This window comes from Sander lucioperca, chromosome 9 (genome assembly GCF_008315115.2).
Source record: "Sander lucioperca isolate FBNREF2018 chromosome 9, SLUC_FBN_1.2, whole genome shotgun sequence".
Lineage (NCBI taxonomy): Eukaryota > Metazoa > Chordata > Actinopteri > Perciformes > Percidae > Sander > Sander lucioperca.
This window is the reverse complement of record NC_050181.1, coordinates 30,339,831-30,411,919: the sequence shown is the minus strand read 5'-3', so window position 1 is coordinate 30,411,919 and position 72,089 is coordinate 30,339,831. Positions and strand designations below refer to the sequence as shown.

Here is a 72,089-nt window from a genome sequence, read left to right as displayed (position 1 = left end):
CCTTTTAAGTTGAATTACTGAAATAAATGAACTTTTGCACAATATTCTAATTTTTGGAGTTTCACCTGTATGCTTCTGGTTCACCTGTTAATTGTTAAAGCAAAATCGCCCCTTTGTACATTTGGTTGTGACTGAATTCTTGCTGTTAATATGAAAGTCCATAACGAAACAACACACCATTCTACTTTTGAGGGCTAAATTAAATGAAATATGGCTCGTTTTCCATTTGAACACATTGTCATCAATATTAACAGGCTTTAAAATGACCCATATTTCAAAATTGGATATCGTTCCAAAATCGGAACTCTAATGAATGAAAAAGTGCACGGGCCCAATTACAGTACATGAAAACTTTACTGTTGTTGCATGAAATGTGGTTTGTGTTTAGCCTACATCATCAGTTTTTATTATCTAATTTTTTTGTCTTCAAAAAACTTTATTATTCAAGTACAGATACATAAACACATTGAAAACATTAAATACATACATACATGAAAAAGGGACGCATGAAATTTAAATTAAAGAGGTTGTAAGGCATTGTAAATGGTCAAAGTCCAGATGGCTTTCTTATTTGTCAGTCCTTTTAAAGTTTCAAAATAAAATGTCATGTCATTTTTAAATTGGTGAATATTTGGTTTTCTTTCAGAGCATTTACATTTATGGATATAAAATTTTCCAAATAAAATTAAAAGATTCAAAATGAAAACATGGCATTAATCCAAATAATTTCCTTCATAGTAAAACATTCTACCAGGCTGTGTTGGAGCGTTCGAGCGTATGGGGAGTGACGTAAGCAAAGAAAAATGGCTGACTTGGATGTGGGCGGGGTTTGATGTCAAGGCTGCAGCGAGATGCACTTGCACGGCGCAGCCACAATGTCCACCAGATGGAGCCACACACTGTTAAACTTCAATATTTTTCATGACTTAGTCTAGAATCACATCTTAGGAGTTTTACTAGGAAAAGTGAAAATACAGAGCTACGAGGAGACAGAGAGACTCAGGGAGGAGCTGAGCTGTTACTGAACTATAGAAGAGAGAGGAACTTCTATATTCAACAGAGATCAATACACAAACCATCAACATTACCTTTATTCAACATGCTGTCACTGCAGCATTGTGTGTTTCCTCTTCTGTTTCTAGTTATTGTAAAAGGTTTGTTAGATTCTATGTTAAGGAAAAGTTTGACTTCAATGTTTCCTGAATGTAGAACATTTCTCAAGGCTTTTACAACATAAAACCTGAAATAACAGAGTTATCTCTTCCTTTAGGTGTCAGCTGTGAAGAACTCACTCCAGTCGAGAAAGAAGAGAACAGTTTAGAAGGCAGCTCTGTTACTCTGTCCTACAGATACTCCAAACAAGCAACTGGTGGTGATGAGTTTTACTGGTATCGACAATATCCAGGAAAATCACCAGAGTTCATCATCTCTCATTTAGGAACAGGAGGAACATTGAAAAATCCAATCCTTGGACTGACGATTGAAGTGGAGGACAAAAGAATCCATATGAACATCTCCTCAGCTAAAGTGTCTGACTCTGCTGTGTACTACTGTGCTGTGAGGCCCACAGTGACAGGAAACACGAAAACTCTGTACAAAAACCTTTGGAGCAAAGACAACATAATACTCCACAACATCCACCAGAGGGAGTCACACACTGTTCAGGACAATCATAATTGTTGTGAGATATTCAACAGATGATAAAGAGGAAGGACCAATGATGTGAAGGCCCAGATCCATCAGAGTATCAATGCTCTTCCTCTCTCTCCTCCCCTCTCACTGCAGACATGAAACACTGGCTGACTAACATCCTGATTCTGACTCTCTGGATAGGTAACTATTTAAAATACTGATTGTTCTCCTTTAATCAGTCATCTTCATTGATTCATCACTTCCTCTGCACGTTCTCTTCTTCCCCAGAGTGTAAAGGAGAAGACAGAGTGATCCAGCCAACAGGAGATGTCATTACTACTGAAGGAGAGACAGTTACTCTTGACTGTACATTTGAGACCAGTGACCGAAATCCCTATTTGTTCTGGTACAAACAAGAAGTCAATAAATTCCCAAAGTACATGCTGAAACGTTACTTAAACTCAAAAGAAAATGCTCCAGAGTTCCAGAAGGACAGATTTGATGCTACACTGAACAAGACATCAGTTCCTCTGAAGATCCACGAGCTTCAGCTGTCAGACTCTGCTGTGTACTACTGTGCTCTGAGGCCCACAGTGACAGGAAACACCAAAACTCTGTACAAAAACCTTTGGAGCAAAGACAACACAATACTCCACAACATCCACTAGAGGGAGTCACACACTGTTATACTTCAGTTGAATTACAAATTCTTGAGAGATCCCCAACAGATGATAAAGAGGAAGGACCAATGATGTGAAGGCCCAGATCCATCAGAGTATCAATGCTCTTCCTCTCTCTCCTCCCCTCTCACTGCAGACATGAAACACTGGCTGACTAACATCCTGATTCTGACTCTCTGGATAGGTAACTATTTAAAATACTGATTGTTGTTCTTTAGTCAATCATTTTTAAAAAAACAAAATTATGACTTGATTTTTGGTTTTCCCGTTCTTGCACGGAAATCAGAAAAACCACTTGATATTCCGATGTTCCCCTGTGGGTGGTGCTAAATCTGATTGGCAGGATATGCATTCATTGTTTTTCAAATTAAGATTTTACCCACACTGTATTTGTTAGCCTGTAAAATTAATAGTCTATATGTAAAATTAATAGTCTATATGCATGCTTTTTTTCACCCAATTATTTGGCTTAAGTCACTGAAAAAATCTATTGAAATAGCCTAAATGTAAACATGTTCACGCATTGACAGACAAAAGGCACGATCTGTTTTTGTAGGAGAGGGGAAGACCCATCTCATCGTTTAATCCTGTTGTGTTCAAAGTCATGTTAAACCATTTTTTGTTCCCAGTCAAAAACAGATAGACAGACAGACAGACAGACAGACAGACAGACAGACAGATAGATAGATAGATAGATAAATAGATAGATAGATAGATAGATAGATAGATAGATAGATAGATAGATAGATAGATAGATAGATAGATAGATAGATAGATACGTTATTGATCCCCAAGGGGAAATTCAAGGTCCCATTAGCTTAAGACATCACACACAACATACACATTCATCATAAAAAAAGCAACTTCACATGAATAGCATGGACAATAAAAGAAAAAATACTAAATAGTAAATAAATAAAAAAAATAATAATACTAAATAAATAAAAAAATAAAAAGAATCCAATAAAAAATCCACATGAATGTACTAAGGGATGTATAAGCATGAAACGCTTGCAGTGACAGGGCAGAGACTGACCCTGTGATTCAGTATGAGATTGTGTGTCATGGTGGTAGTGCAAATAGGTCCAATATTGCAAGTATAAAGTCTAGAGACCAGCATTAAATATGGACAATATAAGAGATCAAAAGTCAATATTAGAGGTTTGAAGTGATAGTGTTACAGCCATTGTTCAAGTATTAAGTTATGTTAGACCTCAGTCCAGGCTGGCGGATGGAGGGAGGGAGGGATTGTGCATATATGGGCTAATATAGCCAGTTAACAGTGTAAACAGTGTAAACAGTATACAGTGGGCCAGTGGACAGTCAGTACATAACTGTTATTATAGGAGGTAGTGGAAGTGGTGGAGAGGGAGGAGAGGAAGACAGACTATGCAAAGAAGTCTCTCTCTCCTCTTCTCTTTAGTGAAGCATTGTAGAGTTGTATGGCCCTGGGGACAAATTACTTTCTCAGTCTGTCATGACTGACAAAATGACCGTTTCATTAATACTCATCATACAAATTTAAATAATACATTAAGTCTTTGTTTTAGGTGTTTTTATTAACTTAAATTCTTATGAATAATACAATTTTTTTGTCTATTTGTTATTTATGGTCTGTATGCCTCATTGATCTGAGCTTATACATCTTGAATTTAATCGAGTACTAAAAAACATAAATGCTGGATTATTTTGACGATAATAAATAATCAGATGAAACATAGTATACTGTTTATCACAGATTACTTTGGGCCAAAGTTACCAAGGACATTTTTAAGAAACCATTTAAAAATGTATACATTCACATAAAGTAACACCTGTCTGGGTCAAAAGTAAGAGATTTTATCTGTCACTTTGGAAAAAGAGAGAGACTCTGAGAAAAGGTTAGAAGAATAGTAGGCGTGAAAAAAGCAGGGAAATATTTAAAAAATATTAAAAAATAATAAAATGATCAATGGAAAGGAGTGCCATGTCTTTTTGGTACATGATAAAGTATCTCCATTCAGGAAAAAGTTGGACTGTGTTGGGCTCGCATGGAACAGGGCTCAGTCCCTGAGCGATTTGTACCACGCATGCGTTAAAACACTTGACGACCAACAGCGACCAAACATCACAACTTTTTTTTTTGTATTAGAACTTTATTATACAATAGTCATACAAACAATCAAGAATAATAACCATAGACTGTATATTATTAATGCGATGAAGTGTAAAAGTACATAAGTGTCCTTTCGAAGACGGGATGACAGCTCTTCCAGCCACCACTGCTGTATACCACTATAGTAGCTACATGCTAACGGCAGTAAACACTATAGTAGCTACATGCTAACGGCAGTAAACATGTCATCTTAGCTGCCACTGTTGTTAAATTCTCCCCAATTCCGGGTCATATTCCTGCTGAAACATGTCCGATTGTGTAGTGTTTGGTTCAGAAGCCTTTATCTGTGATTTTTGACATTAGAAAGTGCTGCTTCGTTCCACTACAATCTAACGTTAGCATACTCTATTATAACTATTATGTAGCTGTATGCTAACGCGACATAGTGGAGTATATATAGCTATATATGTATGTATATAGCAGGACTAAAGTACTATCTATTTTTGACTGTGAACAAAAAATGGTTTAACATGACTTTGAACACAAGATTAAACGATGAGATGGGTCTTCCCCTCTCCTACAAAAACAGATCGTGCCTTTTGTCTGTCAATGCGTGAACATGTTTACATTTAGGCTATTTCAATAGATTTTTTCAGTGAATTAAGCAAATAATTGTGTGACAAAAAGCATGCATATAGACTGTTAATTTTACAGACTAACAAATACAGTGTGGGTAAACTCTTAATTTGAAAAAAACAATGAATGCATATCCTGCCAATCAGAATTAGCACCACCCACAGGGGAACATCAATTCAATTCAATTCAATTCAATTTTATTTATAGTATCAAATCATAACAAGAGTTATCTCGAGACACTTTACAGATAGAGTAGGTCTAGACCACACTCTATAAAGCCCCAACAATTCCAATAGTTCCCCCAAGAGCAAGCATTAGCAGTGGCTATTGCGACAGTGGCGAGGAAAAACTCCCTTTTAGGAAGAAACCTCGGACAGACCCAGACTCTTGGTGGGCGGTGTCTGACGGTTGGGGTTATGACGGTACAGGATGTAGCGTGGCACAGCAGAGCATGGGTGGACGCGGTGGACGCAGCAGGACGTAGTCGGGCATTGCAGGGAATCGCAGAGCGTAGCAGGGTGTAGCAGGTCCATAGCCACAGCTGCACCCAAGACCCAGGTCTTGGTGTCGCCCTAATCCGAGGCGATGTTCTGGGTGAAGAAGAAACATAAGGACTCCGGGGAGTAAACTCCCCAGAGCTAGGTGAGTAACAAGCACTTCTGAGACATGATGTGCATAAAAGGAAACAAAAGAAAAGAGCGTGTCATAAGAAGGAACTTCCTCGGCAGTCTAGAATTATAACAGCATAACTAGGAGAGGCACTATATTATTGATTATACGATAGGTAAATCTGATGACTGTAAAGAGAAGCAGAGAAAAGCAGGGGTGCTGTGTCTGCAGCTATATACCCTGCCCCGCCGGTCTAGGCGTTCACTGCAACTCCTCACTCCCTAACTATAAGCTTTATCAAAGAGGAGAGTTTTCAGTTTAGTCTTAAATGTAGCGACGGTGTCTGCCCCCCGAACCCAGATTGGGAGCTGGTTCCACAGGAGAGGAGCCTGATAGCTGAAGGCTCTGCCTCCCATTCTACTTTTAGAGACTCTAGGAACCACAAGTAACTCTGCATTCTGGGAGCGTAGTGCTCTAGTGGGACAATAAGGTACTAAGAGGTCCTCAAGATATGAAGGAGCTTGACCATTTAGAGCTTTATAGGTCAGAAGAAGGATTTTAAATTCAATCCTGGATTTTACAGGAAGCCAATGGAGAGAAGCTAATACAGGAGAAATATGATCTCTTTTCTTAGTTCTTGTCAGAACACGCGCTGCAGCATTCTGGATCAGCTGGAGAGTCCTAACGGACTTATTTGAGCATCCTGATAATAAGGAATTACAGTAGTCCACCCTGGAAGTAACGAATGCATGGACTAGTTTTTCTGCATCGTTTTGAGACAGGATGTTCCTAATTTTAGCAATGTTACGAAGGTGAAAAAAGGCTGTTCTAGAGGTGTGTTTTAGATTAGGGGGCGTTATTATTAGGGCGTTAAAGGATAGATCCTGATCAAAAATAACTCCTAGATTTCTGACAGTAGTACTTGAGGCCAGGGCAATGCCATCCAGAGTAATTATATCTTCGGCTAATGAGGTTCGTAGGGGTTTGGAGCCCAGGACAATAACTTCGGTTTTGTTTGAGTTTAACATCAGGAAATTGTAGGCCATCCATGATTTTATATCTTTAATGCAAGCTTGAAGTTTAGCTAGCTGGCTGGTTTCGTCTGGCTTGATTGACAGATATAATTGGGTGTCATCCGCATAACAGTGAAAGTTAATTGAGTGTTTCCTAATAATATTGCCTAGAGGAAGCATATATAAGGAGAATAGAATTGGTCCAAGCACTGAGCCTTGAGGAACGCCATGGTTAATTTTAGCGTAATTGGAGGGTTTATTGTTAACATTAACAAATTGCGATCGATCAGAGAAGTAGGACTTAAACCAGTTTAGTGCGATTCCTTTAATGCCAACTAAATGTTCCAATCTCTGTAAGAGGATGGTATGGTCAATAGTATCGAATGCAGCACTAAGATCTAATAAGACAAGTACGGAGACAAGTCCTTTGTCTGATGCAGTTAGAAGATCGTTAGTGATTTTCACCAGTGCCGTCTCTGTGCTATGATGCTTTCTAAATCCTGACTGAAAGTCCTCAAATAAGCTATTGCTATGTAGAAAATCACATAACTGGTTAGCGACTACTTTCTCAAGGATCTTGGAGAGAAAGGGAAGGTTAGATATAGGTCTATAGTTGGCTAAGACCTCAGGATCGAGGGTGGGTTTTTTCAGTAGAGGTTTTATCACAGCTACTTTAAATGACTGCGGTACATAACCTGTCAATAAAGACATATTTATCATATCTAGCAATGAAGTGTTAACCACGGGTAACGCTTCTTTAAGTAGCTTCGTTGGGATGGGGTCCAAGAGACAGGTAGATGGCTTAGCTGAAGAGACCTTTAGCATTAATTGTTGAGGGTTTATAGGATAAAAGCAATCTAAGTATATGTCAGGTCTAGTCGTTCTTTCTAGCAGTCTGTCAGTTAAAGGTGACCCATTAGAGGTTGGGGGAAAGAGGTGATGAATAGTATCTCTAATTGTTATAATTTTATCGTTAAAGAAACTCATGAAGTCATCACTACTCAGAGCTATAGGAATAGATGGCTCAGTAGAGCTGTGGCTATCTGTCAGCCTGGCTACAGTGCTGAAAAGAAACCTTGGGTTGTTCTTATTTTCTTCTATTAGTGATGAATAGAAGTCTGATCTGGCCTTTCTTAGGGTCTTCCTATAGGTTTTCAGACTGTCTTGCCAGTCTAAACGAGATTCTTCCAGTTTGGTGGAACGCCATTTACTTTCAAGTTTGCGCGAGATTTGCTTTAATTTACGAGTTTGGGAGTTATACCAAGGTGCTAGTTTCCTTTGCTTCATCGTCTTCTTTTTAAGGGGAGCAACAGAGTCTAAAGTCGTCCGTAGGCAGGCCGTAGCATCGTCTACGAAATGATCAATTTGAGAGGGACTAAAGTTTACATAAAGATCCTCTGTTATATTACGGCACGTTAATGAGTTTAGTGCTGTTGGAATATCTTCCTTAAATTTAGCTATAGCACTGTCAGATAGGCTTCTAGCGTAGAAGCTTTTATCTAATTTCGTATAATCGGGTAGTAAGAATTCGAAAGTTATTAAGAAGTGGTCTGATAATAAAGGATTTTGCGGGAATACTATTACGTCTTCAATTTTGATGCCATATGCCAGCACAAGGTCGAGGGTGTGGTTAAAACAGTGCGTGGCCTCATGCACACTCTGACTGAAACCAATTGAATCTAGTAGTGAGTTGAAAGCAGTACTAAGGCTATTGCTGTCAACGTCCACATGGATATTAAAATCACCTACAATAAGTACTTTGTCTGATTTTAGGACTACACATGATAAAAACTCTGAGAATTCCGATAAAAATTCACAATATGGACCTGGTGCTCGGTAGACAACAACAAATATAATTGGCTGTACTGTTTTCCATGTTGGATGCTGAAGGTTAAGAACGAGATTTTCAAAAGAGTTATAATTTAGTTTAGGTTTAGGATTAATTAACAGGTTAGAGTCAAATATGGCTGCAACTCCCCCTCCTCGGCCTGAGCCTCTAGGAATTTGAGTATTAATATGAGTGGGAGGAGTGGCTTCATTTAGACTGACATAATCTTCATGGCCCAGCCATGTTTCAGTTAGACAGAATAGATCAATTTGATTATCGGATATCAATTCGTTTACTAGTATTGCTTTAGAAGACAGAGATCTGATATTTAGTAGACCGCATCTAATTTTCCTATCCTGTTCTATCATTGCAGTGGTAGTTGTAATTCCAATTAGGTTGTTAAGTATTGCCCCTCTTTTGGTTACCTGTGGCTGACGTGAACTGGATGCTAAATTGACTATGTTTGCAGTCAACTCCTTATTACTTAGGGGATTCAACACTTTGTATGGTCTATTGTTGATTATAACTGGAATAGTACTAGTATTACATTTTACCCTGCAGAAAACATTTTTAGATTCATTCACTTGTAAAGTGCCATTAGGATCAATACCTGGGGGGCATGAATCTGTGATATTTTCAACAGAATGTCAATACTTAACTTTCAGTGTGGTCGTTATGTTGTCAGATAGCAGCCTGGCTCCATGTCGGTTTGGGTGGAGACCATCATGTTTCAGCAGGCTGGGCCTCTCCCAGAACAAGTTGAAGTTGTCGACATAGGGAATGCCCAGGGAAGCGCAGTGGGGTTTCAGCCAGGTGTGTGTCATCAGAATATCAAGTGGTTTTTCTGATTTCTGTGCAAGAACGGGAAAACCAAAAATCAAGTCATAATTTTGTTTTTTCGTTTTCATATGTGAAAACAAAAACAAATGATCGGATGATACACGGACCTTCCACAACTTCCACTAGAGGGAGTCACACACTGTTAAACTTCAATATTTTTAATGATTTAGTCTAGAATCACATCTTAGAAGTGTAACTGAGAGAAGTGAAAATGTAGAGCTACGAGTCGACGGAGAGACTCAGGGAGGAGCTGAGCTGTTACTAAACTACAGAAGAGAGAGGAACTTCTATATTCAACAGAGATCAATACACAAACCATCAACATTACCTTTATTCAACATGCTGTCACTGCAGCATTGGATGTTTTCTATGCTGTTTCTCTCCATTCTAACAGGTATGTTAGATTATGCAGCATGAAAAGTTTATTCCGATAAAATCTGAATACACTGCACTTAGACTTTTTTCTACACTGTTGTACTGAACTTTGTACCTCCACTAGAGGGCAACATTATCAAGTAGGAGGTGCACTACTTCTGCACTGTGTTCAACCATTCAGTCAATAATAAGTGCTGCTGTGAAGAGAACAATTCTCAGACTGAATGTTGAACATCAGCTAGTTTCTCCTGTTGATTTAAACCTTGTTGTAGAGATGGAACATTGGCTGTGGATTATTCTTGCTGCTCTTTTCTTTGGTAAGATACAAAGAACAACATGTTTCTTCTCTCAACACTTTTCACAAGTAACTGACAAAAAAGCAAAAGTGATAATTTTTTTTTGGCTTCTAATACCTTCTTAATAACTCTTTATTTAGTATAATCTGACATCAGACAGCAGTCAGTGAAAATCTGTGTCTGAATCTCTGGCAAGGTGACAATATAAAAATACTGATTGTTGTCCTTTAATCAATCATCTTTATTAATTCATCTCTTCCTCTGCATGTTCTCTTCTTCCCCAGAGTGTAAAGGAGAAGACAGAGTGATCCAGCCAACAGGAGATGTCATTAATACTGAAGGAGAGACAGTTACTCTTGGCTGTACCTTTGAGACCACTTTGAGTCACACTTTGTTTTGGTACAAACAAGAAGTCAATGATTACCCAAAGTACATGTTGAAAAGTTTTTCGAACAAAGCAGAAAATGCTCCAGGGTTCCAGAAAGACAGATTTGATGCTACAATCAACAAGACATCAGTTCCTCTGAAGATCCAGAAGCTTCAGCTGTCTGACTCTGCTGTGTACTACTGTGCTCTGAGGCCCACAGTGACAGGAAACACCAAAACTCTGCACAAAAACCTTTGGAGCAAAGACAACACAGGAGCTAAGCTGTTACTGAACTATAGAAGAGAGAGGAACTAGAGTTCAATACACAAACCATCAACATTACCTTTATTCAACATGCTGTCACTGCAGCATTGTGTGTTTTCTCTGCTGTTCCTTTCCATCCTCACAGGTACGTTAGATTATGAAGCATGAAAACATTGAATCCTAATAACATCTGATTGTGAATCAAGTCTTTTGCAACATGAAAGAACGGAGTGATCTCCTCCTTTAGGTATCAGCTGTGAAGAACTCACTCAAGTAGAGAAAGAAGAGAACAGTTTAGAAGGCAGCTCTGTTACTCTGTCCTACAGATACTTGGAATTGTCATCTAGTGATTATTTCTTCTGGTACTGACAATATCCAGGAAAACCACCAGAGTTCATCATCTCCCACTCTACTTCAGGAAAACTGTTTTTTGGAGAAGTAAATCATGTAATCCCTGGACTGAAGTTTGAAGTGGTATTCAAACCACAGCTTCCTATCATATGGATTCTGATTATTCCAGTTTTATCAGAGTCCCTGTGGTTACAGCTGCTAATGTAACACTGTGGGAGGATTCACATGAGCAGCAAATCCACATCAATGACAAACCAACTGTATGATGGTTCAAACACAAGACACCATGACAACACATAAATGGACACTGACTTACCTACTAAATCCTCTTCATACCTTGTGGGCCATTAGGCCACAATGAGCTCCTTCCATTGTTCAACAGATCACTGAAACACAAATACAACTCTTTAATCAGTGGTATTTATTATTTTCAGATATTAAAATCCAAAGAAAAATTCACCTGTTTTTTAAAACTTAAAGGTCCAGTGTGTAACGTGTTTAGTTGTTCATTATCAATTTCTGTGTTGCCTGTTCACAAACTTGTTGTTTTCATGAATATTTACCACCACCATCAATTCCAAGTATTCCTTTTGGCTTGAAATTTTACATTTGCACTGCATGAACTGGGGTAGACACTCCATAATCATGCGCAATCTTGAAATACGTTAGCCAGTAAGGGACATACTGCTCCACCTTTTGCGTTTTCGCTGTCACATGATAAACTCACAGGTGCTGATAATGCTGCTAATGGGTATCGTCGCTTCCCGGCCCGGCAACTTTGAAGAAGGAAACATGGAGGACCACATATTATCTTATTAAATGGAGTGGGACAAAAAAATCTACCGGGAAATTTCATAGACCACCGGCCCTCGGGGAGCTGGGGAGAGATGAATGTTGGGAAATAAGAGGCTGCTACGGCCCGCCGTACAGGTTAGTTTGACCAGCGGGCAGCGGCGGCCGGAGCGAGCAGCTTCGGCGGCTGGAGCAGAGTGGGCGATCAGACCGGCTTTGAAAAACTACCGGCCCATTGGGAAAATTTCCGACTCTCCCGATTGGCACTCCACCTCATGCACGTATTCAAATTCCAAGTTTCAGGAATTTCACCTAGAAAAAGAAAAAGATATTGAAAAAAGCAAAAGACCAGCTTTTTGCGTGAAGGCTACCGTAGCTGTAGAACTGCGTGGTGCAAGAGAGTTGATTACAATGTACGATCTCAATGTTAGATGGAAGAAATTCCTACATACTGGACCTTTTAAGAATTTCATTAAAACAGAAGCTTCCACAACAACCCCACCATCTTTGAATTTAACCTCAAAGGCTGCAGAGGACCAAAAGATACTAAACTGTCACTTTACATTCAAGAAACATTCTGAAAAGAGCATAAAATGTAACATGTTGAATTATTAAGTCTCAGTTTACTTTCAAACTTTCTAGAAAGAAATATTAAAAGGCATGTAGCAGGGTCACTACAATTACCATCTTTTATATGTTCGAGAACAAAGTGAATCTGCACCAGCTGTAAAACAGGAACCATGTCAGCTGAAAACTACAAAGATCACTTCATACAAGAAATGTTACACTAAGAAAGGAGAGAGACACAACATGTGTTAGGTGTAAAGTTGTCAGTAGGGGGAATAACCCAGGGCTGTGAATGAGTCCTGTCACTGTGATCAGGTTCCTCCTTCTAATCCACCAACTTAGTGTTGATGAAGACTAAACAGAGAGATCACAGCCTTCTTTATACTTGCTGTAGCTCAGAGTTACTCCACACTGCAGATATGAAGCCTCTGTTCATCTCAGTGTTGCTGGCTGCTATGAGCCTTGGTATGAACACAACTCTGTTTCTTTGATATCAATCCAACATTGATATGATTCTTTAACAGCACACTGATTCTGTTTGTTGCTGTTTTACAGAATGCAGAGCTCAAAAAGACAACGTGCTGCAACCAAAAGGAGATGTGACTGCTACTGAAGGAGAGGCAGTAACACTTGGCTGTCAATATAACAGCAGTTCAACTACTACTAATTATCTCTTCTGGTACAAACAGGATGGAAACAACAGCCCCAAATTCATTCTCATCCGCGTTCAAGGGGATGAAGGGAACACAGCAGACGAGTTCAGGGAGAGATTTTCATCTACACTCAATTCCAAGTTAAGATCAGTTCCTCTGAAGATCCAGAAGCTTCAGCTGTCTGACTCTGCTGTGTACTACTGTGCTCTGCAGCCCACAGTGACAGGAAACACCAAAACTCTGTACAAAAACCTTTGGAGCGACAACAACACAATACTCCACAATGTCCACCAGAGGGAGTCACACATTGTTAAACTTTAATATTTTCCTCATGTAGTCTAGAATCAATTTACCTCAGAAGTGTAAGTGAGAGAAGTGAAAATACAGAGCTACAAGGAGACGGAGAGACTCAGGGAGGAGCTGAGCTGTTACTGAACTATAGAAGAGAGAGGAACTTCTATATTCAACAGAGTTCAATACACAAACCATCAACATTACCTTTATTCAACATGCTGTCACTGCAGCATTGTGTGTTTTCTCTGCTGTTTCTTTCCATCCTCACAGGTATGTTAGACTATGCATCTTGAAAAAATTTAATCCTAATAACATCTGATTGTGAATAATTTTGTATGTCTTTTACAACATGAAATAATGAGTGATCTCTTCCTTTAGGTATGAGATGTGAAGAACTCACTCCAGTCCAGAAAGAAGAGAACAGTTTAGAAGGCAGCTCTGTTACTCTGTCCTACAGATACTCCAAACAAGCTACTGGTAGAGATGAGTTTTACTGGTATCGACAATTTCAAGGAAAACCGCCAGAAGTCATCATCTTTCACTTGGGATCGCAAAATGCAAAAAAATCTGGACTGTCTGTTTCAGTGACTGAGGATAAAACCAAAATAGATCTGCAGATCTCCTCAGTTAAACTGTCTGACTCTGCTGTGTACTACTGTGCTCTGCAGCCCACGACAGGACAGGAAACACCAAAACTCTGTACAGAAACCATTGGAGCAAAGACAACACAATACTCCACCACATCCACCAGAGGGAGTCACACACTGTTAAACTTTAAGACAATCACACAACAACTCAACCAACATCAGAAACATCTACCAAAGGTCTTCTTTCTCTTCACTGCTTTTTTATCCTTTTTAGAGTTTAGAGTTTAGACCCACTGGCCGGGTCGGCCTACATTTCCCGCCACTATCCTCGGGCCGGGCTGGGCCCTTTATCAACCATTTGTCTTTTTTTAATCTTTACATTATTAGCATAATTGGGTTGGGAGAAAGCCATGCCTCTCCAGCTTCTCCCATAGCTCTGGGTGTATGTCCTGCACTGTTTTGAGTGTGAGGTAAACTGTGCTACATCCTGTCTCCTCCTTCTGTAGCACTGTTGTCTGTGAGCAGAGGGGGCGTGGCGTGAGCGGCCGCAAGCAGACCCTTCTCCTGATGTCTGACAGCGCATCAGCATGCAGACCGTGGTGAAGGTCAGTATTAATTAGGTGATTGAGACAAGAATTTCTCCTATTTGGTTCCAGGGCTTTGATTATGTTGCTGCCTTGATCTGTTACCTACACTATTCAGCTGAGGGAGCTTATAGGGTCGAGTTTTTTTTTTAACTTTTCTTCATTCGGATCCATTTGTGATCCATTCCACTCTGAATAAACAAACAGCGTAGTTTACATGCTTCGTCCTTGTTGTATTATTCATTAACATCATTTTTAACAGATTTTTTAAGTTCTAACAACTCGGAATTCTAGTTGAGAAAGTCAGTTATAAAGGCCCACGTATTAAAAGATTGTCGGGTTTAAATCGGAATCGGGCTCATAATTACAGTTATTGTGTCGGGGCGGGCTCGAAAACAACGTGCAATGGCTCAGGTAGGGTTGAGGTTGATTTTTTTGGGCCCGATCCAAACTCTAATCCTCATACCATTTAGAGAAAGGTTATTCTCTGGCCCCGCCCACTGACGTTTAACTCAACCAATGAGATTATTTCTGTCTCCAGAGCAGAAATGTTTGAGGAACTAAAAGCACAATCAGCTTGATGTTGAGAAGAAGAGCTGCACATCAGAGAGGCTGTTTAGTTTTTCATTCTACTGCAGTGGAAGAACATTGTTCATCTGCTGTCTGTTTGGCTTTAACAACTCCAAAGACATGTTGCTTTACCTGTTTTTACTTTTCTCTCCCTTTATAGGTGAGTGTTAGAACAGAGATCAATGTCTCATATAACCTGCTGTATTAACCAGATATTTCATAACTGGAGTATTCACTGTATAAGTTAATGATAACTGATGTGAATAATAATCATTTTACAGCCCTGGGTTCCCTGAACAGCATAAAGACAGAAAGTACTGAAGAACGTGTTGCAGAGGGCAGAAACATCAACCTGACCTGTACATATGAGGGTGCTATCAACAATATCCAGTGGTACCGACAATACCAGAGATCCAGACCAGAGTTCCTGCTCTACATCACAGAGGGAGGGTTTATTCATCTAACTGGTTCTGATTTCTCAGCTCACATTGACAAGTCAAAGAAACATGTTAAACTGGAGATCATCTCAGCTAAGGTGTCTGACTCTGCTGTGTACTACTGTGCTCTGCAGCCCACAGTGACAGGAAACACCAAAACTCTGTACAAAAACCTTTGGAGCAAAGACAACACAATACTCCACAACATCCACCAGAGGGAGTCACACAATGTAAAATTTCAATATTTGTCATGATGTAGTCTAGAATCACTTTACAGAGAGAGTCAGGGAGGAGCTGAGCTGTTACTGAACTATAGAAGAGAGAGGAACTTCTATATTCAACAGAGTTCAATACACAAACCATCAACATTACCTTTATTCAACATGCTGTCACTGCAGCATTGTGTGTTTTCTCTGCTGTTTCTTTCCATCCTCACAGGTTTGTTAGACTATGCAGCTTGAAAAAATTGAATCCTAATAATATCTGATTTTGAATAATTTTGTATGTCTTTTACAACATGAAATAACAAAGTTATCTCTTCCTTTAGGTGTCAGCTGTGAAGAACTCACTCCAGTCGAGACAGAAGAGAACAGTTTAGAAGGCAGCTCTGTTACTCTGTTTAGATCTTAGTGCTGCATTCGACACTATTGACCATACCATCCTCTTACAGAGACTGGAACATTTAGTTGGCATTAAAGGAATCGCACTAAGCTGGTTTAAGTCCTATTTTTCTGAGCGATCCCAATTTGTTAATATTAACGATAAACCATCCAAATACGCTAAAGTTAGCCATGGCGTTCCTCAAGGCTCAGTGCTTGGACCAATTCTATTCTCTTTATATATGCTTCCTCTAGGCAATATTATTAGGAAACACTCAATTAACTTTCACTGTTACGCAGACGACACCCAATTATATCTGTCAATCAAGCCAGACGAAAGCGGTCAGTTAGCTAAACTTCAAGCGTGCATTAAAGATATAAAATCCTGGATGACTCACAATTTTCTGATGATAAACTCAAACAAAACGGAAGTTATTGTGCTGGGACCCAAGCACCACCGAACTTCATTATCTAAATATATAGCTACCCTAGATGGTATTGCCCTGGCCTCCAGCACTACTGTCAGAAATCTAGGAATCATTTTTGACCAGGATCTATCCTTTAACGCCCACTTAAAACAAACCTCTAGAACAGCCTTTTTCCATCTTCGTAACATTGCCAAAATCAGGAACATCCTGTCTCAAAACGATGCTGAAAAACTAGTCCATGCATTCGTAACTTCCCGGCTGGACTACTGTAATTCTTTACTATCAGGCTGCTCAAATAAGTCCCTCAAGACCCTCCAGCTGATCCAGAATGCTGCAGCACGTGTTCTGACAAGAACTAACAAAAGAGATCACATTTCTCCTGTATTAGCTTCTCTGCATTGGCTTTCTGTAAAATCCAGGATTGAATTTAAAATCCTTCTCCTGACCTACAAAGCACTAAATGGTCAAGCACCATCATACATAGAAGAGCTCTTAGTACCTTATTGTCCCACTAGAGCACTGCGCTCCCAGAACTCAGAGCTACTTGTGGTTCCTAGAGTCTCTAAAAGTAGAATGGGAGCCAGAGCCTTCAGCTACCAGGCTCCTCTCCTGTGGAACCAGCTCCCAACTTGGGTTCGGGGGGCTGACACCATCGCCACATTTAAGAATAAACTGAAAACCATCATCTTTGATAAAGCTTATAGTTAGGGAGTGAGGAGTTGCAGCATAGTAGAGTAGAGTAGAGGGAGGCAGGAAGTACAAGCCCGTTCCGGCAGGGGAGAGTACGAGCCCGGTCCAGGGCCCCTCTCTTTAGCCTGCCTCTCTTAGTTATGCTATTATAACTCTAGACTGCTGTGGGAAGCTCCTTCCAAGGACACAATGAGCCGCTCCCTCTTCTCTCTTTTCACTGGTCTCCTTTTGTGTGCATCTTAGACCCAGAAATGCCTGTTACTAACCTAGCTCTGGGGAGTTTTCTCCCCGGAGTCCCTTTGCTTCTTCTTCACCCAGAACATCGCCTTGGAATTGGGTTGCACCTACACCGGGGTCCTGGGTGCAGCTGACGCTATGGACTTACTACACCCTGCTACGCTCTGCGTTTCCCCGCAGTGTCCGACTGCGTCCTGCCGCGTCCAACCGCGTCCACCCAGGCTGCTGTGCCACACTACACCCCGTAACGCCCTGCTGTGCCCTACTATGACATGAACTACTATGACTACCATTGTGATCACTGTTTCACTATCTTTATTATGACTATTATTGCCACCATTCACCACTCCCCCAACTGGTTCCGTCAGACACCGCCTACCAAGAGTCTGGGTCTGTCCGAGGTTTCTTCCTAACAAAAAAGGGAGTTTTTCCTTGCCACTGTCGCAATAGCTACTGCTAATGCTTGCTCTTGAGGCAACCACTGTAATAGTTGGGGCTTCGTAAAGTACAGAGTTTGGTCTAGACCTACTCTATCTGTAAAGTGTCTCGAGATAACTCTTGTTATGATTTGATATTATAAATAAAATTGAATTGAATTGAATTGAATTGTCCTACAGATACTCCAAAGGTTCTGCTGATTATTTCTTCTGGCATCGACAATATTCGGGAAAGCCACCAGAGTTCCTCATCTCTCATCTGGAATCAGGAGAAATAATGCAAACTACAAACTCTGGACTGTCTGTTTCCGTAAGTAAGAATGAAACCAAAGTGGATCTTCAGATCTCCTCTGCTGCAGTGACAGACTCTGCTCTGTACTACTGTGCTGTGAGGCCCACAGTGACAGCAAACCCACAGTCTCTGTACAAAAACACAAGCTGACACACTGACAAGCTGCTGGAAGACTTTTTTCTACACTGTTGTACTGAACTTTGTACCTCCACTAGAGGGCAACATTATCGAGTAGGAGGTGCACTACTTCTGCACTGTGTTCAACCATTCAGTCAATAATAAGTGCTGCTGTGAAGAGAACAATTCTCAGACTGAATGTTGAACATCAGCTAGTTTCTCCTGTTGATTTAAACCTTGTTGTAGAGATGAAACATTGGCTGTGGATTATTCTTGCTGCTCTTTTCTTTGGTAAGATACAAAGAACAACATGGTTTTAGTATTTTTTTTAAAGATTTATATAAACTGCAGTTCAGAGCAGAAATCTCAGAATAGTTGATCTGTTTCTGTCCAGAGTAACATTGTACAGTTGACCTTTCCCACTGTCTTCTCCTCTCAGCCTCATGAACAATGTTAATCTAATGACTTCATTTTCTCCTTTTTTTTCAGGAGTAATAGCTGGAGACAAAATATCTCCTGTAGAAGATAAAGTCAGTAAAAGAGAAGGAGAATCTGTTACACTCACATGTAACTATGAGACCAATTACAACAATATTGAACTTCACTGGTACAGACATCATTCTGACCTTCAGGCACCTCAGTTTATACTCTGGAAAGGAGCAAAAGGCGATTCAACTGAATATATCCCAGAGGACCGATATGAATCCAAAACATCAGAGAAAACAACTGAACTGACCATAAAGAGACTAACCCTGGCAGACACAGGTCTCTACTACTGTGCTCTAGAAACACAGTGATACAAAGTGTAGAAGAGGCTGTACAAAAACCTGAACACAGATATCTGACTACTCTTCAAAGAGGAGGGAAGTGGTATTCAAACCACAGCTTCATATCAGATGGATTCTGATTATTCCAGTTTTATCAGAGTCCCTGTGGTTACAGCTGCTAATGTAACACTGTGGGAGGATTCACATTAGCAGCAAATCTACAACAATGACAAACCAACTGTATGATGGTTCAAACACAAGACACAATGACTTACCTACTAAATCCTCTTCATACCCTGTGGGCCATTAGGCCACAATGAGCTCCTTCCATTGTTCAACATGTTGATCTGCATCCCAAATAGACACTGAAATACTAATAAAACGGAAATCACTGGCAGTTTATATTTCATAATGTCATAATTCACAGAAGAACTCAGTAGAATCACATTTTTACTGCAAAGATTTTACTAACTTAAGAATTTCATTAAAGCAGAAAGTTTCCCCAACGACTTCAGTATCTTTGAATTTGACCTCAAACGGCTGCAGAGGACCAAAAGATCCTGAACTGTCACTTTACATTCTAATAACATTCTGAAAAGAGCAGAAAACGTAACATGTTGAAACAATGGACTGTAAATATTAGTGAAGAGAGCATGTTTGACGTCACCCATTGGTTTGTGCAGAGCTGCTCTGAGTTGTTAAGTTTGCTGTTACGGGCGCTGCCATCTTTGTTGCATTAAAAACAGATGTGACGATTTTAAGACAAGAGGGAGGAGCTGGGGAGGAGTTAGGGAGGAGACTGAGTAAAGCTGTGAACGCTGTTTACACCCACCTGCACCGGCAACAAAGTTCGAAGAACATTGTTCATCTGCTGTCTGTTTGGCTTTAACAACTCCAGAGACATGTTGCTTTACCTGTTTTTACTTTTCTCTCCCTTTATAGGTGAGTGTTAGAACAGAGATCAATGTCTCATATAACCTGCTGTATTAACCAGATATTTCATTCAAATAATATTCTTTTTGCAGCCCTGGGTTCCATGAACAGCATAAAGCCAGAAAGTACTGAAGAACATGTTGCAGAGGGCAGAAACATCAACCTGACCTGTACATATGAGGGTGATATCTACAATATCCAGTGGTACCGACAATACCAGATATCCAGACCAGAGTTCCTGCTCTACATCACAGAGGGAGGGGTGATTAATCCAACAGGTTCTGATTTCTCAGCTTACATTGACAAGAAAGGGAAACGTGTTGATCTGGAGATCTCCTCAGCTGAAGTGTCTGACTCTGCTGTGTACTACTGTGCTCTGAGGCCCACAGTGACAGGAAACACCAAAACTCTGTACAAAAACCTTTGGAGCAAAGACAACACAATACTCCACAACATCCACTAGAGGGAGTCACACACTGTTCAGGACAATCACAAATTGTAGAGAGATATTCAACAGATGATAAAGAGGAAGGACCAATGATGTGAAGGCCCAGATCCATCAGAGTATCAATGCTCTTCCTCTCTCTCCTCCCCTCTCACTGCAGACATGAAACACTGGCTGACTAACATCCTGATTCTGACTCTCTTACTCGGTAACTATTTAAACATATTGATTGTTCTCCTTAAATCAATCATCTTTATTGATTCATCTCTTCCTCTGCATGTTCTCTTCTTCCCCATAGTGTAAAGGAAAAGACAGAGTGATCCAGCCAACAGGAGATTTCATTACTACTGAAGGAGATACAGTTACTCTTGACTGTACATTTGAGACAACTTCGACAAGTTATTCAAGAACTTTATTCTGGTACAAACAAGAAGTCAATGATTACCCAAAGTACATGTTGAAAAGTTTTTCGAACACAGCAGAAAATGCTCCAGAGTTCCAGAAAGACAGATTTGATGCTACAATCAACGAGACATCAGTTCCTCTGAAGATCCAGAAGCTTCAGCTGTCTGACTCTGCTGTGTACTACTGTGCTCTGAGGCCCGCAGTGACAGGAAACACCAAAACTCTGTACAAAAACCTTTGGAGCAAAGACAACAATATACTCCACAACGTCCACTAGAGGGAGTCACACACTGTTAAACGTTGAATGGTATGTAATGATACAGTCTAGATTCTTCGTAGAGGTGACAATAACAGAAAATGGTGCACTAAAGATGAAAAGTGTTTTATTCAACAGTAACTGATGATAATGAGGTGTTTTGGGATATTATGTTCATGAACAATTTCTATAACTGATTATAACAGCAAATACCCTGACATCCTACAGAGCTCTATTTCAACTCTGGTTAGCATCACAGAATCAGGTCATAGTTTTGTTCTCATCATTATAAAATAAGTTTCTGCTTTTCTCTTAAGGCTGATTTATTGTGGTGTACCACAGGGTTCAATTCTAGGTCCCCTCATTCTCTTTTTACATGTCTTTGGATGATATTATTTCCGTGTTCCTGACAACCTGTAATTCAACATTGAATTAAAACCCAATTTTGGCCTCTGGCAGACTGATCACATGAAGTGGTGTATGTTATCAAGACGAAAACTCGCTTTTTAGCGTGTTTATAAATGCCGTTTGGCCTCCATTGACTTACATTACCTTGCGATTGCGTGTGAATTGACGTCGTAGCGAGTAGTATGAAAGTGCGAAAATCTGTGCAGGGAGGTTGGTCGGGGTGGAGGATGGGTCAAACACAGGACTTTCACCCAGGAGACCAGCTGTTTTCTAAATTCAACCGTTTTTGGTGTTGTAGTTTATAGACGGTCCCTAAGCACTTGTATCACTACCGTGTCACTGACGGCTGCTCGTAGAAACCAAAGTTATTTCTCCAGGTTGGAAGGCAGCTTGTTTTGATCAAAATGAGCTTGTAGCTCATTGTTTACCTTACTACGGTAGGAAATATGCATCATTTGTGATTTAATAATACCATTAATACCATTAATACCATTATTGTTTTCCTAAACCCAACCGTCCGAAAAGTGATTATGCATCTTGATAACATGCCAAAATGGCATACAAATTGGCATGTCATACACACACCATTTATTGAAATCAGTCTGCAACACATCCGCTGTATACGGCGTAGAGAAAATGCAACGTGCTGTATACGGCGTGCTGTATACAGCGTGCTGTATACGGCATAGACATACCTCAAGGATACCTCAAAATGCGTACAGGTAACACTCCACTTGGCTTTAGAAAGTGGTGTGTATGTTTACGCAAAGTCATGATGTCACGTCTACCACAGGGTTCAATCCTAGGTCCCCTCATTCTCTGTTTACATGTCTTTGGATGATATTATTTTCGTTTTCCTGACAATCTGTAATTCAACATTAAAGTCCAGTAATTTTGGCCGCTGTTTTTTATCATATAAAGTGTTTCTAAAAATGATTAAGGCTGGAATTGACATTACATTTTCCTCCCGAAATTCTGTGAATCAGGTCAAATTAAACTATACTAAGATATTTAGTGATGAAATTATGTTGTTTCAACTTCTTCATCCTTCTTGTGTTTGTAAACCCTGAAAAGGTGATCCAAGCATTAAATCATCACATCTTATTTTAGGTAATTCTTGTTTTAGAAGGATCAACAACAAAATGGTACAAAATATTGCCACCAGTCTGTTAACCGGAGGACGCATAACAGAGAGGTGAAGATACAGATCTAAGAGGAGACAGAGAGACTCAGGGAGGAGTTAAGCTGTTACTGAACTATAGAAGAGAGAGGAACTTCTATATTCAACAGAGTTCAATACACAAACCATCAACATTACCTTTATTCAACATGCTGTCACTGCAGCATTGTGTGTTTTATCTGATGTTTCTCTCCATTCTAACAGGTTTGTTAAATTCTGCATTGAGGAAAACTTTTTCCTCTAACTAATTTCAATATTTTGAATTTTATGTGTTCAATTGAACCAATGAGTTTTATAAAACGCTATGAGAAATGATCTCTTCCTTTAGGTATCAGCTGTGAAGAACTCACTCCAGTCGAGACAGAAGAGAACAGTTTAGAAGGCAGCTCTGTTACTCTGTCCTACAGATACTCCAAACAAGCAACTAGTAGTGATTATTTCTTCTGGTATCGACAATATCCAGGAAAACCACCAGACTTCATCTTATTCATTTCAGGGATGAACATTACAAAAAAAGCTGAATCTCTGACATTGGACACAAGGTTCTCTACTAAACTGTCTGAAGAAAAGCATCGTGTAGATCTGCAGATCTCCTCTGCTGCATTGTCTGACTCTGCTGTGTACTACTGTGCTCTGCAGCCCACAGTGACAGGAAACACCAAAACTCTGTACAAAAACCTTTGGGGCAAAGGCAACACAATACTCCACAACATCCACCAGAGAGAGACACACACTGTTGAACTTTAAAGCAGCCATATTATGCTCACTTTCAATTTCATAATTGTATTTTAAGGTTGTACCAGAATAGGTTTACATGGTTTAATTTTCAAAAAACACCATATTGTTGTTGTACTTCACCGCTCTCTCTCACTGCTGCAGATCCTCGTTTCAGCTGGTCTCTGTTTTAGCTACAGAGTGAGACCTCTTTTCTTCTTCTTCTTCTGTACTATCTTTGATTGCACTGCACATGTGCAGTAGCTCAGATGTAGATCATGTCAGCTAGCTAGCTCCATAGACAGTAAAAGAAAGGCTGCTTCTACAACTTGGGTCAGTTACAAGGCAGGATTAGCTGGGAGACTTCTAAATGAGGGCGCACATGGAAGTAGTTATTTTGTAGATTATGGTGAACTTGTGTGTGTTGTAGCAGTGCTTTGCTATTGAGAACGAGGTAGCATGCTAGCGTTAGCATTAGCGTTAGCATGCTAACGCTACGAGCTAATGGTTGCGGTTAGCCTGCTCGTTTCGGCTTGTGACATCACAAGCCGTGCCGATTTTTGAACAGCTCACCCAGAGACTGAAGGCAGGACACATTCAGAAACTGCATCTCACTCTAAACACCATGGATGGATTTTTTTCAAAGTTTGTGTGAGTGTGGAAGCACCAGAGACACAAAATAACACCCCAAATCCCAGAAAAAGTGTTTTTTTCATAATATGGACACTTTAAGACAATTACACAACAACTCATTATCCACCAAAGGTCTTCTTTCTCTTCACTGCTGTTTTATCTTTTTACCTTTCAGCAAAAGGTTATTCTCTCAACCATGTCTAAAGGACAGTAGGTAGGTTCCATGTGTTGCACTACCTCAGTAAGCACCGTCAGAGAAACTGGCTTAAATTCCTCAAACACAGCAGAGTGCACAGGAGCAGCAAGTACAAACAATTTAGACATAAAACATTATGAATGTATGACAGTGCAGAGTCAGAGGTAATAAGTTGAGTAGCACTTGATAAAAACATGGTATAAAAAATGAATACATGAATGAATAAAAAGCATTCATGATTTGGGTATTTTAATTTATTGAAACTCTGTTGTCTGCATTTGGTGAAGATTGCTTCATTACTTGTTTAGGACTAGAAACACAAAGTTAAGGAATTGGAACTTGACGTAGGACTTCACTCGGCACATCCTTGTCTTGACTTGGGACTTCAGTGCAGTGACGTGACACTTGCAAAACAGTGACTTGGTCCCACCTCTTCCCTCAACAGATGATAAAGAGGAAGGACCAACGATGTGAAGGCCCAGATCCATCAGAGTATCAATGCTCTTCCTCTCTCTCCTCCCCTCTCACTGCAGACATGAAACACTGGCTGACTAACATCCTGATTCTGACTCTCTGGCTAGGTAACTATTTAAAATACTGATTGCTCTCTTTTAATCAATCAACTTTATTGATTCATCTCTTCCTCTGCATGTTCTCTTCTTCCCCAGAGTGTAAAGGAGAAGACAGAGTGATCCAGCCTACAGGAGATGTCATTACTACTGAAGGAGAGACAGTTACTCTTGACTGTACATTTGAGACTAGTGACCCAACTCCCACTTTGTACTGGTACAAACAAGAATTAAATGATTACCCAAAGATGCTGCTGCAACGTTTCTCTGTAAAAACTGATAATTCTAAAGAGCAAGAAAGAGTTGATGGAATAATCAAGGATAAGTCCTTTCCTCTGAAGATCCAGAAGCTTCAGCTGTCTGACTCTGCTGTGTACTACTGTGCTCTGCAGCCCACAGTGACAGGAAACACCAAAACTCTGTACAAAAACCTTTGGAGCAACGACAACACAATACTCCACAACGTCCACTAGAGGAAGTCACACACTGTTATACTTCAGGTAAATTACAAATTGTTGAGAGATCCCCAACAGATGATGAAGAGGAAGGAACCACAAGTAAACATGAATGCGACTGTCTTTATAATCTATCTTTTTAATAAATTATCTGTACACTTACAATCAGTGTTGGGCAAGTTACTTCCAAAATGTAATACATTATAGATTACTAGTTACTGTCATTTGAGAGTAATTAGTTATATTACAATATTACTGTCTCTGAATTGTAATGCGTTACACTACTTTTGAGTTACTTTTACCAAAATAACAGGGGAAGTTTGATTTGGCAGCTAGCTTGTGAATCCACTTTAATACATCATAGATTATTAATATTTTGTATAATTAATATAAATATGCAAAGTAACTAAAGCTATAAAAAATAGATAAGTAAAACGTATAATAGGCAAGTAGGAGAAAATGAAAATACTCAATTAAAAGTACGGCATTGTTGTAAAATGTTTGTTTATAGCACTTCAATAAGAAATTCATGTTGTTTAGTTTAAAACACTCTAAAGGAAATGTTCAATTATAGTGTGATTAAAACTCACTATTAACATTATTTACAGTACTTGATTTACAGCTGATTTGTGAAAAGGTAGCCCCCACAACCTTATTTAACAGTAATTTAGTTTTACTGCGAAACGTCACAGGAAGCGCTTTTATTTTGAAGTAGGCTACACGGAAGTTGTCTGTTGTGTAGCCTACTCTTTGCTAGCTTACTGAGAAGCAACATGTCCATCAGGCTGAAGTTGTTCACTTTCTTGTTTGTAAAACTGCAACATATTGAACAGTAAATGGTCACAGTAAAAGACAAGCGTTTTTGGTCGTCATTCGAAGCCATTCCACTACAGGCATAGTTACTCTCCACGGCTGATAAAATACAACGATATTTACGTGTAGCAAGCCTCAACATTAATTCCCGACATGTTTATATCTGTCAGCCGCTGACGTACCGTCACCTGTTGGGACATACATGCTGTCCGTACCGTCACCTGTTGGGACATACATGCTGTCCGTACCGTCACCTGTTGGGACATACATGCTGACGCAGTGTAATAACTCCTGAAAATAATATCCATCTCCCAAATGTATCTATGCAGTCATCTCAACCATCGAATACTGTTACGGTCTGTCACGGGATACAGGAAATGCAGGACCCAAATGCAGTAATACAGAATAAGGAATTTAATGGCAAAACTTACAAAAGGTGTCCAGAGGTTGGCAGGCAAATACAAAAACAGGTACAAGCAGAATCCCAAAAACAGGAACAGGAAAAAACACAGAACAGTGGCAAACAATCCACTGACAAGGATTAACAAGGACAGAACACACAGAAACAGATTACACGGCAGACAGAACGAAATGATCCGACACAGGAAAGACAAGGACTAAATACACCGGGTAACGAGGGAACACAAGACAGGTGACACCAGGCTGGGAAACAGGTGAAACACATTAGGGCGGGGCAGGACAATCAAAGGTGGGAAAACAGAAAACAGGAAGTAATCTGGACAAGACAAGTGAGAACAAACAGATTACAAAATAAAACAGGAAACACAAAGTCACAAGCGTGACAGAACCCCCCCCTCTTAAGGGACGGCTCCCAGACGGCCCAAAAACCAAAACATACTTATCAATGTCCACAAAGGGGCAAAGAGCCCAGAAAGGGCGAACAAAAACAGGAGCGGGACTTGGGGCCCGGGGAACAGAGAGTCACAGGGGCACAGGGAACAGAGAGTCACAGGGGCTGAGAGAGAGAGCTCGGCAACAGGGGCAGAGAGGCCTCGGCAACAGGGGGCAGAGAGGCCTCGGCAACAGGGGACTGGGAGCAGAAACGAAGGCAGAAACCTTCAGGCGGCCTGCGACGAAGGCAGAATCTCTCTGGTGGCTGTACTGGATGTCGAGGGCACTCAGGTGGCCAGGCAGGACGTCGAGGGCACCGAGATGACTGGCGGTGAAGGCGAATCCCCTCTGAAGGCCGGCGGCGAAGGCGAATCCCTTCTGGTGGCCAGGCAGGCTAAGCAGATGAAGGGGCAGCTGGGCTGAAGACAGACGACGGGTCAGCTGGGCTGGAGACAGGCGACGGTTCAGCTGGGCTGGAGACAGGCGACGGTTCAGCTGGACTGGAGACAGGCGACGGGCCAGCCGGGCTGGAGACAGGCGACGGGTCAGCCGGGCTGGAGACAGGCGACGGGTCAGCTGGGCTGGAGTCTGCCAACAAGGTAACAGGATCAGTAACAGACAACAAGGCAACAGGGTCAGGAGTCGGCAACTCCGCCGACAGGGTAATTGGAGCATTAGTCGGCCGGACCACCGACAAAACACGGGGAGCAGGAGTCTGCCTGACCGCCGACAGGACACTAGGAGCAGGAGTCGGCCTGACCGCCACAGGCAAAGTCTCATGGGGGCAGAACAAAGGCAAAGTCACTAGGGAGGGCTCTGGGACTCCGGAGACCAACAACGCCTCAGGGACAGTCTCTAGGATGCCGGAGACCGGCAAGGCCTCTGGCTTGCCCGTAGACGTGGACTCTGGGAGGTCAGTCGACGTAGACTCTGGGAGGTCAGTCGACGTAGACTCTGGGAGAGTGGTCATCGAAGACTCTGGATGGCTGCACGTCAGCGGAGATTCTGGAAGGCTGCACGTCAGCGGAGGTTCTGGGCAGCTGCTAGCCAGCTGGGGATCTAGGGAGCTGCTAGCCAGCTGGGGATCTAAGAGGCTGCTAGCCAGCCGGGGTTCAGAGAAGCTGCTAGCCAGCCGAAGCTCAGGGCGGCTGCTAGCCAGCCGGGATTCTGGGATCAAGGACAACCTGGGGACACGAGGGAACTCAGGAACACTAGGAAGCTTGGGGAAGCTAGGAAGCTCGGGGAAGCTGGGCAGTGCTGGGAAACTGGGCAGCTTGGGGACACTAGGAAGGCTGCTAGCAAGCCTGGGATCTGGGAGAGTGCTAACTAGCTTGGGCTCCAGGGGGCTGCTAGCTAGCCTGGATTCAGAAGAGCTGCTAACTAGCCTGGGCTCAGGAAGGCTACTAGCTAGCCGGGACTCAAGAAAGTTGCTAGCTAGCCTGGATTCAGGGGGTTTGCTAGCTAGCCTGGATTTAGGGAGGTTGCTAGCTAGCCGGGGCTCAGGGAGGTTGCTAGCTAGCTTGAATTCAGGAGAGCTGCACGTCAGCCCGGAGTCAGGAGAACTGCACGTCAGCCCGGAGTCAGGAGAGCTGCACGTCAACCCAGGGTCAGGAGAGCTGCACGTCAGCCTGGGAACAGAAGGGTTGCACGTCAGCTCGGGAACAGAAGGGTTGCACGTCAGCTCAGGCTCAGAAACACAGGTTAGCTCAGGCTCGGGTACACAGGTTAGCTCAGGCTCAGGAACACAGGTTAGCTCAGGCTCAGGTACACAGGTTAGCTCAGGCTCAGGTACACAGGTTAGCTCAGGCTCAGGTACACAGGTTAGCTCGGGCTCAGAAACACGGGTCTGCTGAGGCTCAGGACAAAACACAAGCATGGAGATGGGGAGGCGAAACTCCTGTGCTGTGGCCTGCCAACGCACCTCCATAAGGTGCCTAGCGAAGGCGGGGTCCTCCTCATGCAGGGAGCGGAAAAACTCAATCAAAAGTTCTCCCTCAGAGTCCAGCGGGTGAAAAACTGGCAAAAACTCCATAACTACTGGGTCCATATTTGGTCGGATCATTCTGTTACGGTCTGTCACGGGATACAGGAAATGCAGGACCCAAATGCAGTAATACAGAATAAGGAATTTAATGGCAAAACTTACAAAAGGTGTCCAGAGGTTGGCAGGCAAATACAAAAACAGGTACAAGCAGAATCCCAAAAACAGGAACAGGAAAAAACACAGAACAGTGGCAAACAATCCACTGACAAGGATTAACAAGGACAGAACACACAGAAACAGATTACACGGCAGACAGAACGAAATGATCCGACACAGGACACAGGAAAGACAAGGACTAAATACACCGGGTAACGAGGGAACACAAGACAGGTGACACCAGGCTGGGAAACAGGTGAAACACATTAGGGCGGGGCAGGACAATCAAAGGTGGGAAAACAGAAAACAGGAAGTGAACTGGACAAGACAAGTGAGAACAAACAGATTACAAAATAAAACAGGAAACACAAAGTCACAAGTGTGACAAATACAGCGACAGGAAAATAATATGGCTTTTTTTTTCTTGTGAAGAAATGTGTCGCGGTGTGAATTCTTAAAAAAAACGCACCACTAAATGTTGCGTTAAAATGCGTTGTAACTCGCGTTACTGAGACTGTAACGAGTATAATATTACTGAAATTTAATTAGTAATGTGTTATATTACTGCGTTACTGCAAAAAGGAATACATTACTGTAATTGCGTTACTTTTGTAACGCGTTACTCCCAACACTGCTTACAATGTTGTCAATGCTTCGGTTCACATTTAGGGACCCTGATTATGCTAACGTTAAAGTGCGGTGATGTTTCGAGCCTTTTCAGTGGTATTAAATAGAGATTTAATTTGAGTGTCCCGATGCCCCAAATACTAACATTTCAAGCTAAGCAGCGGTCTGCGGTAGCCTCGTTAAAGCTCCAAACTCATTCGATTCGCATGAAAACATGTCCCAGAGAGAGACAGAGTGGGTACACAACAGTTAATAACCCCTAGGGTCGTTTTGCGCCGGAATTGTCCTTTAACTCAAAATCTGTGACAGTTTCACGGAATCGCTGAAGATTCCGTGACGGCCCACGGATCCGATGCCTATGTAAGTCAATGACAGGCATCATCCGTGGTCTACGCACAGATTCCCGGATCACAGCACGTTTCTTTCTGCCAGTCGGGCTGCCGCTGAGAAGCTGCATAGCTTTGCTATTATAGGTATTTTTAGCCCAATAACTGCTGTTTTAATCAACATTTAGTCACCAGATATTATCATGGTTTATTTGTATTTCTTTTAATGTTATTATTCCGGTGTAATCAGCTGAAGACTCCGGAAGTGACGTAGTAATTACCGCTCCGCGTCTGTGAAAGCTTGCTGCACGTTGTAGCCTACGTGAGAATTTATACAATAAATATACCAATAATTAAAAAATATTAGAAAAATATTATTAGTTAGTGTTATGCTTATGTTTGACTTATTTGCATTTGTTGTGCAAAACAAAAAATAAACTATTTAAAAAGAGAAGCATTTTTTATTTAATTTTCCATGCATCGTTATTTAAAAATGCAATTTTCTAATTTTGTGGTTGATGAATGTTAATAGCAAAGACTTGTTATGGTTTTGGGATATTTCTGTTACCAGTTTGTTCTTTTCTGTTGTCTTTATTGTTTATTTGTGCATTTTCCCTGTGTTGTATATTTATTCTGTTACCTGTTTGGATGTTTCTTTTGCCTTGTTTGTAGATTTCTGTGTGTATCTTGTTTTGTATATTTCTGTTGTGTGTATTTGTATTCCCTGTTCATTGTGTAGTTTGTGTACCCTGACTGTTCTGTTCTCTGTGTATATTTCTGTTTCCTGTTTTATTTTGATAGTCTGTTTTCTGTCCTGTCATGTCTAGTTTTACTTTTTGCCTTTGTCTCTTGTCAGGTCGTTTTGTGTACCCCCGGGTCAGTGTGTGTGTGTCTTCGTCAGTCTCTCCTTTTTCTCCCCGGTATTAGTTTTTGCCTGCAGCTCACAGGACTCCTTGTTTGGTTTTTGTTTTTTGAGGAAATAAACCTTTGAGTTTCAACGCTGCTCCTGCCTGCCTCTCTCTCTCTGCGTTTGGGTCCACTATTCCTCACTCATCATAACAAGACTAAAGGGGAAAAAAAAGCATGAGCATGTTTATGTGTGGGACTTAGTTTGATTTAAAATCACACTGCATTTTTAGTTTTTTATTAGCACCATTTATCATTCAGACATACAGAACAGATTCCACAATATGAACCTGGTAATATTGGATGGTGCACAGAACAGAGAAACAAAATGAGCAAATAACTGACTTTTTTGAAATATCAATTTATGGTAGACCTAACATATTATTATATTCAGAAGATGATCCTCATATCAATCACAGTGGTTAGACTAAAGAGGGAGGACCAATGATGTGAAGGCCCAGATCCATCAGAGTATCAATGCTCTTCCTCTCTCTCCTCCCCTCTCACTGCAGACATGAAACACTGGCTGACTAACATCCTGATTCTGACTCTCTGGCTAGGTAACTATTTAAAATACTGATTCTTATCCATTAATCAATCATATTTATTGATTTATCCCTTCCTCTGCATGTTATTTTCTTCCCCAGAGTGTAAAGGAGAAGACAGAGTGATCCAGCCAACAGGAGATGTCATTACTACTGAAGGAGAGACAGTTACTCTTGGCTGTACATTTGAGACCAGTGACACATATCCCTATTTATTCTGGTACAAACAAGAAGTCAATGATTACCCAAAGATGTTGCTGCAACGTTCCTCTCTAAAAACTGATAATTCTAAAGAGCAGGAGAGAGTTGATGCTACAATCAAGGATAAGTCAGTTCCTCTGAAGATCCAGAAGCTTCAGCTGTCTGACTCTGCTGTGTACTACTGTGCTCTGCAGCCCACAGTGACAGGAAACACCAAAACTCTGTACAAAAACCTTTGGAGCAAAGACAACACAATACTCCACAACGTCCACTAGAGGGAGTCACACAGTGTTAAACTTTAATATTTTTCATGATGTAGTCTAGAATCATTTCACCATAGACGTGTAAATGAGAGAAGTGAAAATACAGAGCTACGAGGAGTCAGAGAGACTCAGGGAGGAGCTGAGCTGTTACTGAACTATAGAAGAGAGAGGAACTTCTATATTCAACAGAGTTCACTACACAAACCATCAACATTACCTTTATTCAACATGCTGTCTGTAGTCATTTAGGCCCACAGCGCTGTTCTTCTTCGGTACTGGAATAATGGTTGATGACTTAAAACAAGCCGGAACCTTGCATATAAGGTTTTGGATATATATCCAAAACAACAGAGAAAACAACTGAACTGACCATAAAGACACTAACCCTGGCAGACACAGGTCTCTACTACTGTGCTCTAGAAACACAGTGATACAAAGTGTAGAAGAGGCTGTACAAAAACCTGAACACAGATATCTGACTACTCTTCAAAGAGGAGGGAAGTGGTATTCAAACCACAGCTTCCTATCAGATGGATTCTGATTATTCCAGTTTTATCAGAGTCCCTGTGGTTACAGCTGCTAATGTAACACTGTGGGAGGATTCACATGAGCAGCAAATCTACAACAATGACAAACCAACTGTATGATGGTTCAAACACAAGACACCATGACAACAAATAAATGGACACTGACTTACCTACTAAATCCTCTTCATACCCTGTCGGCCATTAGGCCACAATGTTAAAATTTCCCATAGACTTAAATGGGAAATATTTGGGAAATCACTTAACATAGCTCAAAACAACCTCTCTTTGGGGCCATACTGTATCACCATACTTTAATGTAGAAAAATAATTAAAAGTTTAAACCGAAAACAAGACTTTGGACTTTATTGGGCTGAATGGGCATTCTGATATCAAGCACGGTTTCTACCAAATCATAGTTTATGTATCGTCCAGTTTTCAGACCGTTTTCAGATTTTCCAATGTGTGTGTATGGGGACGCCAGAGGGGAGGACAGAGGGGGGAGCTGCAGTACGACTCTCTGATATTTTTCCTCAGAAATTGTTCTCTCCCCTACAGTTTTCACTCTTCATACATCATGGTTGGTCAAAATGTAGGAGATGTTGTGCCGGTCGTAGACATGTAACTATGGAATCCACCGGACTTCAACTTTTAGCTCTGTTTATACCAACTGCCGATATAAACAATGAAAATAGATAGGCCACAATGATCTCCTTCCATTGTCACATGTTGAAATGCATCCTAAATAGACACTGAAACACTAATAAAACTGAAATCACTGTTTTTTTATATTCCATAACATCATAATTCACAGAAGAACTCAGTAGAATCACATTTTTACCGCCGAAGATTTTACTAACTTAAGAATTTCATGAAAACAGAAGCTTCTCCAACAACTTCACCATCTTTGAATTTGACCTCTCATGGCTGCAGAGGACCAAAAGATACTAAACTGTCATTTTACATTCAAGACACATTTTGAAAAAAGTATATACGTGAGAGAGGCAGAGAGGAGCTGAGTTGATACTGAACTATAGAAGAGAGAGGAACTTCTATATTCAACAGAGTTCAATTCACAAACCATCAACATTACCTTTATTCAACATGCTGTCACTGTAGCATTGTGTGTTTTTTCTGATGTTTATTTCCATTCTAACAGGTATGTTAGATAATGCAGCATGAAAAGTTTATTCCAATAACATCTGCAAATTAATCATTTGAGTCTTTTGCAACATTAAATAACAGAGTTATCTCCTCCTTTAGGTGTCAGCTGTGAAGAACTCACTCCAGTAGAGAAAGAAGAGAACAGTTTAGAAGACAGCTCTGTTACTCTGTCCTACAGATACTCCAAAGGTTCTGCTGATTATTTCTTCTGGTATCGACAATATTCAAGAAAGCCATTAGAGTTCCTCATCTCTCATCTGGAATCAGGAGAAGTAACGGAAATTACAAACTCTGGACTGTCTGTTTCAGTGAGTGAGGATAAATCCAAAGTGGATCTTCAGATCTCCTCTGCTGCAGTGACAGACTCTGCTCTGTACTACTGTGCTGTGAGGCCCACAGTGACAGCAAACCCACAGTCTCTGTACAAAAACACAAGCTGACACACTGACAAGCTGCTGGAAGACTTTTTTCCTACACTGTTGTACTGAACTTTGTACCTCCACTAGAGGGCGACATTATCAAGTAGGAGGTGCACTACTTCTGCACTGTGTTCAACCATTCAGTCAATAATAAGTGCTGCTGTGAAGAGAACAATTCTCAGACTGAATGTTGAACATCAGCTAGTTTCTCCTGTTGATTTAAACCTTGTTGTAGAGATGAAACATTGGCTGTGGATTATTCTTGCTGCTCTTTTCTTTGGTAAGATATATAGAACAATATGTTGCTTCTCTCAATAATTTTCACAAGTACCTTACAAAAAAGCAAAACCGATCATTTTTGAGGGCTTCTAATACCTTCTTAATAACTCTTTATTTGTTATATTCTGACATCAGACAGCAGTCAGTGAAAATCTGTGTCTGAATCTCTGGCAAGATAACACTCTAAAACTGCAGATTGTTTAATCAATCATCTTTATTCATTCATCTCATCTTCTGCATGTTCTCTTCTTCCCCAGAGTGTAAAGGAGAAGACAGAGTGATCCAGTCAACAGGAGATGTCATTACTACTGAAGGAGAGACAGTTACACTTGGCTGTACATTTGAGACAACTAGAGCAAGTCCCTATTTGTTCTGGTACAAACAAGAAGTCAATGATTTCCCAAAGTACATGCTGAAGCGTTTCTCAAAAACAGAAGAGAATGGTCCAGATTTCCAGAAGGACAGATTTGATGCTACAATCAACAAGACATCAGTTCCTCTGAAGATCCAGAAGCTTCAGCTGTCTGACTCTGCTGTGTACTACTGTGCTCTGAGGCCCACAGTGACAGGAAACACCAAAACTCTGTACAAAAACCTTTGGAGCAAAGACAACATGATACTCCACAACATCCACTAGAGGGAGTCACACACTGTTGAACTTCAATCAATATATAGTCTCGAATGACTTTACGGAGAGACTCAGGGAGGAGCTGAACTGTTACTGAACTATAGAAGAGAGAGGAACTTCTATATTCAACAGAGTTCAATTCACAAACCATCAACATTACCTTTATTCAACATGATATCACTGCAGCATTGTGTGTTTTCTGTGCTGTGTCTTTCCATTCTTACAGGTATGTTAGATTATGCAGCATGAACCAGTTTGATTCCAATAACATCTAAATTGGAATGATCATTGATTGAGTTTCATACAACATGAAATAACAGAGTTATCTCTTCCTTTAGGTATCAGCTGTGAAGAACTCACTCCAGTAGAGAAAGAAGAGAACAGTTTAGAAGGCAGCTCTGTTACTCTGTCCTACAGATACTCCAAACAAGTAACTGGTAGTGATTATTTCTTCTGGTATCGACAATATCCAGGAAAACCACCAGAATTTCTCATCTCTCAATTTGGAACGCAAAATGCTGCAAACTCTCGACTGTCTGCTTCAGTGAGTGAGGATAAAACCAAAATAGATCTGCAGATCTCCTCAGCTAAGGTGTCTGACTCTGCTGTGTACTACTGTGCTGTGAGGCCCACAGTGACAGGAAACACCAAAACTCTGTACAAAAACCTTTGGAGCAAAGACAACACAATACTCCACAACATCCACTAGAGGGAGTCACACACTGTTAAACTTCAATATGATGTAGCCTAGAAGAGTAAAAGAGAAGTGAAAATACAGAGCTACGAGGAGACGGAGAGACTCAGGGAGGAGCTGAGCTGTTACTGAACTATAGAAGAGAGAGGAACTTCTATATTCAACAGAGATCAATACACAAACCATCAACATTACCTTTATTCAACATGCTGTCACTGCAGCATTGGGTGTTTTCTATGATGTTTCTCATTATTCTAACAGGTTTGTTAGATTCTGCATTGAAGAAAACTTTAATTTTAATATTTTCTTAATCTCTTGAATCAATGATTTTTAAAAAATGCTATGATAAATTATCTCTTCCTTTAGGTGTCAGCTGTGAAGAACTCACTCCAGTAGAGACAGAAGAGAACAGTTTAGAAGGCAGCTCTGTTACTCTGTCCTACAGATACTCCAAACAAGCAGCTGGTAGTGATGAGTTTTACTGGTATCGACAATATCCAGGAAAACCACCAGAATTCATCATCTCTCATTTAGGAAATGGAAGAATATTGACAAGTCGAATCCCTGGAATGAAGATTGAAGTGGAGGTTAAAATAATCCATATGAACATCTCCTCAGCTAATCTGTCTGACTCTGCTGTGTACTACTGTGCTGTGAAGCCCACAGTGACAGGAAACACCAAAACTCTGTACAGAAACCTTTGGAGCAAAGACAACACAATACTCCACAACGTCCACCAGAGGGAGTCACACACTGTTAAACTTCAATATTTCTCATGATGCAGTCTAGAATCACTTCACCATAGACATGTTTCCATTCTAACAGGTAAAAAAAAACTAGGTTTGTTAGATTATGCAGCATGAAAAAGTCCATGCAGAAGTTTAATCCCAATACCATCTGAATGTGAATCATTCATTAAGTCTGTTACAACATGAAATAACAGTGTTCTCTTCTTTTAGGTGTCATCTGTGAAGAACTCACTCCAGTAGAGAAAGAAGAGAACAGTTTAGAAGACAGCTCTGTTACTCTGTCCTACAGCTACTCCAAACAAGCGGATAACAATGATTTTTCTTCTGGTATCAACAATATCCAGGAAACCCACCAGAGTTCCTCATCTTTCACTTTGGAACGCAAAGTGCAACAAACTCTGGACTGTCTGTTTCAGTGAGTGAGGATAAAACCAAAGTGGTTCTTCAGATCTCCTCTGCTGCAGTGACAGACTCTGCTCTGTACTACTGTGCTGTGAAGCCCACAGTGACAGCAAACCCACAGTCTCTGTAAAAAGAACACAAGCTGACACACTAACAAGCTGCTTAAAGCCTTTTTTTTCTACACTGTTGTAATGAACTTTGTACCTCCACTAGAGGGCAACATTATCAAGTAGGAGGTGCACTACTTCTGCACTGTGTTCAACCATTCAGTCAATAATAAGTGCTGCTGTGAGGAGAACAATTCTCAGACTGAATGTTGAACATCAGCTAGTTTCTCCTGTTGATTTAAACCTTGTTGTAGAGATGGAACATTGGCTGTGGATTATTCTTGCTGCTCTGTTCTTTGGTAAGATACACAGAACATCATGGTTTTATTATTTTCTAAAGATTTATATAAACTGCATTTTAGAGCTGAAATCTCTGAAGAGTTGAACTGTTTCTGTCCAGAGTAACAATATACAGTTGACATTTTCCACTGTCTTCTCCTCTCAGCCTCATGAACAATGTTAGTCTAATGACTTCATTTTCTCTACTTTTTTCAGGATTAATAGCTGGAAACAAAATCTATCCTGTAAGGAATGCAGTCAGTAAAAGAGAAGGAGAATCTGTCTCACTCAGATGTGTATATGAGACAACGATCAACAATCCTGACCTTTACTGGTACAGACATCATTCTGACCTTCAGGCACCTCAGTTTATACTCTGGAAAGGAGCAAGAGACCGTAGTAGTAGTGAATATATCCCAGATAAGATATGAATCCATAACAACAGAGAAAACAACTGAACTGACCATAAAGAGACTAACCCTGGCAGACACAGGTCTCTACTACTGTGCTCTAGAAACACAGTGATACAAAGTGTAGAAGAGGCTGTACAAAAACCTGAACACAGATATCTGACTACTCTTCAAAGAGTAGGGAAGTGGTATTCAAACCACAGCTTCCTATCAGATGGATTCTGGTTATTCCAGTTTTATCAGAGTCCCTGTGGTTACAGCTGCTAATGTAACACTGTGGGAGGATTCACATGAGCAGCAAATCCACATCAATGACAAACCAACTGTATGATGGTTCAAACACAAGACACCATGACAACAAATAAATGGACACTGACTTACCTACTAAATCCTCTTCATACCCTGTGGGCCATTAGGCCACAATGAGCTCCTTCCATTGTTCAACATGTTGATCTGCATCCCAAATAGACACTGAAACATTAACTAATAAAACTCTGAAACATCATAATTCACAGAAGAACTCAGTAGAATCACATTTTTACCACCAAAGATTTCACTAACTTAAGAATTTCATGAAAACAGAAGCTTCCCCAATAACTTCACCATCTTTCAATTTGACCTCAAATGGCTGAAGAGGACCAAAAGATACTAAACTGTCACTTTACATTCAAGAAATATTCTGAAAAAAGCATAAAACGTAACATGTTGAAATATTAAGTGTCAGTTTACTTTCAAACTTTCTATAAAGAAATATTAAAAGGCATGTACAGGTTCACTACAATTACCATCTTTTATATGTTTGAGAAATAAACTGTAAAACAGGAACCATGTCAGCTGAAAACTACAACGACCACTTCATACAAGAAATGTTACACTAAGAAAGGAGAGAGACACAACATGTGTTAGGTGTAAAGTTGCCAGTACTACAAAGCTACGAGGAGACAGAGAGACTCAGGGAGGAGCTGAGCTGTTACTGAACTATAGAAGAGAGAGGAACTTCTATATTCAACAGAGATCAATACACAAACCATCAACATTACCTTTATTCAACATGCTGTCACTGCAGCATTGTGTGTTTTCTCTGCTGTGTCTTTCCATCCTCACAGGTATGTTAGACTATGCAGCATGAAAAAATTGAATCCTAAGAACATCTAATTGTGAATAATTTTTTGAGTCTTATACAACATGAAATAACAGTTATCTCTTCCTTTAGGTGTCAGCTGTGAAGAACTCACTCCAATCGAGACAGAAGAGAACAGTTTAGAAGGCAGCTCTGTTACTCTGTCCTACAGATACTCTAAACAAGCTACTGGTAGAGATGAGTTTTACTGGTATCGACAATATCCAGGAAAACCACCAGAGTTCATCATCTATCAGTTGGGAACGCAAAATATAACAAACTCTGGACTATCTGTTTCCGTGGGTGAGGATAAAACCAAAATGATTCTGTAGATCTCATCAACTAAGGTGTCTGACTCTGCTGTGTACTACTGTGCTCTGAGGCCCACAGTGACAGGAAACACCAAAACTCTGTACAAAAACCTTTGGAACAAAGACAACACAATACTCCACAACATCCACTAGAGGGAGACACACACTGTTAAACTTTAAGACAATCACACAACAACTCATCATCCACCAAAGGTCTTCTTTCTCTTCACTGCTGTTTTATCTTTTCACCTTTCAGTAAAAGGTTATTCTCTGGCCCCACCCACTTTGCTTTAACTCAACCAATGACATTATTTCTGTCTCCAGAGCAGAAATGTTTGAGGAACTAAAAGCACAATCAGCTTGATGTTGAGAAGAAGGGCTGCACATCAGAGAGGCTGTTTAGTTTTTCATTCTACTGCAGTGGAAGAACTTTGTTCATCTGCTGTCTGTTTGGCTTTAACAACTCCAAAGACATGTTGCTTTACCTGTTTTTACTTTTCTCTCCCTTTATAGGTGAGTGTTAGAACAGAGATCAAAGTCTCATATAACCTGCTGTATTAACCAGATATTTCATAACTAGAGGTTTATCTGTGTAAGTTAATGATAACTGATGTGAATAATACTCATTTTACAGCCCTGGGTTCCATGAACAGCATAAACCCAGAAAGTACTGAAGAACATGTTGCAGAGGGCAGAAACATCAACCTGACCTGTACATATGAGGGTGTTATCAACAATATCCAGTGGTACCGACAATACCAGAGATCCAGACCAGAGTTCCTGCTCTACATCACAGAGGGAGGATCAATTCATCCAACTGGTTCTGATTTCTCAGCTCACAATGACAAGAAAACAACCTGGTCTCACAGAATTCCGTGAAATGAACACGGCCCCTTAACTCAAAATCTGTGACAGTTTCACGGAATCGCCGAAAATTCCATGACGGGCCCACGGATGCGATGCCTATGTAGGTCAATGACAGGCATCATCCGTGGTCTACACACAGATTCCCGGATCACAGCACGTTTTTCTACCAGTCGGTCTGCGGCAGAGAAGCTGTATAGCTTTGCTATTATTATTTCTAGCCCAATAACTGCTGTTTTAATCAACATTTATTCACCAGATCTTATCATGGTTTACTTCTATTTCTTTTAGTGTTATTATTTTTGTCTATTTCGGCCAGGGAAGCTGGATTGCTTTGTTGTTTATGGATATTTTTAAAACTATAACGCTAGATCTATCAACATTTATTTAGATGTTATCAGAGTATACATTTCTTTATTTTAATAATATTATTTCGGTCTTATTACCGGTGAAATATTACAGTATGCTGTGCTGTAATACAGAACATTACGACATGATCCGAGCTACTGACACGCATTCAAAGCCGATATCCCACAATGCAATGCGGGCATTCATTCACAGAATGGGGCAGCGATCAGCGGGTCTTTAACGCCAGTATCGCTTCAATATACATATATACAGTCAGTGTTTAGTCACCAGCAACAATACGTTGATCAGCTTTGTTCTAGTAAGTTATGCACCGTAACAACGTTTTAAAAAATCCGCAGAAAACTCCGGAAGTGACGTGGTACATTCCGCTCGGCGGATAAGAAGATAAAAAATACATATTATTTGTAATATTGATGTTTTTGTCTAACGTTGTATTTGAGGATGTAAACAATGAAGATATTAATAATAATAAAATACAGTTTCATGTATTTATCCCTTTATCAGCTAATAGCCTAATGTTAAATGATAGGTTCAGTTAGCCTAACGTTAGCTCGGGATGCATTTAGTTTGAAGTTCCTGTGAGGTGACGTTTCCAGTCTATGGTTCAGACTCAATCACACGGAGCTCTGAAGCAGACCTGTGCGTCGCTTAGTGTCCACTCTCGCTGTAAAATGCAGGCTAGCTTCAGGTTGATGGATGCGCTCACAGCTGTGGACATGCTGCGGCAGATGTGCTGCGTTTGTGCTCCCTTTATTTATGTATTAGTTTTGGGTTTCCACCTCCGACATATAGCAGCGTACAGCCACTTCCCTAGCTAAACTATTTGTCTCATTCAGAGACCAGAGACCCAAACGGAGCTCTGAGTCTGTCAGAAGGTCTGAGATCTACCGTATCAGCAGAGATATCACGTAATGCACAGCAGACTATGGTGCAGGTATACATTACTTTCTGAAATATAGTGACTTTATTCTTGTATTCTTATAGCCTATTATCACTTTATTTTTTTCAAAATATCACGACTCCTCCAAATCACAGAGAACACAGATATACTGTATTTTGAATATGCACAAAGTTTTGGACATGATCAGAAATGTATTAATACATTAACAACAAAAGACGCAAAACAGGAGGGAGGAGTAAATTATGCCTAGGCTACATGTGTGCTGACTTAGATATAGAATAAATAGTTGAAAGCAATACAGAATGCCTGAGAGCCTTACTGCAATATATTCCATTATGTTTTTATGTTTGGACTGTAATCTATGTTTCTCTTCACATAAAGATATTTGCAGCATACATTGATTCAGAAAAAGGTAGAAATGGAGCTCAGCGTAAGTTCTTACAGGAAGACTTCAAATTCCTTTTTTCATCACTCCTAATTGATCAGCTGTTCCATAGCATTCACTTGTCAGTAGTCAAACAGATTCAGCTGTTTCATTGTTAGTTAAACCAATCAGATTCAGCCATTTATCACAAGCCAATCACAGCATGACATCCTGTTTTAAATCTGCTCTCTCCTCTGCTGTTGTCAGTTGTCGTTTCAGGAATAGAGTGCGTCCCGCCTCTTCCCCTTCAACCACTGGTCGTCTCACCCATGTACTCTGGGTATCGTCAGCTAATTGGCATTCTCGATTGGTTCCTGTGCACGTTCTTCACCACCAGGAATGTCTGGACTCCATCGGGGGATATGTTTGGGTTTCATTACCCCTTTATAACATATGGATTCGATAGAGTCTAATCTCCAGAGACTTTGTATATTTCATATTTTGTCTGTAAATATATAAATACATGAAAAAACATTATTAGACGAGGAGCCTACGATCAAAATAATGAAGTTACTGTCTGTGTCTATGTCTGACCTGGGCTGGCACGTCAAAAAGCGTGTGCGTGCACAAGCACTACGGTCACGTGCAAAGTGTCCCGATTTTTGTTCCGGGAAATCTGGTCACCCTAAATTTGGAGGATCCTCGACATTGGAACAGTCCTTCGACGGACTTCGATGACGTAGCATCCTTCAAATTCCGGCTTCGGAGGATCCTTCCTTGACTTTGAGAAACACCTACAGAAATGGCACATCCTAAGGAAAGCTCATTGTGGGACTGGCTCTAGTGGCTGTAATTCTGCACCAAGGCTGAATTTAGGGAAAGAGACTTCAGATACAGTATTAGGGGACCACTAAGGTCTATATAAAAGAGACTTCAGATACAGTATTAGGGGACCACTAAGGTCTATATAAAAGAGACTTCAGATACAGTATTAGGGGACCACTAAGGTCCCGCCCTGCTGTGCCCTACTATGACATGAACTACTATGACTACCATTGTGATCACTGCTTCACTATCTTTATTATGAATATTATTGCCACCATTCACCACTCCCCCAACTGGTGCCGTCAGACACCGCCTACCAAGAGTCTGGGTCTGTCCGAGGTTTCTTCCTAACAAAAAAAAGGGAGTTTTTCCTTGCCACTGTCGCAATCGCTACTGCTAATGCTTGCTCTTGAGGCAACCACTGTAATAGTTGGGGCTTCGTAAAGTACAGAGTTTGGTCTAGACCTACTCTATCTGTAAAGTGTCTCGAGATAACTCTTGTTATGATTTGATACTATAAATAAAATTGAATTGAATTGAATTGAATTAAGGTCTATATAAAAGAGACTTCAGATACAGTATTAGGGGACCACTAAGGTCTATATAAAAGAGACTTCAGATACAGTATTAGGGACCACTAAGGTCTATATAAAGAGACTTCAGATACAGTATTAGGGACCACTAAGGTCTATATAAAGAGACTTCAGATACAGTATTAGAGGACCACTAAGGTCTATATAAAGAGACTTCAGATACAGTATTAGGGGACCACTAAGGTCTGTATAAAAGAGACTTCAGATACAGTATTAGAGGACCACTGAGGTCTGTATAAAAGAGACTTCAGATACAGTATTAGGGGACCACTGAGGTCTATATAAAGAGACTTCAGATACAGTATTAGGGGACCACTAAGGTCTATATAAAAGAGACTTCAGATACAGTATTAGAGGACCACTAAGGTCTATATAAAAGAGACTTCAGATACAGTATTAGGGGACCACTGAGGTCTATATAAAAGAGACTTCAGATACAGTATTAGGGGACCACTAAGGTCTATATAAAAGAGACTTCAGATACAGTATTAGGGGACCACTAAGGTCTATATAAAGGAGACTTCAGATACAGTATTAGAGGACCACTAAGGTCTATATAAAAGAGACTTCAGATACAGTATTAGAGGACCACTAAGGTCTATATAAAAGAGACTTCAGATACAGTATTAGGGGACTACTAAGGTCTATATAAAAGAGACTTCAGATACAGTATTAGAGGACCACTAAGGTCTATATAAAAGAGACTTCAGATACAGTATTAGGGGACCACTAAGGTCTATATAAAAGCATCCAAAAAGCAGCATGTCATAGGACCTTTAAATTAAACTCCAGTAATTGTGGCCGCTGGTTTAGATAATATAAAGTGTTTCTAAAAAGGATTAAGCCTGGAATCAAGATTACATTTAACATTCTGTGAATCAGGTCAAATTAATCCATACTAAGATATTTAGTGATGAAATTATGTTGTTTCATCTTCTTCATGCTTCTTGTGTTTGTAAATCCTGAAAAAGTTATCCAAGCATTAAATCATGGCATCTACTTTTTTAAGATTATTTTTTGGGCTTTTTCTGCCTTCATTTCGATAGGACAGCTAGGTGAGAAAGGGGAGAGAGAGAGGGAAGACATGCAGGAAATTGCCACAGTCGGACTCAAACCCGGACCCCTGCGCAGAGGCATAAACCTCTTGGTATATGTGCGCCTGCACTACCACTGAGCCAAATTCATGTAATTCTTCTTTTAGAAGGATCAACAACAAAAAAGTACAAAATATTGCCACCAGTCTGTTAACTGAAGAATAACAGAGGTGATGATCCAGATCTAAGAGGAGACGGAGACATTCAGGGAGGAGCTGAGCTGTTACTGAACTATAGAAGAGAGAGGAACTTCTATATTCAACAGAGATCAATACACAAACCATCAACATTACCTTTATTCAACATGATATCACTGCAGCATTGTGTGTTTTCTCTGATGTTTCTCTCCATTCTAACAGGTATGTTAGATTATGCAGCATGAAGAAATTTTATTCTAATAACATCTGAATGTGAATCATGTATTAAGTCTTTTACAACATGAAATAACAGAGTTATCTCTTCCTTTAGGTGTCAGTTTTGAAGAACTCACTCCAGTAGAGAAAGAAGAGAACAGTTTAGAAGGCAGCTCTGTTACTCTGTCCTACAAATATTTGGAAATGTCATTGGGCGATTATTTCTTCTGGTATCGACAATATCCAGGAAAACCACCAGAGTTCATCATCTCCCACTCTGCTTCAGGACAAGAAGGAAACAATAATGTAATCCCTGGATTGAAGATTAAAGTGGAGGACAAAAAAATCCATATGAACATCCCCTCAGCTAAGCTGTCTGACTCTGCTGTGTACTACTGTGCTGTGAGGCCCACAGTGACAGGAAACACCAAAACTCTGTACAAAAACCTTTGAAGCAAAAACAACACAATACTCTACAACATCCACTAGAGGGAGTCACACACTTTTAAACTTCAATACTTGTCATGATGTAGTCTAGAATCACTTTACCTTAGAAGAGTATCTGAGAGAAGTGAAACTAGAGAGCTACGAGGAGACGGAGAGACTCAGGGAGGAGCTGAGCTGTTACTGAACTATAGAAGAGAGAGGAACTTCTATATTCAACAGAGATCAATATACAAACCATCAACATTACCTTTATTCAACATGATGTCACTGCAGCATTGTGTGTTTTCTTTGATGTTTCTTTCCATTCTGACAGGTATGTTAGATTATGCAGCATGAACAAGTTTATGCAGAAGGATAATCCCAATTCCATCTGAATGTTAATCATTCATTATGTCTTTTACAACATGAAATAACAAAGTTTTCTATTGCTTTAGGTGTCAACTGTGAAGAACTCACTCCAGTAGAGAAAGAAGAGAACAGTTTAGAAGGCAGCTCTGTTACTCTGTCCTACAGATACTCTAAACAAGCTGATAACAATGATTATTTCTTCTGGTATCAACAATATCCAGGAAAACCACCAGAGTTCATCATATTCATCTCAGGAATGAACTTTACAAAAAAAGCAGAATCTCTGACATTGGACACAAGGTTCTCTACGAAACTGTCTGAAGAAAAGCATCGTGTGGATCTTCAGATCTCCTCTGCTGCAGTGACAGAATCTGCTCTGTACTACTGTGCTGTGAGGCCCACAGTGACAGCAAACCCACAGTCTCTGTACAAAAACACAAGCTGACACACTGACAAGCTGCTGGAAGACTTTTTTTCCTCAATGTTGTACTGAACTTTGTACCTCCACTAGAGGGCGACATTATCAAGTAGGCGGTGCAGTATTTCTGAATTACTGAAATAAATGTTTAACTTATGCACTATATTCTAATTTTTGGAGTTTCACCTGTATGCTTCTGGTTCACCTGTTAATTGTTAAAGCAAAATCGCCCCTTTGTACATTTGGTTGTGACTGAATTCTTGCTGTTAATATGAACGTCCATAACGAAACAACACAGCATTCTACTTTTGAGGGCTAAATTAAATGAAATATGGCTCGTTTTCCGTTTGAACACATTGTCATCAATATTAACAAGGTTTAAAATGACCCATTTTTCAAATTTGGATATCATTTCAAAATCGGAAATCAGTAGTAACTACATGAAACCTTCACTGTTGCATGAAATATCGTTTGTGTTTAGCCTACATCATCAGTTTCTATCTAATGTGAATCAAGAGGCTATATCAGCTTCACTACCAAGCTGTCTTTTTTTTTGTCTTCAAAAAACTTTATTATTCAAGTACAGATCCATAAACACATTGAAAACATTAAATGCATACATACATACATGAAAAAGGGGCGCATGAAATTTACATTAAAGAGGTTGTAAGGCATTATAAATGTTCAGAGTCCGGATGGCTTTCTTATTTGTCAGTCCTTTCTTAAAGTTTCAAAATATAATTTCATGTCATTTGTAAATTGGTGAATATTTGGTTTTCTTTCAGATCATTTACATATATAGATATAACATTTTCAAATAAAATTAAAAGATTCAAAATAAAAACATGGCATTTATCCAAATAATTTCCTTCATAGTAAAACATTCTACCAGGCTGTCTTGGTCCGTTCGAGCGTATGGGGAGTGATGTAAGCAAAGAAAAATGGCTGACTTGGATGTAGGTGGGGCTTGATGTCAAGCCCCGCCTTCCCGCAGGCTGCAGCGAGATACACTTGCCTTTGGAGCAAAGACAACACAATACTCCACAACATCCACCAGAGGGAGACACACACTGATAAACTTCATTGTATTTTATGAGACAGTCTGGATTCTTTTCACTAATGAAACACAGTTGAGATGAAGACTTGGAGGAATGAAACTAATTCAACATCTGAGTCTCCTCCTACTGACTGCAGAGGTGTCTTCATGACAGAGAACTGTTTGATTCCAGCTGTGAACATCAGACCAAACAACTCACAAAACGTATTCATCCTGAACATTCATAAACAGCATTTCACCTCTGTAGACATGGAAAAACTCACTGCAATTCTGTTCTGCTTCACTCTCATAGGTATGTATCTTTATGATTATAAATCCTGAAATACAAAGACACTTTCAAAGTTTTACAGATCCAGTTCAGATTTTAGATGGAGTTCAAAGTTACACATTTCAAAGATACAAATCTAGATTTCATCACTTTATCTCTAATAACTGATTAATAAATTGTTAACAGTATAATGTGCTTTACTTAAAAATGTCAGAGTGATGTCTTTCAAATGTTGGATATGTGACTTTGGAACAGAAGTGTAAATCTAACATGTTGTTTTCCTCACTAGGTAACACGATGGAAGATGATATTACTGCCAGCAGTGCTGAAGTCTTTTCATCAGAGGGCCGTAGTGTTACTCTGTCCTGTACCTATTCAGTTAAAGCTGATAATCTCCAGTGGTATCGAGAGGATCCTGGATCAGCTCCTCAGTTCCTTCTCCTGATCATTGATACTAAACCGCCTTCAGTAAAGGAAGCAACACCTCCTCACCCTCGACTGAATGCAACACTGAATAAGGAGAAAAATCAAGTTGATCTGGAGATCTCCTCAGCTGAAGTGTCTGACTCTGCTGTGTACTACTGTGCTCTGCAGCCCACAGTGACAGGAAACACCAAAACTCTGTACAAAAACCTTTGGAGCAAAGACAACACAATACTCCACAACATCCACCAGAGGGAGTCACACACTGTTACAGTTTTTTCTGATTGCTTAAGCGCTAATCGTGAATCTTGTAGCACAATTTCTAAAACTATTAATACGTATAGCAAAACCACTCACTGAGTTTGCAAAACTAAAAGCACAAACACTGCTTTGCACTCATGTTGCAATTGTAGGCACAATTCACAGCACAACACTCTTTTTGCAGAACTTTAAACACAACTCTGTGCTTACACTCAATTACCACATTTCCAACACACTACTAGCAAAATTATACACATGTATGGCTATCATTAACACTATTTTGCCAACTGTCTGGCACACATTCACATGTGAAAACTGTTTTAGATAATTAGTTCACTTTGCAATCAGCCTAAGCACTATAAATAAGCCACAGGTAAGCTGTCTGTGTGGAGTACAATGGAAGGAGCAGTAAGAGTGAGAAGAGTGAGAATCAGAGGAGGCCGAGGAAGAGGACGAGGACGTGGACGTGGACGTGGAGTTGAAGAAGTTGGAGGGAGAGGACATGGACTTGAAGAAGCGAGAGGGTTAGAGGAAGTTAGAGGAAGAGGACAAGGAGGAGCAAGAAGAGGACGAGGAGGGGAAAGAGGAAGGGTAAGAAGAGTAAGAAATAGAATAACTGATGACATCAGAGCTACAGTAGTGGACCATGTCATCAACCATGGGATGACCCTGAGGGAAGCTGGCCAACGCGTTCAGCCTAATTTGAGCCGCTACACTGTGGCAAGCATCATTAGGACATTTCGAAATGAGAATCGGTAAGTACTTTGTAGCACTGCCATACTCTAATGAGAAACACAACAGTACCATACATGCAAAAATACTGAAATTGTTACTTTACAGAATTGCTAGACGTCCAGATGTTGGGGGCAGAGGAAGAATGTTCACTCCAGAGCAAGAGACCCATATAGTGAACATGGTGATTGCCAATAATGCAATAAGACTGCGCGAAATACAGCAGAGCATAATTGATAATGACACCATCCTTCAAAATATACACAGTGTAAGCATTTCTGCACTAAGTCGTGTACTTGTGCGCCACAGAATAAGAATGAAGCAAATTTACAGAGTTCCTTTCGAGAGAAACACAGAACGTGTAAAGCAACTGCGATATGACTATGTGCAGGTAAGCTATAGTGTCATTGGTTCTGAATTTGGAAGTGCATACTGTAGTGCTGTGCATGGGCCTGATGTGTTGCATTTGTTTTGTCTTGTCCAGAGAGTGATGGAACTAGAAGCAGATGCCATGGGACATGGGCTACTTTTTGTAGATGAGGCCGGTTTTAACCTCAGTAAAACCAGGAGACATGGCAGGAACATTATTGGACACCGTGCCATCATCAATGTCCCAGGACAACGTGGTGGTAACATAACCATGTGTGCAGCTATAAGCCTAAATGGTGTTGTTCACCATCATGCAACCATAGGCCCATACAACACTGCACATATTATTGCATTCCTGGACACCTTACATGACATGCTCACTGTTCAGAGACCAGAGCATACCCGATATGTCATCGTATGGGACAATGTAAGTTTCCATAGGGCTGCTTTGGTCCGCAACTGGTTTACGGACCACCCATTCTTCATGGCACTCAACCTCCCTCCATACTCTCCATTCTTAAATCCCATCGAGGATTTCTTCTCTGCCTGGCGTTGGAAAGTGTACGACCGTCATCCTTATCAACAGGTAGCCCTTTTACAGGCAATGGAGGAGGCATGTGGAGATATTGATCAGGCAACATGTCAAGCCTGGATACGGCATTCAAGGAGATATTTTCCCCGGTGCCTTGGACTGGAGGATATCGCATGCGATGTGGATGAAATTTTGTGGCCGGACCCAGAAAGACGACATGATGTAGACTGATTGTCTTTTATACTTTTTTTTTTTTTTTGTGAAATTACTATTTTGTGTCCTGACTTTGTCTTGGTTTTGATGAGTGTGAATAAACACCAATACTTGAAGTTTGGATCCTTGTATGTTTACATGACACTATGACAAAAGTATGACCTCAAATTGACATCTGTACACAGAGAAAGCAAAAGCCAGATTTGTTTTGTATTCATACCATCAGTGTGTAGTTGCCACATTGTGTGCTTAGTAGATGATGGCTTGTGTTTACTCTTTGACACGAAAACACCATTTTTACGAAGGTGTGAAGAGTTAATCTAGCTGTGTTCGCTTTTGCAAGAGAACTACAATGTTTTGATAATTGGGTGAAAGGTTTTCTTATTTGTGTCTAGAGTTTTGCAAAAATAGCCAATAGTTACAAAAAATGTGCTTAAGCAATCAGAAAAAACTGTAAACTTCAAGACAATGACAAATTGTTGAGAGATCTTCAACAGATGATAAAGAGGAAGGACCAATGATGTGAAGGCCCAGATCCATCAGAGTATCAATGCTCTTCCTCTCTCTCCTCCCCTCTCACTGCAGACATGAAACACTGGCTGACTAACATCCTGATTCTTACTCTCTGGCTAGGTAACTCTTTAAAATACTGATTGTTATCCATGAATCAATCATATTTATTGATTCATCTCTTCCTCTGCATGTTCTCTTCTTCCTCAGAGTGTAAAGGAGAAGACAGAGTGATCCAGCCATTGGAAACAAGGTTCTCTACGAAACTGTCTGAAGAAAAGCATCGTGTGGATCTTCAGATCTCCTCTGCTGCAGTGACAGACTCTGCTCTGTACTACTGTGCTGTGAAGCCCACAGTGACAGCAAACCCACAGTCTCTGTACAAAAACACAAGCTGACAACTGACAAGCTGCTGGAAGACTTTTTTCTACACTGTTGTACTGAACGTTGTACCTCCACTAGAGGGCGACATTATCAAGTTGGAGGTGCAATACTTCTGCACTGTGTTCAACCATTCAGTCAATAATAAGTGCTGCTGTGAAGAGAACAATTCTCAGACTGAATGTTGAACATCAGCTAGTTTCTCCTGTTGATTTAAACCTTGTTGTAGAGATGAAACATTGGCTGTGGATTATTCTTGCTGCTCTTTTCTTTGGTAAGATACAACGAACATCAAGTTTCTTGACTTCTCTTAACACTTCTGACACTGACAAAAAAGCAACACTGATCATTTTTTTTGGCTTTTAATACCTTCTTAATAACTCTTTATTTGGTATAATCTGACATCAGAAAGCAGTCAGTGAAAATCTGTGTCTGAATCTCTGGCAATGTAACTCTTTAAAAGTACTGATTGTTGTCCTTTAATCAATAATTTGTATTAATTCATCTCCTCTTCTGCATGTTCTCCTCTTCCCCAGAGTGTAAAGGAGAAGACAAAGTGATCCAGGCAACAGGAGATGTCATTACTACTGAAGGAGAGACAGTTACTCTTGGCTGTACATTTGAGACAACCACGGGAAGTCCAACTTTGTTCTGGTACAAACAAGAAGCCAATGATTACCCAAAGTACATGCTGAAATGTATCTCAAAAACAGTAGATAAAGCACCAGAGTTCCAGAAAGACAGATTTGATGCTAAAATCAACAAGACATCAGTTCCTCTGAAGATCCAGAAGCTTCAGCTGTCTGACTCTGCTGTGTACTACTGTGCTCTGCAGCCCACAGTGACAGGAAACACCAAAACTCTGTACAAAAACCTTTGGAGCAAAGACAACACAATACTCCACAACATCCACCAGAGGGAGTCACACACTGTTACAGTTTGTCTCAATTGCTTAAACACATTTGCCCACTCTGACATCACATTTTCAAAACAGTTAACACACAGGATAAAACTGAAGCTCAATGGCCAAAATGACTCATTTTGTTAGCAAAATGCTCTAACACTCACAAAACATTAAAAGCATGCAACATAAGCAAATATTTCCATCAAACACCACAACTTGTGGTCAAATTAGTTTATTCTTCCAATCAATCATTACACAATGGACAACAAAATACAAAATACCACCATCAATATGAAATATGACACTTTACAAACTCAAATGGATACTGAAAAAAAAGAAAAAAGCCACCAAAGGAAACTTATGGGTGGAAATACCTTTAAAAAAAAAAAGATATATTTTATCTTTCACATTTAGTCCATTCGTTCTTGACGATTATGCCACAGGTTCTCATCAACATCGCATTGAATGTTTTCCCTTGCAATGCACCGAGGGAAATACTTCCTTGCATGGCGCATCCATCCCTGGCAGTCCTCTGCACCTATTGCCAGGCAACTTGCATTCATTGCCTCCAGGAGGAGCATCTGCTCATATGGCCGGTGCTCATACACCTTCCTCCTCCAAGCAGAGAACTCCTCGATTGGGTTCAGAAAAGGGGAGTATGCAGGAAGGAAGTGCATCATAATACAAGGCTGTGCTGCAAACCATTCGTTCACAAGGCGAGAGTGATGGAAAGCCACATTGTCCCAAATTATGACATACAGAGTCATGCCAGGCCTCAACAGCCCTCTCTCTTCGGGTGGAATCAGTATTTCTTTCAATGAATCAAGAAATGTGATGAGGCGTTCTGTATTGTATGGGCCAATGGTTGGTATGTGGCAAAGGACCCCATCATTGGAGATGGCAGCACACATGGTGATATTGGCACCCCTCTGACCTGGCACTGTGACAGCGGCCCTCTGCCCAATGATGTTCCTCCCACGTCTCCTCACTTTACAGAGGTTGAAGCCGGCTTCATACACAAAAATGAATTTGTGATGTGCCCCCTCAGCTTCAAGCTCCATTATTCTCTAAGAAAAAGAACAAATTCATAAAGCAAATTACAGTATTCCAGTCGCATGTAACTATGGTAACCAAGGTATTACAATAACAAAATCTGTACCTGCACATACTGGAATCGTGCCTCCTTTACGATGTCAGAGTTTCTTTGAAATGGAACTCGGTACAGCTGCTTCATTCTGACATGGTGGCGTTTAAGGACTCAATCTATAGTTGCCAAACTCACACTGTTTATATTTCTAAATGCTCCCTGATCTGCAATTACTGCTGCCTGGATTTCACGCAGTCTGATTGCATTGTTTGCCACTACCATATCTACAATGGCAGACTCCTGTTCAATACTAAATATCTTTCCTCTGCCACCAGTGTGTGGTAATGTGTGGAGCCTATAAAGTAAAAGCTAAAAGCATGTCAAAATTGACATTACTGTATGACAGTCACATAAATGGGATTGATAAAACATCTGCATTACTGTAGACACAGTTTGTTCTGCTAACAGGGCAATACAGTAAAGCTGAAATACACAGTGGTATACATTACAGTAACACTGTGAATTAGCTGTTCTCATTCCGAAAAAGCCTGACAATAGATGCCACAGTGCTCCGAGTCAGAATGGGCTGGACCCTTTGTCCAGCCTCTCTAAAGGACAAGCCATGATTGATGACATGGTCAATAATTGTTGCCCGAATTTCATTTGAAACTTGAGTTCGATTTTGTCCTCTTGCTGCTGCAGCTCCTCCACCACGCATACGGGCTCCTCTTCCTCTGGCCCCTCTGCCATGGCCTCTTACTCTATGGCCTCTTTGATCCATGCTTGCAAATAGCAACACAGAGGTGGCATCTTTTATAGATGGATGAGGACTGATTGCTGATTGAAGAGTTGTGCAAATGAGTTTCACACAGGTGCATAGAGTTTTCTAATTATGCAAGTACTTTCTATCAGCTGTGAATAGATGTTTTCCTTTTGTTCACCACAGTGAATACAATAGAGTTCGGGGTCTTTCAATGAGATCTGTGGTAACTGTTTTGACAAAGGGTGTGAAAAATGTGTGAAACAAATGAAAAAGTGTTAAAACATTTGCAAGAGAAGACTTCTGCTGTGCTAATAATATGATGATGAAGATAAAGCGGATCCCAGTTTCATTTAGTGTGTCTTAGCAAATGAGAAAAACTGTAAACTTCAATCAATATATAGTCTAGAATGACTTTACAGAGAGACTCAGGGAGGAGCTGAACTGTTACTGAACTATAGAAGAGAGAGGAATTTCTATATTCAACAGAGTTCAATACACAAACCATCAACATTACCTTTATTCAACATGCTGTCACTGCAGCATTGTGTGTTTTCTCTGATGTTTCTTTCCATTCTAACAGGTATGTTAGATTATGCAGCATGAACCAGTTTGATTCCAATAACATCTAAATTGGAATGATCATTCTTTGAGTCTTTTACAACTTTATTATATAAATTATCTCTTCCTTTAGGTATCAGCTGTGAAGAACTCACTCCAGTCGAGAAAGAAGAGAACAGTTTAGAAGGCAGCTCTGTTTCTCTGTCCTACAGATACTCCAAACAAGCAACTGGTGCTGATCGATTCTTCTGGTATCGACAACATCCAGGAAAACCACCAGAGTTCCTCATCTTTCAGTTGGGAACTCAAAATGAAACAAAATCTGGACTGTCTGTTCATGTAAGTGAGGATAAAACCAAAATCATTCTTCAGATCTCCTCTGCTGCAGTGACAGACTCTGCTGTGTACTACTGTGCTCTGAGGCCCACAGTGACAGCAAACACCAAAACTCTGTATAAAAACCTTTGGAGCAAAGACAACACAATACTCCACAACGTCCACTAGAGGGAGGCACACACTGTTAAACTTCAATATTTTTCATGATGTAGTCTAGAATCACTTTACGGAGGGACTCATGGGCTGTTGCTGAACTATAGAAGAGAGAGGAACTTCTATATTCAACAGAGTTCAATACACAAACCATCAACATTACCTTTATTCAACATGATGTCACTGCAGCATTGTGTGTTTTCTCTGCTGTTTCTCTCCATTCTAACAGGTAAGTTAGATTATGCAGCATTAACAAGTTTTATTCTAAAACCATCTGAATGTGAATCATGTTTTAAGTCTTTTACAACATGAAATAACAGAGTTATGTCGTCCTTTAGGTGTCAGCTGTGACGAACTCACTCCAGTAGAGACAGAAAAGAACAGTTTAGAAGGCAGCTCTGTTACTCTGTCCTACAGATACTCCAAACAAGCTGAATATAATGATAATTTCTTCTGGTATCGACAATATCCAGGAAAACCACCAGATTTTCTCATCTTTCACTCTGGAACTCAAGATGAAACAAAGTCTCAACTGTCTGCTTCTGTAAGGGAGGATAAAACCCAAATTATTCTTCAGATCTCCTCTGCTGCAGTGACAGACTCTGCTCTGTACTACTGTGCTGTGAGGCCCACAGTGACAGGAAACCCACAGTCTCTGTACAAAAACCTGACAGCTCCTCACTGAACATATACACACTTCAGCTCCTCCTTTTATTGAACAACAGTGCCATCAAGTGGACACTGAGTTCATAAATCACTGAAAAAATGCAATATTTCATTGTTTACTCTGATTATTCGTGCTTACAACTTCATGAAACATATGTAATCCAGTTCATTGTTTTAGTGATTCTTAACTCTTGTTTAGACAGAAGAACTTGACAAGAAAGATATTTTACTCTACAGTTTGTGTTTGTCATTGTTGATAAGTGTTACTTAACAGGTATCTTGTTGTCTTCTCCAATACAATCTTTGAGACTCATGACAATCATTTAAATATGCTAAATGTGATGTAAATGTTTAGAGTCCCTTAACCAGAGGAGCAGACTTGAGTCACAAATTTGATGAATTTAGATATCATCATCAACTTTTTATTCCAGACTCAAGGTCCATTCAAAAGACACAGACATGACATACAACATACCTTAAAAAGAAATAGAAACATATACAAAGAAATAAAAACAGAAGAAACAACAATACTAAATTTCTATAAAAGACAGTTATACCAGTGTTTCCATAGTGATGATTGGTATCGTATGGCACTAAACCCAGGATTTACAAATTAACAATGCTATTTTGGGAGACGTTCAAGCGACAAATTAATTTGTATATTAGACTCCTCAATAATGCCTGAAAGGTGCTGACCCCTGCATTACAAAACAGGTAACTTGCACTAGAGCACCTGGGTTTGTTGAGCAGTATCCTCATACAGTCATTATAAGCAACCTTAAGCTTCTGCATGCTTGCCTTTTTGAACTTAGTCCATAAGGGAGCAGTATACAAAGGAGTGCAATAAGCTTTAAACAGACTCATTTTGACGTCATCCGTGCACATGTGGAATTTTCTTACCAACATGTTAGCCTGGGCATATAATATGCAACGCTGCCTGAGTATATCCTCATCATCAGATAACTGATCTGTGATGTAGTGACCCAGATATTTAACTTTATTACAGACACTAATCACTTGTCCTGATAGATAAAAGTCTGGAAAACAAATGTCTTTGTCCACTTTACTCTTTTTACCATTATACAACACATCATATTTCACCCCATATTCAGAGCAAATATTCAGTAGCAGCTGAAAACCAGCACTGCTGAGAGAGAAAATGGCCAGATCATCAACATACATGAGATGATTTACCAAGGTGTTGCCAATCATACAGCCTGTTTTGCATCTTGTCAATTGGTTGGATAACTCATCCATGTACAAGTTGAAAAGTGCTGGTGAGAGTAACCCCCCCTGACGTACCCCATTACTTAACCCAAAGGACGCGGAGACTGTATTACCCCATTTCACCTGCATACTCTGGTTGGCATACCAGTAAGCCAGGATTCTTATAATACTGTCAGGGGCACCCCTTTGGCTCAGTTTTTCGCTTATGATGATTGACTCTATCAAAGGCCTTGGAAGCATCAATAAACCCAACTAGCATAGATGAATTCTGCCTTATGTACCCCTGTGTTGCCTCCTTCAAGGTATAGATACACAAATCAGTACCAAGCTTAGCTTTGAAGCCAAATTTATCGTCAGTGGTACCAATATAAGGACTTAGACGATCAAGCAACATTCTTTCCAGTACTTTAGATATCACACTGGCTAGGGCTATCGGCCTATAATTATCCAAACTCCCAACCTTGCCAGCTTTGTCCTTGATGACAGGCACAAGAGTAATAGACCGTGTAGATTCAGGTAGCAGGCTATGGGTCATGAATCCAGAAAAGCAAATGGCAAGCAGTACTGCCACCTTTGGGCTAGCAAACTTAAGGTGCTCAGCTGTAATGTGGTCTGGCCCACTTGCTTTCTTATCCGATAACTGTGCTACGGCCTGGCAGACTTCCCTGGAGGTGATTATCTCTGGATTACTGTTGACAATATTTGCCACTTTGTAGGAGTCACTTTTAACACAGTTAAATAAGGCAGAATAGTGTTGCCTCCACAGCTCAGCTATATTGTCAGCTCCAGACACCCCCTCTATAGCACACAGAAGCAATGTATTGGTCTTGTTTAGAGCTCTCACCTCCTTCCAGAAGCCAATAACATCCTTACCCAGATGTTTCTCAGCCATAGAGTTTGCTCTCATAGCCTGTTAATGTTTACCAATGTAGCGGATGGCATATTTGAGTCTAGTGCTGGTACGCTTTTTATACTCAAGGAAAGGGCCAATTCTGGGTCTGCCTGCCTGCACCCATGCCTTAAATGCTACCTTAGCTTCTGCATGGTGTGCCTCAACATGCTTGTTCCAGCCAGGCTTAATATTGTTTGTTTTTACAGGTAGAATTAGGTATGATCTACTAGCCTCACACATTGCACCCATAATACTGTCATACATGGCACAGAGGGTTTCACAGTGGGTGATATCATTACAGTTCACATCCAAGCACATAATAGCATTTTTGGGTATACAAATATTCCCAAGAAGAATCTCAGTTTTCATACAGTATGTCAAGAGATCATCATTTGTGAGTTTTGCCCAATCCAATTTAGTCTTGCAACTATCATTCACCCCCTGGGTCAACTCAGGGAGACTTTCCACATCAAGCTTCATAGCAAACGGCACATGGTCTGACATGGATGTCCTATATAGAATTTCCATAGATTGCAAGATCGCATGTGCATCAGCAGTGCTAATGCAGTGGTCAAGCCATGATGTTGTGTTCCAGGCTTCACTTATATAAGAATAGCTATCTGCTGGTAGAAGCAATTGGCTGGACAATATAAGGTTATTCTCCTCACAAAACTGTAATATATGTCTGGCAAACAGTGACTGGCTGTCTGTAAGGTCTGCGTTCATATCCCCTACAACACACACACTTGTATAATGATTCTCATGAATAAAGGAATTTATAAAGGCAAGCCTATTTAAATATATGTCTTCATTCTGTGAACACTCATAAGGTTTATATACATTGAGAATAATAAGATCTTTATTTTTAAACTTCAATTGTACAGCAATGCACCAGTCAACTCAGTCCTGATGACATTTATCACTGAGTCTAGCTTCTTGTGCCATAGGATAGCCACACCCCCTGATATCCATCCTCTCACTATACCCATAGTAAGGTCCGTTGTGGATTCCCCAGCTCCTTTGAAACTGTCATTAAAAAAGTTCAATTTTCCTAGATCCTGCTTAGATAAAAACGTTTCTTGCAGACATACAATGTCGCATTTTTCCAGCAGTTTATCCACAACCATATGTCGAACCCTATCTCCAGCAGTATTGCCAACACGCAGCTCCCGACAGTTGTAGGATGCAACACGCATGTTTGTAGATTAAGATAGCAGGGCCTTCAGGCCATAGCTCCGGATTATACACCGTCGCAACATCCTCACACTCAACAGTCACTTTAAAAGAGCTGTATCTGGTGTTTACAGTTACAATATGATCACAATGAACATCCCGGCTGAGTTTTTCTTTAACATATGTACACAGCACCTCTGCATGAAGATCTGGTGAGAATTCTGTAGCAAACACACTAACCTGTTTTGTTCACACCACTTTTATGTTACTTTGCGCACTCGTGCCAATAACAGGCTTTGGCCTCTTGCGCGCAGGTTTGTCAGTGCGCTGTTTTACCGGGGAAGACCGGCTCTCAACCCTCTGTTGTCGGGCTTGCTTCACCACAAGGCTCCATTTAGGTGAGTTTGAAGAAGCATCAATCTCTTTAAAGCTTCCATTCACCTCCGCACACATCCCAGCGCTGCCTACCCAAGCTTCCTCCGTAGACAATACTGGAGCCGGGACATCGGACGTGGAAAATCCGATATCAGGAGACCCAAGGTTGCTTACATCCGCAGACAACTCCCTGCCGCAGAGATCCACAGAAGAAGCCCCAACCAGTAGGACTACACTGGCGCTGGAGATTCCAACTGCACTCGACATGTCCTGGTTATGCTTCTTACCAACACACGGCACCAGATGACGCTCCATTTTAGCAACTCTGCGATCAATAATGGAGGTGACAGACATCAGATCCTCGCCGACATCAACCTGGAGTTTTACTGAATGCCTCAGCGCGCAGATCTCACTGTGCAGACGCTCCATCTTGCAGAGTAAATTGGAAACATCCATGTTGTTGAACATCACAGGCGGCAACTCATCCAGATAATGGGAAACAAACCGTGGGATGTTTTCCCCGCACTTGTTTAATACTTTAAGGCAACTTTTGATGTTGTTTACATCCTTCTGGTTTCCTTTAAATGTCACATTACGTTGCTTCGTGTTGGGACAAAGTTCAAACAACACTTTCTTTGAGGACTCAATCCACTCAGACTCGAAGTTGTTTGACGCTAGAAGGACTAGTTCATCCTGACTCAAAGTCTTTATTTTAACCGCGTGGAAGTTAAGAAACTCATCCTCTACAATAGTTTTCCCATCAACAGTCTCATAGATCACCGGTTTTATTCGAGGCCGACTAACGCCATGAACAGCAGAAGGAGCTGCAGCCCCTCTGCTGTTGCCTTCCGCCATCTTCCATCAACCTCTCGAGAAGAAAAGACTCGCAACTCCACTTGGACTTCAACACCAATGACTCATGACTTCACTTGGACTTGAGCCTTTTGACTTTAAAGACTTGATACCTTTCCCCAAACAGAAAGAGGGAAAAGTATATTATTTTAAACGTGTTTGAATTCATTTCTGTTTATTTCTTGAATCAACTAATGTTATTAATTCATAGCAAGGCGATACTTCATGAACGCATCATTGCCCAGATCCACTATATCCCAACCTGATAGACCATAGAGAAGCATGAAGAAGTGAAGTTATGTGGCTGAGTGCTACTTGGAAATTAAGATAATTCCCTTTACATATAAAGACTATGTGGTGGCCAACAAAAATGGATTGCAATATGGAAAACATGCAGGTCAAAACTTACAAATGGATATGCAACAACTTCAAACTTCGTTTGATAATTGAAGTGGCACGAAGAACGGTAAATCGAGGAAGAATCATTTCATTAGCAGAGGTTCTATGTCGGCCATTAAAGTCTATTGTTGTGGGTTCTGTGGGTTCCCTCCTTAATTCATAATTTGATGTTCACCCAAAATGAGATGACCAATCAAATTTTAAAGAAAATGGCTACGCGATGCAATCTGCTAACGTTATAACAGCAAAACCATGGGGTAATGTAAAGTTAATCCCTTCATTTAAAAAAAGAAAATATTTCCAACTCTATGTGATCCAGTTGGTGTGTTTTGAACCTGAGCTATAGGTATGTTTATTCAAACATTTATTTTCTCTTTCACACATATATTTACAGATTATTTATCCATAAAGTAAGTGACTAACTTTACTACTAACCCTAGAACTCTAGGACATATTTGTGGCAGACTGCCCCAATATTATTGTTTTTTCTTCTTTTACATTTATCTTTTTATGTCATTTAGACATAAAACATTATGAAAGTATGAGAGTGCAGAGTCAGAGTTCATTATTTCTTCTACTTTATTACTAGTTTAGGCCTCGAAACACAAACTTTTTTTTAAGTTTATTTATTTGGGTCTTTTTCCCTTTATTTCAAGTGACAGTGGATAGACATGAAAGGGGGAGAGAGATGGGGGATGACACGCAACAGCTGACAGCTGCTGCAGGACTCAGCCAACATGGGGCAAACACTCTTAATAGGTGAGCTAGAGGACACCTCCTCAAAACACTAAGTTAAGTAACTTTACCTTACAAGTAAGAAAGGAGAGAGACACAACATGTGTTAGGTGTAAAGTTGTCAGTAGGGGGAATAACCCAGGGCTGTGAATGAGTCCTGTCACTGTGATCAGGTTCCTCCTTCTAATCCACCAACTTAGTGTTGATGAAGACTAAACAGAGAGATCACAGCCTTCTTTATACTTGCTGTAGCTCAGAGTTACTCCACACTGCAGATATGAAGCCTCTGTTCATCTCAGTGTTGCTGGCTGCTATGAGCCTTGGTATGAACACAACTCTGTTTCTTTGATATCAATCCAACATTGATATGATTCTTTAACAGCACACTGATTCTGTTTGTTGCTGTTTTACAGAATGCAGAGCTCAAAAAGACAACGTGTTGCAACCTAAAGGAGATGTGACTGCTACTGAAGGAGAGGCAGTAACACTTGGCTGTCAATATAACAGCAGTTCAACTACTACTAATTATCTCTTCTGGTACAAACAGGATGGAAACAACAGCCCCAAATTTATTCTCAGCCGCTTTAAGGTTGGAACGGGGGTAACAGTGGACGAGCAGAAATTTTCATCCACATTGAATTCCAGCTTAAGATCAGTTCCTCTGAAGATCCAGAAGCTTCAGCTGTCTGACTCTGCTGTGTACTACTGTGCTCTGCAGCCCACAGTGACAGGAAACACCAAAACTCTGTACAAAAACCTTTGGAGCAAAGTCAACACAATACTCCACAACATCCACTAGAGGGAGTCACACACTGTTCAACTTTAAATATTTGTCATGATGTAGGTTATCCTGGTGACAATTTAAGCTAGTAAGCACCCCACGGACAATTTGCACTACCCTACCCCTCCCATACTGTTCTATTTATTTATTTACAAATGTACATACTGTAATAACACCTATACATAGCCATATTCTACTGCTCTTCATACTATTCATCCTGCATATACATTTATTCTTACTACTCTTATGTTACCACACTGCACGTAGCTGTATATACTGTACATATCTGTCAGTGGTTAGCATTGCTGCCTCACAGCAAGAAGATTCTGGGTTCGAATCCAGGTCGTTCCGGGCCTTTCTGTGTGGAGTTTGCATGTTCTCCCCCATGTTTACTTTGGTTTCCTCCAGGTGCGCCGGTTTCTTCCCACCATAAAGACTTGCGTGCTAGGTAATTAGGACTACAGTTGAAAATTACCCGACTGGCTAACACTGGTGCATTTACAGAAATGTTGATTAATGTGCATTGTCCTAATCAAATAAACTTACAAACTTAAACATCCACCAGAGGGAGTCACACACTGATAAACCTCAATGTTTTTCATGATGTAGTCTAAAATCACTTTACAGATTGACTCAGGGAGGAGCTGAGCTGTTACTGAACTATAGAAGAGAGAGGAACTTCTATATTCAACAGAGTTCAATACACAAACCATCAACATTACCTTTATTCAACATGCTGTCACTGCAGCATTGTGTGTTTTCTCTGATGTTCCTTTCCATCCTCACAGGTATGTTAGATTATACAGCATGAAAAAGTTTCTGAGTATCTGACTGTGAATCATTTCTTGAGACTTTTACATCTAATAACAGTTATCTCTTCCTTTAGGTATCAGCTGTGAAGAACTCACTCCAGTAGAGACAGAAGAGAACAGTTTAGAAGGCAGCTCTGTTACTCTGTCCTACAGATACTCCAAACAAGCAACTGGTACTGACTATTTCTACTGGTATCGACAATATCCAGGAAAACCACTGGAGTTTCTCATCTTTCTCTTGGAAACGCAAAATGCTGCAAACTCTGGACTGTCTGCTTCAGTAAGTTTGAGTGAGGATACAACCAAAATAGATCTGCAGATCTCCTCTGCTGCAGTGTCTGACTCTGCTGTGTACTACTGTGCTGTAAAGCCCATAGTGACAGGAAACACCAAAACTCTGTACAAAAACCTTTGGAGCAAAGACAACAAAATACTCCACAACATCCACTAGAGGGAGTCACACACTGTAAAACTTCAATATGATGTAATTTAGAATCACTTTACCTTAGATGTGTAAGAGAGAGAAGTGAAAATACAGAGCTACGAGGAGACAGAGAGACTCAGGGAGGAGCTTTAAGGAAGGGCTTAACTTTAGCCAGGAGATGAAGCTGGAAAAAGCTCATTCTAACAACACTGCTGATCTGCTCATCAAATGTCATGCTGCAATCAAATGTAACCCCCACATTTTTGACAGCTGGCTTAGTGTATGAAGCCAGAGCTCCCAAACTCAAAGCTGAACTGTTTGGCATACCTGAAGTACTGAAGGTAATACACTCAGTTTTATCTTCATTCAAATTAAGAAAGTTTTGTGAAAGCCACAACTTAATATCATTAATACAACTAAACAGGGAGTTTAGTGCAACACTGTCATTCGGTTTCAAAGGCAAATAAATTTGCAAATCATCTGCATAACAATGAAATGACAGGTTGTGCTTGCCTATAATATATATAATAGCCCCTAAAGGCAACATATATAAGGAAAACAGGATGGGGCAAGAATTGAACCCTGAGGTACCCCACAAGAGAGAGGAGCTGGTGACGAGGAGAGGTCACCAATCATGATAGAGAAGCTCCTATTTGCCAAATAGGAGCTAAACCATTTAAGTGCAGAGCCTCGGATGCCTACACAATGATCAAGGTGAGAGAAGGACTGCATGGTCCACTGTATCAAAAGCCGCTGTGAGGTCCAAGAGCAGGATTCCTGGCATCTACAGACAAGACAATATCATTGTGTACTCTCAACAGTACAGACTCAGTGCTGTGATGTGATATGAAACCAGATTGAAAATGTTCAAACACAGAGCTCTGTTGTAAAAAGGTTTGTAACTGTATGAAAACAACTTTTTCCAAAACCTTTGAAAGAAAAGGCAGATGAGAGACTGGTCTAAAATTGGACAACACTGTGAGATCAAGATGAGGCTTCTTAAGTAGGGGCCTGACCACAGCATGTTTAAAGGCAGCTGGGACAGAACCTAAACTAAGACAAGAATTAAAAAAAGTAAGTAGACTCGACCCAATGGTGGTATTAAAAACCTCCTTCACCATCCTGGTGGGAAACATGTCTAAAGGACAGTAGGTAGGTTTCATGTGTTGCACTACCTCAGTAGGTACCGTCACAGAAACTGGCTTAAATTCCTCAAACACAGCAGAGTGCACAGGAGCAGCAGGTACAAACAATTTAGACATAAAAGATTATGAAAGTATGAGAGTGCAGAGTCAGAGTTAATAAGTTCAGTAGCACTTGATAAAAACATGGTATGAAAATGAATACATGTTTGAAAAAGCATTCATGATTTGGGTAAATTTAATTTATTAAAACTCTGTTGTCTGCATTCAGTGAAGATTGCTTTATTACTTGTTTAGGACTCGAAACACAAAGTTAAGGAATTGGAACTTGACTTAAGACTTCACTCGGCACATTCTTGTCTTGACTTGGGACTTCAGTGAAATGACGTGACACTTAGTTGTGACTTGCAAAACAGTGACTTGGTCCCACCTCTGTCCTCAACAGATGATGAAGAGGAAGGACCAATGATGTGAAGGCCCAGATCCATCAGAGTATCAATGCTCTTCCTCTCTCTCCTCCCCTCTCACTGCAGACATGAAACACTGGCTGACTAACATCCTGATTCTGACTCTCTGGCTAGGTAACTATTTAAAATACTGATTGTTTTTCTTTATTCAATCATGTTTATTACTTAATCTCTTCCTCTGCATGTTCTCTTCTTCCCCAGAGTGTAAAGGAGAAGACAGAGTGATCCAGCCAACAGGAGATGTCATTACTACTGAAGGAGAGACAGTTACTCTTGACTGTACATTTGAGACAACTTATCCTGGTCCATCTTTATTCTGGTACAAACAAGAAGTCAATGATTTCCCAAAGATGATGCTGCAACGTTACTCTGTAAAAACTGATGATTCTGAGGCACAAGAGAGAATTGATGCTACAATCAAGGATGAGTCAGTTCCTCTGAAGATCCAGAAGCTTCAGCTGTCTGACTCTGCTGTGTACTACTGTGCTCTGAGGCCCACAGTGACAGGAAACACCAAAACTCTGTACAAAAACCTTTGGAGCAAAGACAACACAATACTCCACAACATCCACCGGATGGAGTCACACACTGATAAAGGACCACATTATCAAGTAGGAGGTGCACTACTTCTGCACTGTGTTCAACCATTCAGTCAATAATAAGTGCTGCTGTGAAGAGAACAATTCTCAGACTGAATGTTGAACATCAGCTAGTTTCTCCTGTTGATTTAAACCTTGTTGTAGAGATGGAACATTGGCTGTGGATTATTCTTGCTGCTCTTCTCTTTGGTAAGATACAAAGAACAACATGGTTTAGATACATAGATTGTGTTAATGCACAAAAAGAAAAAAAACAGATAATGTCTGTTGGTATCTCGTACATTCTAAATAACATGATATATTTCTTTGAGAGAAAACAGCTGTAAGGGAAAATCCAGATTATTTACTCTTTAAACCTATTGTTCTGCTTTAAATCAATCATCTGTATTAATTCATCTCCTCCTCTGCATGTTCTCTTCTTTCCCAGAGTGTAAAGGAGAAGACAGAGTGATCCAGCCAACAGGAGATGTCATTACTACTGAAGGAGAGACAGTTACTCTTGACTGTACATTTGACACCAGTGACACATTTCCCCGTTTGTTCTGGTACAAACAAGAAGTAAATGGATTTCCAAGGTTCATACTACAAGTCTACTCTGGAGCAAAAGATGCTGAGGAATTTCAGAAAGAAAGAATGTATGCTACAGTCAACAAGACATCAGTTCCTCTGAAGATCCAGAAGCTTCAGCTGTCTGACTCTGCTGTGTACTACTGTGCTCTGAGGCCCACAGTGACAGGAAACACCAAAACTCTGTACAAAAACCTTTGGAGCAAAGACAACACAATACTCCACAACATCCACTAGAGGGAGTCACACACTGTTAAACTTCAATCAATATATAGTGTAGAATAACTTTACCTTTGAAGTGTAACTAGGAGAAGTGAAAATACAGAGCTACGGAGAGACTCAGGGAGGAGCTGAGCTGTTACTGAACTATAGAAGAGAGAGGAACTTCTATATTCAACAGAGATCAATACACAAACCATCAACATTACCTTTATTCAACATGCTGCAACTGCAGCATTGTGTGTTTTCTCTGCTGTTTCTTTCCATTCTAACAGGTATGTTAGACTATGCAGCATGAAAAAGTTATATTCCGATAACATCTGAATGTGTATTATTCAGATGTTATTGGAAATGTCTCATACAAAATTAACTAACAGTTGTCTCTTCCTTTAGTTGTCAGCTGTGAAGAACTCACTCCAGTCCAGAAAGAAGAGAACAGTTTAAAAGGCAGCTCTGTTACTCTGTCCTACAGATACTCCAGACAAGCTGAATATAATATTTATTTCTTCTGGTATCGACAATATCCAGGAAAACCACCAGAGTTCCTCATCTTTCACTCTGGAACGCAAAATGGAACAAACTCTGGACTGTCTGTTTCAGTAAGTGAGGATAAAACCAAAATGGATCTGCAGATATCCTCTGCTGCAGTGACAGACTCTGCTCTGTACTACTGTGCTGTGAGGCCCACAGTGACAGCAAACCCACAGTCTCTGTACAAAAACACAAGCTGACACACTGACAAGCTGCTGGAAGACATTTTTTCCAAACTGCTGTAATGAACGTTGTACCTCCACTAGAGGGCAACATTATCAAGTAGGCGGTGCACTACTTCTGCACTGTGTTCAACCATTCAGTCAATAATAAGTGCTGCTGTGAAGAGAACAATTCTCAGACTGAATGTTGAACATCAGCTAGTTTCTCCTGTTGTTTTAAACCTTGTTGTAGAGATGAAACATTGGCTGTGGATTATTCTTGCTGCTCTTTTCTTTGGTAAGATACAAAGAAGAACATGGTTTTATTATTTTCTAAAGATTTATATAAACTTCAGTTCACAGCAGAAATCTCTGAACAGTTGAACTGTTTCTGTCCAGAGTAACAATATACAGTTGACATTTGTCACTGTCTTCTCCTCTCAGCCTCATGAACAATATTAGTCTAATGACTTCATTTTCTCTACTTTTTTCAGGATTAATAGCTGGAAACAAAATCTATCCTGTAAATAATGCAGTTAGTAAAAGAGAAGGAGAATCTGCCTCACTCAGATGTGAATATGAGACAACGATCAACAATCCTGCACTTTCTTGGTACAGACATCATTCTGACCTTCAGGCACCTCAGTTTATACTCTGGAAAGGAGCAAGAGGAGCTAGTAGTAGTGAATATATCCCAGATAAGATAAGATATGAATCCATAACAACAGAGAAAACAACTGAACTGACCATAAAGACACTAACCCTGGCAGACACAGGTCTCTACTACTGTGCTCTAGAAACACAGTGATACAAAGTGTAGAAGAGGCTGTACAAAAACCTGAACACAGATATCTGACTACTCTTCAAAGAGGAGGGAAGTGGTATTCAAACCACAGCTTCCTATCAGATGGATTCTGATATTTCCAGTTTAACCAGAGTCCCTGTGGTTCCAGCTGCTAGTGTGACAGAGTGTGTGTGACGTCACCCATTGGTTTGTGCAGAGCTGCTCGGAGTCGTTAAGTTTGCCTTCATGGGCGCTGCCATCTTGGTTGCATTAAAAATGGATTTGAGGATTTTTAGATGAGAGGGAGGAGCTGGGGAGGAGTGAAGGAGCACTGATGCTGTGAACGCTGTATACACCCACCTGCATCGGCAACTTGGCCGCTACTGCTGCTAACAAAGTTAGCTTACATAAATCGAGGTAAGCTTAACAGCTAGCTAAGTGTAAAAGTAATCTGAGTAGCTCATTGCATACATGTCCACAGTTATATTATATATAAGAGGAATAACACTGTAAAGTATATGTATAAGCTCAAATAATGTAATGAAATATAATGAAACAATATAATTCCACGAAGCCCTTTCAATATTTTTTTGGAGAAAACAGGTTACATTATGAATGTAATGTTGAATAAAAGTTACTTGTTCAACCCTGTCCGTGATAGCCTGGGAAAACCCTGATGAACTTTCGGCAAATTTGAGATTTGCTCTGCAAGTCAGTCTGGCCAAGAGCCCATTCAAGCACATTTCCAATTTTTCCAAATGGAGATCGCCCACCGAAGCGCAGCAACCTGTTGATGCCGCCGTCGCTGCTACGTCACCTGGATCGTTGGTCTGATTGGTTGAAGGACTATCCAATTGCGCCCAGAGGCATTTGAGCGGCGTCCGTTGGTGACGCCCCTTTGGAAATGGACTGTGAATGAAGATTGCCCAGAATCACTCTGTTACCACTGAGAATATATATATATATATATACACTTTTCTCTTTATTTCTCTTAAAATAATTCTTAATGACGTATGGATAAATATGAAAGATTTAAAAAGGTCTTCAAATCAAAGAAACACTTTTCTCTTTATTTCTCTTAAAATAATTCTTAATGACGTATGGATAAATATGAAAGATTTAAAAAGGTCTTCAAATCAAAGAAAGAAAAAGAAAATCAATAGACATTTGTAACAAGTATTTATTTTTTAATAATGCATTTACTGCCTTTTAATTGAAATAGAATATATGGTAATTTGTCCATGCTAGTATTTATCCTGTTATATAACTTTATTATATTTCAGTGTTGCATCAGCAGAGGGCAGCACAGACCACCCAATAAATCAGGGGTTCTTAAGCTTTTTTTCAATAATGTTCCCCTAAGGGGACACGTACCCCCATTTGAGAACCACTACAATAACTGATAACAGAGAGGAGCTTCTTCTTTAAAAAAAAAAAAAAATAGAAACACACCTCTTATCTTTTCTCTGGACAATGAGCTGTTCTATTCACACATAGGCTCAATCGGATATTACACAGACTTAAGCTAAAGAGCGTTTAATGTCTGGTCCAACTGAGTCAGACATTTACGTTCTCACATGCAGCTTCTCTGCAGAGAAGAGACGTTGTGTTAAAGGGGCTCAGGAGTCACCTAGTTTTATTCACAGTGGAAGGATTTGGAGTTGTTTGAAGGGAACTTTTGATGTAGCTGTGGTGAGTAATAGAGGTCGACCGATATGGTTTTTCTCTGGCCGATGCCGATCTTTAGAAATCAATAAATAAATACATGCTGCCGATTTATTTTGGCCAATATTTGGCCGATATGTGCTTGTTTTTAAACCTCTATTTGAAAGATGAAATCTAACACTAATAATGAATTAAGATACACAAAATTTCTCAACAAAAACATTTATTTAACACTTCACCAATATACACTTGTTTTTTATTTAAAAATGTATAATGTAAAAACATATATTGTATAAATAATGTATACAAAATATATTAAATAAACGAAACAGGTAAGAAGAAATTAAACTTTGTCAAATAAACTTTTCTATGAAAAAATAAAGTTTAGTGCACTTAGCAGCATTTATTAAACTTCTGAGAACACAAATCTGAAAACTTTCATGAATAAAATAAATTAACAATTTTAATAATAGTAGTGCTGCACACAGTAGCAACCAGCAGCGTTTCTTTGTTTTAGGTCTGAATAAAATGTATAACACTTGAACACAAAAAATCGGCTTGATATACTCGGATATCGGCCGATGCCGATTACTCAATTCAATTCAATTTTATTTATAGTATCAAATCATAACAGGAGTTATCTAGAGACACTTTACAGATAGAGTAGGTCTAGACCACACTGTATAGTTTACAAAGCCCCAACTATTACAGTAATTCCCCCAAGAACAAGCATTTAGTGCAGCAGTGGCGAGGAAAATCTCCCTTTTAGGAAGAAACCTCAGCAGAACCAGGCTCTTGGTAGGTGGTGTCTGACGGTGCTGGTTGGGGATGTGATGAACAGTGGCAATAATAGTCACAATAAAGATAATGGAACAGTGATTACAAATGGTAGTCATAGTAGTTCATGTCATAGCAGCGCACTGCAGGGCGTTACAGGATAGCGTGGCAGGACGCAGCAGGGTTCAGCAGGACGTAGCAGGACGCAGCAGGGTTCAGCAGGACGTAGCAGGACGCAGCAGGACACCGCAGAGCGTAGCAGGGTGTACCAGGGAGTGCTGCAGGACCACGGCGACAGCTGCAACCAAGATCTTGGTGCCATCCTAATCCAAGGAAATATGCTGGGTGAAAAAAAAAAAACATAAAGACTCCGGGAAGTAAACTCCTCAGAGCTAGGTTAGTAACAAGCATTTCTGGGACAAGGATGCACACAAATGGAAAAAAATGGAAAGAGAGAGGAGAGAGCAGCTCAGTGTGTCAAAGGAAAGAAGGAAGTCCCCCAGCAGGCTAGAATTATAACAGCATAACTAAGAGAGACAGGTTAAGGAGAGGAGCCTGGTCGGGCTAGAACTCTCCCCAACCGGATGGGGCTGTACTGACCTGCCTCCTTCTACTGTGATTATATTATTGATTATATGGTAGATTAATCTGACAAATATGAAGAGAAGCAGGTGGGCCTGCTACTCCCTAACCATAAGCTTTATCAAAGAGGAGGGTTTTCAATTTATTCTTAAATATGGTGACGGTGTCTGCCCCCCGAACCCAGACTGGGAGCTGGTTCGATTAGATTATGTCAAAAATGTCAAAAATCGGCCAATTAATTGGCCGACCTCTAGTGAGTACAGTAACACGTTGTTAGTAATTAGTGATTACCCATTTTGAGTAACTTGCCCAACATAGTGACAGGGGCCACTGGTCCAAAAGGTTGACGCTTAGATTCAGCAGAAGTCTGCAGCCACGCTGACATCGCTTCTAGGGTCAGCTGTGAAGAGGTTGAGAGACACTGGCTGACTAACATCCTGATTCTGACTCTCTGGCTAGGTAACTATTTAAAATACTGATTGTTCTCCTTTAATCAATCATCTTTATAAATTCATCTCTTCCTCTGCATGTTCTCTTCTTCCCCAGAGTGTAAAGGAGAAGACAGAGTGATCCAGCCAACAGGAGATGTCATTGCTACTGAAGGAGAGACAGTTACTCTTGACTTTGCATTTGAGACCAGTGACCCAACTCCCACTTTGTACTGGTACAAACAAGAATTAAATGATTACCCAAAGATGTTGCTGCAACGTTTCTCTGTAAAAGCTGATAATTCTAAAGAGCAGGAGAGAGTTGATGCAACAATCAAGGATAAGTCCTTTCCTCTGAAGTTCCAGAAGCTTCAGCTGTCTGACTCTGCTGTGTACTACTGTGCTCTGCAGCCCACAGTGACAGGAAACACCAAAACTCTGTACAAAAACCTTTGGACCAAAGACAACACAATACTCCACAACATCCACCAGAGGGAGTCACACACTGTTAAAGGGGTGATAGAATGGAAAACCGAGTTTACCTTGTCATAGTTGAATAACTACATTTCGGTGGGTAAAATAGGCATACCTAGAAGCTCAAAGTCCTACTGACACCTCTTTCCTATGCAAATATCACAATTTCAAACTGCCTATGAAAACGGATGAATCCAAACAAAGCTAGTTGACGTCAACTCAGTGGCTGTACCTTAATTGGCTCTAGTCTGTACCTTTGTCACACCCCAAAATTTACATACAGACCACTGGTCTGAGACCAGCTGGTGTTTTGAATGTAGGTCACGCATGCAGATCTCAGACATGAGCTTAACTGCGAGCAAAGCTGTATACTTTAGAAAGAAGAAAGTTTGGAAGTTTTTCAAGGATATTGAAAATCAGCCACTGTCGTAAATGCAGTGTTCAAGGCTGTACAACGGAATACTGGCCCAGAGAAAAGTGTTCAGATTGAGTAGATATCGGACAATGGAGCGGGACTTGTGGATCTAATGCAGCGGTGCAGAGGATATGCCTTTGGGCTTCACTCTCCGCTAAATGTCCCCGTGCTAAGACACTGTACTAGCTACAGGGTGAGTTGTGATTCCTTGTCTGGAAGTGGAGCTTTTTTATGTCCCAAGGGTAACGTTACAACAACACTAGTTGTAATGAAAGTCTCAAAACTTTGCATTGGTGTCTTTGTGTGCGCGACTACTGTGCTCTGCAGCCCACAGTGACAAGCAACACCAAAACTCTGTACAAAAGAGCAAAGACAACACAATACTCCACAACATCCACCAGAGGGAGTCACACACTGTTAAACTTCAATATGATCGAGCACGGCTAATTATTAGCTTCCTTTTGCCAACTCTTGCAATGAGAAAGCTAAAGTAAATGTTTAAAATTATATTCTGTTAGAAAGGAAAGAAGTTACATTTAGTTTGACACCTTTAAACTAACTGAAAACATTATAATATCATTTTTATTTGTATTTAAATACATATTTTTGATAGAACGTTAACCAGAAAGTGTCCAAGCATGGATACAGTTCCATTATGTTATGTTTGTAAAATGATTAACACACTGATCATCTGTTGATAACTGGATTATGCTGCTGGAGTAGTTTGAAGTTTTGTTTTTGAATAGTATGGCATTTCTTAATGATTCTGATGTCCAATAGATGACTTTGTAACTGCTGTTGGTGCAAGTTGAACACAGATACTGTCTGA

The 72,089-nt window shown here is 40.4% G+C and overlaps 3 protein-coding genes and 2 gene segments (V, D, J or C); 4 read left to right on the top strand and 1 right to left on the bottom strand.

Annotated features, from left to right (window-relative positions):
• Nucleotides 1–12,505: 12,505 nt before the first annotated feature.
• Nucleotides 12,506–13,208, top strand: LOC116065847 (the record flags this gene model as incomplete). The annotated part of the segment is given in 2 exon segments: nucleotides 12,506–12,810; nucleotides 12,901–13,208. Coding segments are annotated over 2 exon segments (426 nt in total), but the record flags the coding sequence as incomplete, so codon positions are not given.
• A 6,680-nt stretch (nucleotides 13,209–19,888) lies between these two features.
• Nucleotides 19,889–23,315, top strand: LOC116065854 (the record flags this gene model as incomplete). The annotated part of the gene is made up of 4 exons (XM_036005170.1): nucleotides 19,889–19,979; nucleotides 20,063–20,349; nucleotides 22,757–22,868; nucleotides 22,993–23,315. Coding segments are annotated over exons 1-4 (762 nt in total), but the record flags the coding sequence as incomplete, so codon positions are not given.
• A 16,105-nt stretch (nucleotides 23,316–39,420) lies between these two features.
• Nucleotides 39,421–47,674, top strand: LOC116065853. Its single transcript, XM_031321480.2, has 5 exons — nucleotides 39,421–39,503; nucleotides 39,625–39,865; nucleotides 46,761–46,915; nucleotides 47,181–47,484; nucleotides 47,629–47,674. Exons 1-5 carry the CDS (start codon nucleotides 39,464–39,466, stop codon nucleotides 47,672–47,674), a joined length of 786 nt encoding a protein of 261 aa, XP_031177340.1. The 5' UTR covers nucleotides 39,421–39,463.
• Nucleotides 47,675–51,626: 3,952 nt separating this feature from the next.
• On the bottom strand, nucleotides 51,627–52,650 carry LOC118495853. Its single transcript, XM_036005169.1, has 2 exons — nucleotides 52,376–52,650; nucleotides 51,627–52,283 (listed from the first exon to the last, which is right to left on the bottom strand). The coding sequence occupies exons 1-2, from the start codon at nucleotides 52,448–52,450 to the stop codon at nucleotides 51,627–51,629; spliced, it is 732 nt and encodes a 243-aa protein (XP_035861062.1). The 5' UTR covers nucleotides 52,451–52,650.
• Nucleotides 52,651–60,591: 7,941 nt separating this feature from the next.
• On the top strand, nucleotides 60,592–61,162 carry LOC116065848 (the record flags this gene model as incomplete). The annotated part of the segment is given in 2 exon segments: nucleotides 60,592–60,755; nucleotides 60,846–61,162. Coding segments are annotated over 2 exon segments (435 nt in total), but the record flags the coding sequence as incomplete, so codon positions are not given.
• Nucleotides 61,163–72,089: the final 10,927 nt, after the last annotated feature.

Bases quoted from the DNA above. Each gene is read 5' to 3' on its own strand.
- LOC116065853 (XM_031321480.2), top strand. From the start codon at position 39,464: ATGTTGCTTTACCTGTTTTTACTTTTCTCTCCCTTTATAG. The intron at 39,504-39,624 runs GTGAGTGTTAGA...CTCATTTTACAG, and splicing joins ACTTTTCTCTCCCTTTATAG to CCCTGGGTTCCATGAACAGC. The intron at 46,916-47,180 runs GTATGTATCTTT...TTTCCTCACTAG, and splicing joins GTTCTGCTTCACTCTCATAG to GTAACACGATGGAAGATGAT.
- LOC118495853 (XM_036005169.1), bottom strand. From the start codon at position 52,450: ATGAAGCAGCTGTACCGAGTTCCATTTCAAAGAAACTCTGACATCGTA. The intron at 52,284-52,375 runs GTACAGATTTTG...TCTTTTTCTTAG, and splicing joins CACGATTCCAGTATGTGCAG to AGAATAATGGAGCTTGAAGC.